Below are 69,258 nucleotides of genomic sequence, written 5' to 3'. Positions count from 1 at the left end.
TTATTCCTGAATAATATTCCATTAATTGGATGAATGACAATTTGTTACTAGTTCATCTGTTGACGGACATCTTGGTTGATTCCAGTTTGTGGTGATTATGACAAAAAGCTGCTAAAAACATTTCAGGCAGGAGTTTGGACATAATTTTCAAACTGGTTGAATACAAATCCTACAAACCAGTGTTTGACAAAGGAGCAACCGGAATCCAATGGAGAAAACAAAGCCTTTTGAACAAACACAGCTGGAGGAACACCCACAGATAGAGAAATGGAAACAATAAAACTTTGACCCACTGTCAGCTTTTAAAAAATTAACTCAAGATGGTTCATGGATGTAAGTGTAAATGTGAAACTATTAAACTTTTAAGAAAGAATATGGGAGAAAATCGTCTAGGGCTACACAAAAAGTTCTTATACTTGACCTCCCCAAAGCCCCCACAATCCATAGACATAAGTTGGACTTCACAAAATCTAAAGAGAAATTTGCTCTGCAAAAGATCTATTAAGGGGTTAACAATTCAAGCTGTAGATTGTGGGGGAAAATATTTGGAAATTGCATCTCTAACAGATGGCCCATATTTTATTTATTTATTTATTTATTTATTTATTTATTTATTTATTTATTTATTTATTTATTTTAACAGATGGCCCATATTAAGAATATATCAAGCACTTTCCAAACTCAACAGACTTGATTTTGACTTAGTATGTGATCTATTCTGGAGAAAGTTCTGTGTGCACTAGAGAAAAATGTACATTCTGCTGCTTTAGGAGGGACTGTTCTGTATATATCTGTTTCTAATTACAAAATAAGTGTGAGACACACATTTCATTGAAAATGGCAAACAGGACAAGGTGATTAGATTTTAGAGAAATCCAAATTAAAAGCCCATATGAGCTGTCAATACACACTTACCAAATGGCAAAAAAAAAAAAAAAAAAGAAAGAAAGAAGAAAGAAAGAAAGAAAGAAAGAAAGAAAGAAAGAAAGAAAGAAAGAAAGAAAGAAAAATCATGACAATTCTTTGCAGCAGATGTCAACTAGAGTGTGGATAAGCCAGGCCACACTTAATTCCAGGTAAGAGTGTAAAATGCAGCAGCCCTGGAAGACAGTTTGGCATTATCTCATAAAAACCTAAACTCATAACCATAGGATTTGGAAATTGCATGTCAAGACACTTACCTCACAGTAATGAAAACTTTTGTTTGCTCCAAAACCTATTAACATAAGTGTTGACAGCAGCTTGACTTATAATAGTACCAAACTGGAAAGAACCCAGCTGTCCTCCAGTACCCATTGGAATGGTTAAGCTGTGGTACATCCATACTGTGGACTATCACAGAGCAACAAAAAGGAAAGACATATTGAGGTATCCAACAACCTTGAAGAATCTCCAGAGAACTATAGTGAGCCAAAAGCCAATCCCCAGATAGTACCTCTGTATGATCCCATTTATTTGACATTCATGAAGGGACAATTTGTAGAAGTGAGGTACAGGTTAGTAGTACCAAAAGGAGGTGGAGGTGGAGGCAGGAGGGAAAAGTGTCTGGCTCTGAATGGACAACATGGTCTCTGTGGTGATGGACTCATTTTGTATCCATGTCATTACCTAGCGGTCATATTGCACTCTGGTTGTGCTATTCGGAAAAAAGGGATTAAAAAGTAGAGATGTATCTGTGTGGGTTTTTTGTACAACTGTACATGATTCTATAATTGTCTCAAAACAGAAAAATATTATTAGAAAAAGTTGTTGATTCCAACAGAATTAAATACGTTGACCTTGAGGAATCAAGAGGGAAATAAGGCAAGATATCTGATCCAGGGGATCCCTGGGTGGCGCAGCGGTTTGGCGCCTGCCTTTGGCCTAGGGCGCGATCCTGGAGACCCGGGATCGAATCCCACGTCGGGCTCTCGGTGCATGGAGCCTGCTTCTCCCTCTGCCTGTGTCTCTGCCTCTCTCTCTCTCTCTCTCTCTGTGTGTGACTATCATAAATAAATAAAAATTAAACAAAACAAAACAAAATAATTAAAAAAAAAAAAAGATATCTGATCCAACAGAGAACCAAGGCTGGACCTTAGGCCCTGGGGAACATGACCAGGAATCCTTATTTGAAGGAGGTAATATGAAAGCTTAGAGTCAGGAAATAATTTGACAAATGGTAGAAAGTCAATCTGGGATCAGGATCCAGGTCACTGGAGCTACAGTCGATTATAGATATTTACAATCCCTCTGCCCATCAGCAAATTTGCTCCTAGACTTATGGATAGGGGACAAATCCATAGGGAGTATTTAACTGTTTCTAATTAAAGCCATGGGGTCAAAATGATTAATTTATTTGTGTGTATGACACACGAGAGTCCTTGATAACTAAATGTATCTAGCTATCTATTTGTCATTAATATAACTATCTGTATAATATGTTCATTTCTCTACCCATCCATTTACCTATCATCTATCTCAACAGGTGGTTGGGGCTGACTGTCTGAGGGCAAGCTAGAGGTTTGTTAACTTAGAGTTTCTACCAGTCTCCTTTAAGAAGAAACATCACATGGTTCTGGGGAAATTATCTTACCACAAAATTACAGAAAAATAAGCCAGTAGGCAGGGAGTTTAGCTATTCACATTTCCCTTCTAAGTGAAGCACTTGACAAGTTGATAAAAGATAGTCATTTATTTTTATTGAAGTATATTCTCACTGAAGAAGCCAGAGTAAAAAAACAAAACAAAACAAAACAACAACAACAAAAAAAACTAGGTCATTTATATCCCTCCAGAAAGCCAGAGTCTTCAGATTTATCATCTTTACTCATCCAACATGGCTGGAGTGTCAGGCAGCATTTCAGAAAATTCTGGCAGAGAGCCACCAGTTCTTCATTTTTCTGGCAAGAATGCACGCACTTCCCGTTAAGCTTGAAGCATTTCTCATCAAAAAATGCATTCCTGGCTATATAAGGGAAGGAGCCACCTGGATTAATTCTCTCCTCAGATAGATCAAGTTACCAGGTACAGTCATGTAACTAGTTAGTAAAGATTTCTTTACGAGCTGCCGTAGTGTCTCGTCTTGCTAGTAGACGAGATGGCAGGAAACTATTTTCTCTCTGATTTTTCTGTCTTTTTGTCACAGGAACTTAAAAACCAGGAAGAACAGATTTGTCTTCCAGCATTTGGCGTTAGGCCGTGTGGGGCCTTTGGGAAGCAGAAGCTAAGACATAATGATCACCTTGTTCCTGTAAACCCCTCCAGGGTGGGTAACTCACCAGCTCACTGTCAAAGTGCTACTTGGTGAGAGCAGAGCAGGTCTGAGGCTGGGCAGATGGCCCAAGATCGGAGTGAACAAGGATAAATCTAGAGCGGGGAAAGTTTGCCGTGGTGGGTGAAAGGAAACGGGTTGCTTAGAAAGGCTTGATCAAATTCCTTTTCCACATTTCATCAGATGTGTTCAAGAGGTAGAGATGTATATTGGGAGTGGATCTCCAAGACTCCTCTGTCTACTCTGCACAGAATACCAGCTCTGGCCTTAGAACTTTATCGTAGCAATCATAAGAGCAGCCCACTTTAAGTTAAGGACAGACACATCTTATCAGACACACAACATTTTAGGGTTTTACTTAATCCAGGGATATGTAAGGATAGTGTCGGATGTACACAAATTGAAATTGATGTCAACATATAAAGGTGGCTAATTCACATATATGTAAAATTAAAACTAGGTGGTTCGGTACCAGCATGTGCGCTAATTATTTCTAGCATCAGCATATAAGTTCATAAGGACAGATACCCCAATATTTCAAAGCTCAGTGAGCTATGGTTCCCATTGCAGGAGACAATACTCTGTCCGGCCTCCTAGTGTTATTAGGCCAGCCCGGGATGCCGGTACAGGACCTCACTGTTGACAAGAGTCTTTGTATTACATCCAATTGATAGGGATGGTCGAAAAACAGAAAGCCTCCACAGAGGGTGAGAGCATCTGTGTGAACAAGGCTTTGAATGGATCATCACACACACCCACCTAGAGGTTCATATAACTCTGTGTGTGTGTGTGTGTGTGTGTGCATGTGAACATTAATAGGCCAGCTCCATTTGATTTTATTAGACATTTTTATCTTACATTATCACATATTGTGTTGACTAATTATATAATAAGTTTGACTGGTCTGAAAAGGAGTCCTTGGTCACTTTCCAATGTGTACATCGAGGACAGTGGGGTGAGTAGCTTGCCATAGGTCCTGGATCCCTGTATACCTGGCACAGAATCTACTCACACAGGCTTATTGCAAAATAGACCAGTGATACTTGTATCTGTTGTGAAGATTCTGAGCCACCTATGGGGACACCAATACCATTTGGCACCAATTTGGACTCATTGTAGGTTCTCAAAAATAACCTTTCTCCCTTTCTTCAGCTCTCTGGAACCTGGGATGAATCTAATCTTGGACTTTTAATTTTGAGGAGGATCTGACTGGAGCCATTGGAGGCTTTGGCCAGCAGGAGAGTGTGACGAAGAGTCATGATAGGAACTCTCAGGTCCTGGCTTTATTCCCACTCATCTGCATGACTTTGAGAAGCTAACTAACCCAGCTGAGGCTTCCTATCTGTGTCTGAAAAAATATATGTAAAACAGGCCTTCCAAGCTGAAAGCATTGCTCTGAATCTTGCTAAATTAGAAGGACACAGTTGGGCACCTCAATTTCTCAGTCAGTTAAGTGACTGACTCTAGATCTCAGCTCAGGTCTTGATTTCAAGGTCATGAGTTCAATCTCAAGTTGGGCTCCACACTGGAACATACTTAAAAAGAAGAAAAAGCAAGAAGTGCCCTTAAAGGCCCACTGGAGAACTACTTGCATTTTACGGTGTGATGTGTTTGTCAAGTACTCAGCCTCAGGGTGAAGGAGTAGCAATTACAGGGTGCCATTTGATCTATGCCATGACTAACACAAAACGGTGTCTGACTTCTATCTCTTTTCTTTTTTTTCTTTTTTTTTTCTCTTTTCTTGTCCAGCATTCCTTTCTCTGACTCTTTTCCTTACCTGTCTCATCTCTATCACAGCTATTTTTTTTTAAAAGATCCATAGATGTCTACCCTTGCTTTTACATCTTCCCCCAAATTTGGTTTTGTTAGTGAGCATGGAGCTGGGGACCAAAGGACATCTTTCCTGGCATAGCTTGCTTTCTTCAACCCTGTGATACCCAATCCTAGACAATAATGAAGAAATGCAAGGGATTTCCAGAAGAGGCATCAGAGGAAAGTCACCTCTTATAGCAAATATTGCCTTGCAGAGCCACAGGGCTGAATGCACCCAGGAGCTCACTGCAGCAGACCCTTTCTCTGAGCCACCTCTATAAAATTCCCTGAAAAGATATTCCTTTTACCTGGGGCCAGAAGGAAGAAAACAGCAAAAAGAAAGAGGAACGTCCTCATGACTCACAGGGTCCTGAGAGGTCAGCACAGTGTCCATGATAAAAGAGCAGCAAACACCACATTTATACATTTCCCTAGACCAAAGAACATCTTGATCAGTGAGGCATCTCAGCAATGAGGACATGTCCATGCTCTGCCAAGTAGAGCCCACATATATCAGTGGGTGTCAGTCTGTAGCTCATTGTTTTTCTGACTCTGGAAAGTTCCCAAGAATGACAGTGGGGAAGAAGGTAGGATAGAGTAGAGGGTGCATTGATGACCAGGGATAGAAACATGCACCAGCAGGAATGAAAGATCTGGAATCTGGAAGTTTGGATTTCTAATCCTGACTATGCTCCTTAATAGCTTCTGTTCACTCATAGGCAAATAAGAGTAACTATATAATATCACAATGGAGTCAGTGGGGTCTGATTTCCACCTCCAATATTTATGAGCTGTGGCAAGTTGCTCAACTGAAGCATATGTTTTATTTTTTAAAAAGTGCTTCACAGGTGCGCCTGGGTTACTCAGTCAGTTGAGCATCTTGGCTCTTGGTTTTGGCTCAGGTCATCATCTCAGGATCCTAGGATAGAGCTCTGCATCAGGTTCCTCTCTTGGAGGGGAGTCTGATTGTGAGTCTCTCTCTCCCTTTTCCTTTGCCCCTCCCCTTACTCTCAGATAAGTAAATAAATCTTTAAAAAAAGTGCTACACACTTTAAGTGCTACATATATTATCTTATTTAATCCGTAAACAGCTCCCTAGAGAGTTGTGAGCTTATGGGATATTTGACTAAGACTATACACATATATATCAAATATCTGTATATTCTGAATGTCATGGGATCACACTAATTTGATTACCTCTTTTTCCTAATCTGGAGTAAATCAGCTAAGTAGTAGAAAGACCAGAATTATCCACTTTAATTCTTCTCTCTTGCGGAATACCTCTCTTTAATGTGATAACAAGCAGATGAACCTCCCTCATCATCACCTCCCTATTATGGTTGCTACTAAATGCTGAAATACCTTCGAAGCATTTGTTAAAATAATCATAAACTCCCCAAAAGCATCAAATGCTTGCTGTGTTATTGAAGGAACTGTTTTGTGTTCAATCTAGGCAAGACCATCCATTTAATTCCTCATACCATAGTGATATCAGTAAACGGTTAAATACATAAATCACTCTGAAAAAAGGGACACATTTTTACAGAAAAATTGCAGATAATCCAAGTAGACATCCCCCTGTAGGAGGTGGAGCATAATTCCAAAGAATAGCATGTAGGAGAGCTACAGCATCAGGAGAGGGTGGAGAAATCTGGTACCGTAGCTGAGTGAGCTGGGTGACCATCAGGAGTGACCAGACGTGTCCTCATCACATACCCCTGATAAAAGGACAGGTTGAAAAAGACCCTTAGCTCTGTGCTATGCTTCTCCCAAACCCAGAACTCCACTCTGGTTGTGAGAACATATCAGATAAGCTAGAAATCTGTAGTTTGGCTAGAAGGAATATGATATACCTGTGGCAATTTCTCAGTTTTGACAAATACATCATGGTTATAATATTAATAATTATTAGCTTGAATGTTAACATTGGGGATACTAGGGGAAGGGAGCGTGAGAACTCTGAACTGTCTGTGCTGCTCTTTGGCAAATCTAAAATTGTTCCAAACTACACATTTGATATTTTAAAAAACTATTAGGGAATATCCCATGCATCTTCCAGTCACCATGAGGTTTTTGTTGGCTGTGTGTGCGTGTGTGCATGAGCGTGTGTCTATGTGCTGATTATATTTCATGAATAATCCAGTTAAGAATGATAGATTGAAAATACACATTTCCTCTATTCCTTTCCAATCCTCAATTAAAATGATTTCAATCCATAAGAAAAGACAACCTTCCAAACCTTTTCAATTACCCATGGTCTCATTGGGCTTATTTATTGTCTCATGTAATTTATGTCTGCTTCTTAAGGTAGGTCTGATTAGTCAGGAAGTGAAGGTTGCAAACATGAGAGAAGTTGAACCCTTTAACACAAAGAAATGTTGGTAAGGTGAAAGGAAGTCCACTTCATGGAATTTCAGAATTTCACATGGCTTCTCATCTAAACTCAGATCATGTCTCAGTCCCTTCAAGCTACTGTCACAAAAAAACAGACTCGATGGCTTGTAAACAACAAATACTCATTTCTCACAGTTCCAAAGGCTGGAGGTACAAGACCAGGCACCAGCATGGCCAGGTGCTGGTGAGGACCCTCTTCTGGGCTGCAGACGGCTGACTGTTCACTGTGTTCTCCCTTGGAGGATGGGGCAGGGAACTCTCTGGAGCTCCTTTTATAAGGGTGTTAGCCTCATTCACGAGGACTCCACTCTATTAACCTAATCACATTCCAAAGCCTCACCTCCAAATACCATCAGCATGGGGATTAGGTTTCAACATGAATGTTGGGGGGTCACAAACATTCAAACCATGGCATATGTGATCTTGTCTGGTTACAGTTCAAATAGCTAACCAACTCTCTTAAGGCCACGTAGTGCTGTAATGGCCAAGAGCCACCCTGTTCACACCTTACTGTGGAGAGTGCAGACGCCTTTGAGTGGGTGAATTCTAGGGGCAGGAGGGTGATAAGTTCCAGGGTTGGGTGGCTGCTCAAGGAAGAGGCAGGATCAGGAGAGGTGTCATCAGGGGGCACCTGGACAGGGCTCCATGGCAAGAAGGGCTTCCCAGAGATGGTAGCATGAGGCATCCACCCTAAGGGGGAAGGGAACTCTCAGGGGAGTGGTGCATCAGAGAGGGGCTCATATGTCTACATGATACCTCTCAGCAGCAAGGTGAGGAGTCCAGGGATCACAGCCCTCAGGAAGGCAGCGGCAATTTGCAGTGTTACAGCTATGGGATTTGTCATATCTGTGTTGCCAGATGTTGGGGGAATTTTTGTGCCGTGTGCAAAGCAGATAGGCTTAAATGGCTAGGAAGATACTTATTTGCATCATACTCGAAGCAATCATGTATGGAAGAATCTGAGTTTGGAGCAGGGAGCTTTGAGCTACAGCAGTAATCACTACACAGAGGCATCTTTGGCCCATTGATGTGGCCCCATGACAAGGACCAACACTTTAATTTGAGAGTTTCAGAGTCCTCTTATTTTTCTAAGGCCAGAAGTTCACTGCAGGTCAGGATCAGCTCCACAATGTGCAGGACCTAGTGCATCATAAAAATGCAAAGGCCCATGTTGAAAAAGCAGGAAAAAGGTGCCATTAAAGGCACCTGTTCTTCAATCTGACATAGAAATTTTTCTTTGCTATTTAATATAACAATTCTTCAGGCACAAGGATACATGCAGGACACTTGCAGACTTACCCAGGTGCCTGCGGATCCCCACACTGCCACTGCACATCTGTGTGTGGTTCACCACGTCTGCTGGGTTGCCCCCTCCTGCCAGATGCTGAGGGACTGGCATCCCATGCTGCAGAGAGAGCCAAGCCGGGTGTGTTTCCTCCAGGAGCCTGCCACTCTCACCCATGGTGACCGGGAAGCTCTTCAAGGATATCTCAACACCTGTGCTGGGATGCAGTCAGTATTGAGTTGGGGCTTGGGGAAAGGCCTGTTCCTGCCAAGTTGCCCACCTACACCATGGCACGCTTATCCCAGGGAGGGGTTAATGGTATGCTAGGCCCTGAGATACCTCAACCCCATCTCTAGGTACATCTGCACTTAGTCCAAGCCAACAGTCTGGTAGCCACTTTATATTCATTTCAGTGAGTCTTTTAGATATCCTATAAAGTACATACCTTTATTACATCCCCATTTAAAGATTTAGAAACAAGTTCAACAAACTAAACAACCGAGGTCACATACTTGCTAAACCAATCTGACTTTAGTCTACGTGGCTCAGTGCCCCCATCTTGCCTTCCCAAAATGAAGAGCAGATGCTTGAGTAAGCAGAGGCAATAGGATGGGACTCATTTGAGGGTACCGGGATATAAATGTTAATTTTGATACCCAGGTTCTTGATGAATTAAAACGATGTGGTAATTATGCCTTCGTGCTGCCAGGTGACAGTGGTACAGGCTCAGGGATGCAGAGCTCCTTTGGTGAAATGACTGCCACCCCTTTCCCTTTGCTCCTGGGGACATTCACAGGGAGCACAAAGGAAAGCCAGAGAAGGAAAGTGCCTGCTTCTGGGCTCTTCTTACAGGGCAATCCCTGTGTTCCAAGCATGTCCCAATCATCATCACTCGAACTGGACACAAACCTGAGGCTGACAGAAGGAACTGTGTTGTCTCTCAGTAACCATAGTTGCTCCTTATTCTTTGGGAGAGAAAACTGAATTGTGAGAGAGAAGGGGAGTAGCAGGCTCCTACTTGCTGGGCCAGGAGGATCAGTGGGAGGCGCCTGCTTTTCTAGCTCCTGCCTCGTGTTCCTTGCACTCCCCCAGCCAGAACTCTCCGAAGATAAGGCTTTATGGATACCATCACATCGGGCCTTGATCCTGGGAAATGGAGCATATAAATGTGCTTTCTTTACTGATTCACTTCACTGACCAAGAACATTCCCCATTTCTCGCAAATATAAGTGAGCCTTCTGTCCTCTCAGAGACCCCAAACCTCTGCTCTGAAGAGGCTTCCCTCAGAGATGACCCTGAGCAGAAAGATGTCTTGTTTTTTCTTTGCCTTTTTCTTCATTTTGGCTCAATTTTTATCAGGTAATCGCCAATGGATGGAATGGTGAAGAGGCAGATGGTCAAGCCGCCGGCTCTTCTGTGGACCATCCTAAGACTGACAGGAATGGTCGGCTCCCCATTGAGCTTCTCATGGGATTTTCTTGAATCTGCGGTGGCATTTTCTAAGCAAACTGCTATTCCCTCCCCCTTCCCTCTTTTGTAAACCTCCCTCCTGGTTCCTGGGAGTGCTGGCCTTCAGAAATAGGATAAAGAAGCAGCCTCTGTGCTCTGCTGTCCCTCGACAGCAGATGGGGGGAGCTGGGAATACTGTTTTACACAGTGTTATTTCCTGCACTGATTTTAATATCCAAAATGTGATGATTTAAATTTAGGGTGCCAAGCAGGACTTGAATATTCCCAGCCATTTCCAGGAGGTAAGTTGAATCCCTCACCTATAATTTCTACCTTTAGGACCCCTAGCTGTTCAGCTTCCTCTGACCTCCAGAGACAAGGAGGGATGGAAATGACAGTGAGAATAGAGTTGCCTGAAATCCCAGATTTCTGCCTCTGCCTTCTCTTCCTCTTGTAGCCAGCATCATACCTGCTTTGCCATTTTATAGAGAAATCTCTTTGTTACTGGAATGGAATTTTGTCCATAGAGATTTGGAGCTGGTCTCATTAGCTCAGGGTGCTAACTAAAGCAGGTTTAGAGGATCAAGCTTGTACCAGCTAATGAGCAATGTTTGGGGAACATGCTCATCCATCTCCTACCGGCTCTGCTCCCAAACCCAATAAAATGCATCCCAATCTCTGCTATTGGTCTAAGAAGGATCAAATAAAGGGAGATCTCATTACCATTATGGAAGATCTGTCCACGATGAAGAGCCCCCCAATCTCTCTCTGTGCTCTCATCTTCTACAGGAAGAACATTAACAACTACAAAATAACTAATGGGCTACATAGTGTTTGGTGAAATAGACTCACCTAAATTACTCCATGTGATCACTAGAATAGTTAACAGTGTAGACAAGCATTTCTAGAATGTCTATATGACAAATGAGAAAGCGGAATACAAGCAGTTTACTGAGGACACACCACCACTGCCAGGCCCAAACCAGAACTAAACCTAACTTCACCTCTACTTTCAAGGATCTTTTAAAACCAAAAGGTAGCCCTTCCACCTTCATCTTGTAACATTTGCAGAACTATCAGGTGTGCATTTTTATGGTTCTGTCGTATACATGACACCTCATCCCCCTGTGCTTACTTTGACTCATGCAAGGGCCTTAACCACGTGGAGAACAGAGATGGGGCTTATCCCTCCTTCAACGATACCTCTTCCCCAACTCCATCCTGAAAAAAGCAAAGCTCTTTGAAAAGCTGGGGCTGGTTCTTAAAAACACTCTTTACAATTGTACAAACCACCCCCACCCTCATTCTTTTGTGGCTGTTAAACTTCTCCTCATTTTCAGGGAGTCCCTGGAAAGGTGTATAAGCTACTATTTCTTGAACTAGGTGAGTTTGCTGTTTGTGAGCCGTGCTGGCTTGGCCGGGGCAAATGCAGGAGGATATGCACCGAGGATGAGAAGGTTGTTGGAAATTGCAAGATGAACTTTTTCTGTTGCCGACGGAGGATCAGGTGAACCAGACCAGCCCTCCCCTGGCCTTCAAAGTGGGACTTGGTATTCAAGGGAGGACAAGAGAAGTCGTGTGCCTTACCCAGGTCACACTGTGAGTGAGTCTCAGAATCATTCTCCTGTCTTTCTCCCTTGGTTTTGTTTCTTTGCTTATTTTTTAAGATAATCCTTAAAAAAATCTAGGTCCAAGTGGGCATCGAGTAGCCTAATTGGATACCACTACTATGTATTTGTAGAGTCTCTTGTAATTTATAAATCTTTCCTCCATATTTTCCTCATATGACTCAAGATCGACTTATGATTTCATTATCTCCATTTATATTTGAAGAAACTGAGACCCAGAGAAGCTTTCATTTCTTCAAGGTCATAGCCTGGAAGCTGGAAATGGATGTGCACACCCCTGTCCTGTTCTGTGTATCTATCTTTGTATAATAATTTAAACCAAATAGATAAACAGAAATGACATCTGCATCTGTGTTTTTGGAATTACAATTCTATACCATACAAGAAATTATTCATGTTATTTCTGGGTATATCAATAAGCGATCAGTCATTGATTCTAATATTTACACTGTGTTTTTAAGCAACTCATACCTACTCAGTTAATGCCCATGGCCCCAACTTTGTACTTCTTGCCAATAAATTAAGATGTTAGAGGTCGAATTAAAATGCTCAGCATGGATTGTGCATGTATGATTGACTATCTATAGCTTCTGTTTATGAAATAAAATTTGTAGCTTCATATAACAAGAGTGAAAATTATTCATCTTACAGCAGCTACTCAAATTTGATCACTCAGTTTTCACATATGATTTTAATTTCACATAATGATTTTGCTTTACATTTGAGCTACCATTGTACCATTTTGCACAGATACATTCCCTGTCCTTTCTCTGCTTTGCTCTGTGTAACTGGCACAATTATCGGCAAATTATGTTCCTTTTTTTTCTTTTTTTGCAAACTATGTTCTTCAAGCCTCTTGGCTTATGGTTGATTTCAGTTGATGCAAGTGTGTGGTGGCAAAAGGGTAGATGGGAAGAAGGGAGAGCCGCAGATTTCTCTCCCACACTCTCTGCTCCAGCAGTGGCTTATCTCCCATAGCAAAGCCCCTGCTTCTATGTCCTTGCTTCTCCCTCAGCCTTGATGCTGCAGGCACAGCTCCTGCCAGCCAGTCCTAGTCTCTGGGCTCACACTACAGACTCCTGCTTTTCCCCCTGCCATCGGGCAGTGGGGACCTCCAGCTAGGACTAACATGGGGGCCGCCTCACTGCTCCCTTTTTGCATGTTCAGCTTTGCCAACACTTTATCACTTCCTCTGCATTTAAATCTTCTCCATCAAACTACCTGGTGTGGGAGCCGTTTTCATGCTTGGAGTCTGACTGATAGGGCTTTTCCCTTGGTCTTACTGTCAGATCTATTTACATTTGCTCAATTGTTCTCCAAAAGGATCTGAGTGATCACCTCTGCCAACCCCGACTGCTTCCCTCATTTTTGCAGGAATTAACTCAGGGAAGTGGGCAATGGGGCAACATAAGAATCTACAGTTGAATGATCCTCTGTCGGTGGGTACTCCTCCCCAGCTCTTCACAGCAAGAGCACTGTGGATGGTTTAGAGAGGACCATGAGACCAGATATTCCCTACTCATTCCAAACACTACACTCCTTGATCACCCAAATTGAAAACACTTTGGACTCTAACTGGTGTCTCTTTTATGGAAGGATTCATGCGTATGTCTCAGTCATACAGAGAAGTGGACCATTGGCTGGGCCCTGATATTTCCTTACTAATAACATCCCATAGATGTACAGCATCTATGTATAGCATCCCATCGATGCTCACCTACTCATCAATCACCCCTCTCTATTTCTCTTGCTCTCCCCTCTTTTCTTCACTTGGCTTCTTTCTAGGACTTTTTTTTTATCCATCCCCCTTCTTCCTGAGACAAGCAATCCTCCTTATAAAATAATAAAATCTCAACCCATAGCAATTTCTTATTAAAATCAGCACTTTCTGGGGTCAAGTGGCTGCCCGTGGCTTCCTCAGATAAATTTCTGTTAATTTCCATAGTAATTCGTGGAGATCTCTGGATGTCAGTCTTCTGCATTTTCTGAAGAAGAAAGTCTTCTATATGGTGGATGGGTCAGAGGGAAATGGTCAGGAAGAGACACTGGTTTTCCCCTGAAGTATCTCCACTCTAGTCTACATAATGCTCCTGCTTAGCATGACTTTACCTCCATTAAGTTTGAAATTGTGGCTCTGGTCTTACTATGCTCACCATGTATTGTCCCTTCTTGATGCGGGGTCCATTTCAAAACCCCCTCACAATAATGGAAAGGGAATGGCAGAGTCTGTAGAACAAGATTGATCAGTTTGTTCTGAATTCCCAAATGTCAGAGGACAAAACATTAAGAATCATCTTCTCTCATATTCCCAACTGAAGTACTGAACCCCAGGGATAGGAATAGCAAAGAAGTTGACCACAAAATGTGCTCTGAGACACTTAGCCTTGTGTCTATGCCTTGAGAGTATAAAAGAAAGCTAGAGAAGGCAGAGGACAAAATTCCTCTGGAAAAATGTGTTAGTGGGCTGGGATTGGGACCTCACTGTGGCTCTCAAGGGGGACGGGTGAGGAAGACAGCACTTTTATACACAATCCACACAACCCACTCAGGATTGAGGTGAGCTTCAAGAGGCTATGTGGGAAATTCAACTTGCCACCCTGTGGTTCTATACCTGAACGTGTTGACAGGTGAAGAACTCTGGCTGGAGTTGTCCACGGTGGCAGGACAGAAAGATCAGCCATGGGGTCACTTATAACTTATGATATGAGGTAGGGCAAAAGGGGCATGGCTCCCATGGACCAGGTGAATACCACACAAGATCACTGGGCTGGGTGGCCCGGGTGGCTCAGCGGTTTGGTGCAGCCTTCGGCCCAGGGCATGATCCTAGAGATTTGGGATCGAGTCCCATATCGGGCTCCCTGCATGGAGCCTGCTTCAGCCTCTGCCTGTTTCTCTGCCTCTCTCTCTCTCTGTCTCTTGTGATTGAAAACAAAAAATTAAAAAAAAAAAAAGACCGCAGGGCTGAAACCATCCTAAAGGGAGTATTCCCAAATAATGTGACCTGCTCAATCAAAGAGACTCAGAAGTAAGTCATTTTTGGATACATTGCTTGGGTGGAGGGAAATTCATAAGATCAACTAGAAAGAACATCAACCATTCACGAAACTGTGCAATGCCACGAACCAACAGAAACCTTGCAAGAACACATAAATGTGCTCCCCCAAAGAGATCTACCTTGGAAGACTGCTGGACTCATTTATTTCACTGTGTCACAAGGTACCACAAAAGTTACCTGCTTAAAGCAGCACACCCTCTCTCACAATTCTGTGGGTCCAAAGTCCAGGCATGGTGTATCTGGCCTCCCTGCTCAGGGTGTCAGGAGACTGACAGCATGGGGTCAGCTGGGACTTTGATCTAATCTGAGGCAAGAGATCCCCTTGCATCCCCCTGGGGCTGTCGGGGAAAAATTGTGTCCCTTGTGGTTGTTGGCCTGCACTGGGTTGCTGTCTTCTTGCAGGATGTCGGCCAGGTATTATGCTGAGCACACAGAAGCTGCCTGGCATTCCCTGACCTGTGGCTCTTTCCATAAAATGGCAGATTTCTCCTTCAAGGTCACCCAGAGTGTCTCTTGTACTTCAAAACTCCTACTTCTGTCTAACAGCACAAAAGAAAGAGGAGAAAACCAAGCTATACAGAATAATGCTTTTGTTCACCATTGGAATCTAGTTGTTAAAAATTAATTGCAAATTCATTTACAACATAAACATACATAGTGCCATAATTAATTAAACAAGGGAAATATCAGTAGATAACAGAAAATAGAAAGAAATATTGATATTGAAAGTTATACCTGAAAAAGATTCACTGAATAGATGTGAGAGTATAGAAAATATGACAGGATCAAGAGTCACTGATATTTGACAAGGAAATTCAAATGGTACCTCAGGAAATATCTGTTTAACACAAAAGAAGTCAGTAATGCAGGAAAGGTGGGTGGAGGAGAAATTTAGGAAACAAATAGCAGGGACACCTGGTGGCTTAGCTGGTTAAGCTTCTGACTCTTGATTTTGGCTCAGGTCATGATCTCAGGATTGTGAATCTGAGCCCAACACAGAGCCTTATTGGAATTCTCTCTCTCCCACTGTCCCTCCCCACCCTCCACTTAAGCTCTCTCTCTCTCTCCCGCCCCCCCATAGATAAATAAATGCATAATAATAAAAAAGAAAACTATAATAGCAAATGGCAGATGTAAATCCTACCTCATCAATTATGTTATTAAATGCAAATGAATTAAATACTCCAGGTAGAGTCTAGCAGAATGGTTTTTAAAAAAAGTTTTTAAAGATCCAACTATATGCTGTGTGCCTGTGTGAAAGGGACACGCTGGATTCAATGAAATGAAGAGGTCAAAAGTAGAAGGATGGAAAAAGATGGAGCGAGAGACAAGAGAACCCCGTATAGTGGTAGACACGTCAACCCCTTAAGAACACATGACCATTATAAGCGTGTACAAACCTAACAAGAGCCACGAAACACATGAAGTGGGAACTGACACACCAAAGAGAGAAATCAATAGTTCAACAAAAGTATATGTGTTTTATAGCCCAGCATGCGATCTGTGTTGATGAATGTGTCATATGTACTTGAAAAAGGTGTGTATGTGTGTTTTGCAGTCATTTTGGGTTGTATTCCATAAATACCAATTCACTCAACGTGGTGGTAGTGTTGTTTACATCAAACCCGTGTTTGTTAATTTTGGTTCTAGCCTTTGCTGGAAAGAATGACATCAAAATCTTCTGCTCTCATTGTAGAACTGTGTTTCCCCATTTTAATCCATCCAGTTATTGTGTAAAAGTGTTACACAGCATCCCACTCTCCATTTGATAATATTCTTTTTTATCTGAAATGAATATTGGCACTCCAGCCTCCTTATTCTAGATATTTTCATAGTTTATGTTTTTCCATTCATGTGTTTTCAGCCTTTCTTTGTCTTTTTATATTTAATGCTTTCCGTATAATTTGTGATCTGAGGTTACTCTGCCACTTTATTTCCTAGCTTTGACAATTCACAATTATGGACAATGTCCCCATTGCAGTAGGCTGGGTGATGGGTGCCTAAGAACTCTCTGTACCATTTTTGGAACTTATTGTGAGTCTATAATTATCTCAAAGGAAAAAAATGTTTGGAGAGAAGATTCCTTTATGGATAACATGTAGTTTTGTCTTCCTATTTAATCCATATGATTATCTCTGCTGTTTAAGGAGAATATTCAGTCCCTTAACATTTTTACGTAATTAATGATAGATTAGTAGGATGTTGGTCTATCAATTGACTATTTTTGACATCTTTGTTCTACTTGATTTTGTTCCTCTGTTCTCTCTCTTATCTTCTTCAGATTACTGTGATATTTGTGTCAAAATTTGCATTAAATATATGTATTATAATTAATGGCTTCACTTCAATACACATCCAACTTAGGGTTGATGTTAATCCATTGTTCTTAAAATTTGGAAGGCTTGTAATCATATAGGTAGACCTATTTCTTCCTATTCTCATAGTCTTTTGCTATATTTTTTGTATGTATCACATCCACATACAGTATAAACCCACAAGGCAATGTTACAGATTTTGCTTTAAGAAGTCACATAAATTTCAAATAAATTAAAAGACAATGTATTTTTTAAGTACTTACACTGATATTTATCTTTTCTGATGTTTTTCATTTTCCTTGAAAACCACATTTCCTTCTGGTATTTCCCTTCAGCCTGAAGAATTTCCTTTTATAGTTACTGTAGGGAATCTCTCCTAGAGAAAAATACTTTCAATTTTCTTTGCCCTGAATATATGTTTATTCTATCTTCCCTTTTTAAAGGAATCTTTCCTGCAGATGGAGTTTGGGGCTGTGGCAGTGTTGTGCTTGTCTTCCTTCAGCTGCTGCAAGATGTGTGCACAGTCACCTGACCTCTTTCAATTCTGAGGAGAAGCCAATTGCTATTTCCCTGAACTGGACGTGTTTTTTTTTTCTTTGTGTACTTTCACAATTTTCTCCCTTTTCTAGACTTTAGAAGTTTGACTGTGATGTGCCTGAGCATAGTATTTATATTCTTTGTGATTCAAGGAGCTTCCTGGTTTTGTCAGTTTGTGCTTCTCACCAAATTTGAGAGTTTTCAGCCATTATTTCCTCGAACTACTTTTTAATGCATTCGGTTTCTCTCCTCATTCTCAGACTCCAATGACCTGTCTGCTCTAGCTTTTGATATTATCCCTCAGACCCTCAAAGGTCTATTTTTCTCAATCTTTTTCTCTCTGATCTATAGGTTGCATAATTTTTATTGATTCAGTGACTCTTGATCCTGTCATATTTGCTATGCTATCAAATTTATTCAGTTAATCTTTTTCAGGTATTATATCTTTCAGTATCAACATTTCTTTATATTTTCTGTTCTCTAATGACATTTCCCATGTTTAATACTCATTGCAAGTGTATTTTCTTTACTATTGGAGCAGATTAAAGTGAATATATTAAAGTCATTTGTCTGATTATTTCAACATCATTGAAGTCCTGGACACAGAGAATGTTGTGTGGAAGAGGATATGAATACTGCTATACCCTCTGAAGAAGGCTGACATTTTGTTTTAACAGGAAAGTATCTCTATTAAACTCAATTGACAGGTATTGCCTAGTGTGTAATGAGCAGCAGCTCAAATCTCAGAGGTATTTGTGTGTTTATCTTGTTTTGTTTTACCTTAATTAGATGCATGCATGGTTTGGGAGTCAACAAAAGTCATGGGGAGAGTTCATACAAAGAACCTAAGCTCCCTTCTCTGAGTCTTCATTTCCAGCAGCCATGGTCTTCCTTGACTCTGCCTTTATAAGTTCAGAAAGAGGATAGATATTTTTGTTTGTTTTGAGTTAGCCTCTCCATGCCACATTGCAATCAGAAAGAATGTTCTCTTTGCTGTTTAATTTTTCCAAGTTCTAACTTTTTTTCCAAAAAGTTAAATACGCCTGTATTTATTTTAACTTTCATATTCTTCAGGTAATTTTTTTCCCACAGTTTCACTTGTTATTAGTGGGAGGGTCTTCTTGTCAGGAGCTCACTTTGCTTTATTTGAAATGGAACTCCTCATTTGAGTTTTAATATTTCAAATAACCCCCCTGCTTAAAAATCCTTCAATAGTTTCCCCTTGATTTTAGGATAAAATTCAAATTTCTTAGTAAAATGAAATAAACATATACATAGTTCTCCAACCCATATTTGTTGAATGAAAGCTATTCCCATAACATATGAGGTATGGTCATATTTTGTCATAATACCATTATCCTTAATAATAATATTTACAAATGTAAAATCTTTAAAAGTTCAGTAAGATTTGTGAATTAACTGTTTGACTATTCAGGAGTTTCCCTAGTTAGACAGCTATCAATTAAGTCAAAGAACCTGTATATTTTGAACGGCTATTGCTGCAAAGCACTTTATGAGGAATCAATGGAAAGAGAAGGATGGAAGGAGAATTGGTTTCTTCCGTTGAGTTGATAGTCAAACTGGATGGATAAAAATTCTTCACATACTATAATTTTTGAAAAGCAATTATTACAGGTACCCATTAGTAACTGCCAAGATAATCTTATAAGAGACCAAGTTGCAAGTAACATCTTGAAGAAGAAAAGGAGTGGGGGTTATAGATCTTCTGGAAGTGTAGGCACCTGAGATGGGGCTTCAGAGAATAGATGCCTAGGCAGAGACATAGAATGTAGGAATGCAGGCAGGGGGACTAGCTGTGTGCCTTACTCTCCGATAGACATCATTGAGGTAACACCTGATCCAGCAGCCCACACGTTACTCAGTGGAGCATGAAGAATAGCTTCCTTTTAATGGACATTTCAAACTGAAGTTGACTTCCAGCCCTTTCAGAGCTGTAGAACTTGTTTTAATCAACTTCCCTTGATAAAAGAGCTGGATTCTAGCAACTGTACCTCCTTTATCCTCTCTCTACTGATGTCTGGAGCCATGAGAATTTTTTTCTTAGTTTCTGCTGCTCTCATTCTCCTTGCTCACATTTTCTCAGGTAAGAGGGAAATCCTAATAGATGTAAGGGTGGCAATCTGTCTTTTGAGAGAAAGTTCAGGCTTTAGAAAAGTGCATGACTAATCCCTGTATTCTAAAAATGTCCCAGCACAAAGCAGTTACTAGAAATCTTTTCTTGAGCTTAAATACAAAATTACTGAGCTGAACTATCTCCACCCAGAAGGGTATCTGGTTAATTTCCCTCAAAGCTCCACCAAGGGATTCAGACTTCTCTTCACAGTTAGCTCTCTTTCCATCTTCTGTAATCATCCACACAGCTTCAGCGTGTGCCAAAGTGATAGCTCTAAAATGAGAGAAAATTTCAGAGGCAAATTTCAAGCACACGTGTTAATTTAGAGAAGTATAGCTTTTGTAGCCTAAATGAAAAAAAAAAAACTTATGATAAGAGATTCTTAGTCTCTTTTTTTGTGTTTTTTTCCTATTTTTATGTTTTATTAGTTGGTCTAAATCTCCTAATCTTAGATTACTTAGAATTTCTTTCTAGTTCTCACATACGAATAGAAAATTATGTCATTTAAACAACTAACATCTTGATTGGTTTGCTTTTACATGTTTGAGAGCTTTGAAATGATCTCTTTTTGCTCAGTACTGCCAAGACTCTATCCCTAAGACATTTTAAAAAGATTTATTTATTTATTTTAGAGAGAGAGAGAGAGCTGGAAGAGGGGCAGAGGGAAAGAGAGAATCTCAAGCAGACTCTCCAGTGAACGCAGAGCCTGATGTGGTGCTTAATCCAATGACCTGAGATCATGGCCTGGGCCAAAATTAAGAGTCTGATGCCCAACTGAGACAGTCAGGTGCCATCGCCCCCCCACCAAGAAACTTTTATATCCATCCCTTCTCAACTATACTTCTGTTATTAAGTCATGACTAATGGGGGTTCCTCATGTATTATGAAGCACTTTACTACTTCATGATTTCCGGATTTCTGCACTTACTTATTACACAATCGGGCCTTAATAGGCCTACCAGACCAATACATATAGCACTTAATAAGCAATTGTTTGGGCACTATAGAAAAAGCAGGTAAAATGGAGATAAAAAATGTAATTAGAGTATGATCTTCATGCTTAATTTACTTGAAGTTTACTATTTTATTATTTGTGTGTTGGTAAAAAATAGGTTCCCTGGAATACTAAATAAGTATTTGATAAAATTCAAATGTACAAATAAGTGAATGGGTGATATGAGAAGATTCATAAAAACTATAACACAAAAACAGTTCTCAGAAGTGCCATAAATGATGCAGACTATAAAGGAAAGCCATGGGAGTAGAACCGTGGTTCTAACTGTGGGATCCGAAGGGCCTTCTTGGGAAGTGTTCTTCACCTTGCACTTTTGAAAACAGGTATAAAAACATGCCCTTACATTTCAAAGTCTCATTTATCAGGTCACTTACTTGGTTTCTGCTCCTGTCTTTTCCTGGAGGTCAGACAATGGATCCAGGTAGAGAAGCACATTTTAAGCCATCTTCTCCATTCCCATTCAACAAGTCTCTGATTCATTAAGGGTCCTTTGTTCCCAAACTCAGCTCAGGTACATTTGAATCCTAACAACAAGCCTAGTGTGGGCTCAAAGTAGGAGCGCCACAATCACAACAACCACACAGAATCTCAGAGCTGGAACTGAGAAGAGGAAATGAATACAGATTTTTTTACACCAAAACACCTGAAGTTGGATCTCAGGTCTAATCCTTCTAAGTTGTGTAAACCATTGTGCTTCAGTTTCCTTTCTAGAAGTGGTAATAATAATAATAAGATTGTTTGAAAGATTAAGATACTTGTTATGTTAATTAGAGGCAAACTTATTTTAACAAAGACATTTAAAAAGAGAGTAAATGAAAAAATAGTTTATTTTTCTTTTAGGGAAAAATCCAAAAAACAAGTAAGTTGACTATTATGGTTAGAAAGAAGACTCTTCTCCACCAAGTTACTTTGAGTCTAGGGAGGAAGGTCAACTTTGTGTCCTAAACATGTGTCTTCCATCTGGTTCTAAAGATGCTCTGACAGGAAGGGCTGAAAAGTAAGTAAAGCGCTTGATCAAAAATATTGCACAGAAGCATCTGCATCATTTGATTCCTGTTTCATTGGTCCAAACTTATCAATGCAACCATACAGAGACATGGGGCCTGGGACTGATGTGTTTTGCTGAGTCTCCTTGTGTTATCCAGAGATTCCATTACTCATTGTTTGAAGTGAGAAATAACTGTTTGGGAAGGTTTAACAATCCCTCTGTTTTTATAATCTGCTTAAACAAAGGCAGGCACATCCTCTGTGCCCTGAGAAAGTACAATATTATTATTGTCTGCTTATCATTGTTTTTAAATCATCATTCTCATTCTTATTATCTGCCTCAATTAAGTATTTAAACACCTTATGAGTATTCCATGTCAGTTGATTAGCTAGATGCCTGATGAACTTCAGTAGTCTATTACAATATCCCCAGTTCAACTTTGGACTCTATTAAAAATTTCCTCTTACTTTGAGCAGAAATCTAAGGCTGTGCAATTCCTTTCTGTTGGTCTGAGTCCTAACTGGGGTACGAACAGGCTCAGTGTTTCTTCAGCATGGCATTATCTCAGGTATATGACAGCAATATGTGTTCTTTCTCCTCCTCAAAGCTGTATTTTCCAAGAACTCCCTTTGGGAGTGACTGCCAGTTCTTTGTATTATTTCTCCTGAGAACATCTATCACCAAAAACTTTTTTCAATCATTTATCTCAAAATACCTTTACTCTTTTCAGCTTAATCTTTATTCTGAAGAAAAACTTGTTGTCCACATCACCCTGAATTCCAGAATTAAACCCATTATTCATTGATATTTCTTACAGAACAGATCAGCCTCAGGTTTCTTTTATCTTTGCACCTAAACTCTTGAAACTCCACAGCCACATGGCTGTGGTCTATTGTTGCATGTGGGCTATCGTTGACCTGCCTACAGTATAAACAGCACCATCTTTACCTTTTGTCATATATCTGAGACTATTAATTTGGAGACATGAAAACAATCACACATTGGGAAGGAATGTTATTGAAAATAGAAAGTAGACTGCCTCCATCCCAGGAAGACATACTCTGCTTCTAGATATCCTAGAAATGAATATGGCAAAAGGAATTGAATACCCAGTAGGGACACTGTGTAAGTTGTGCAGGGAATCTGAGCTCCCATACAGCTGCTCAGGTGACATGTGCTTTTTTGATCGCTAGGCGTGTACTCGGTGTCCGCAGGAGACTCGGTAATAGGGAATTGTGATTTTGGCCTGGGTGATGTTATGTTGCTTTCTGGTCACCAAGTACTGGATAACTGAGGCCTTGCTTTCTCCACACAGCCCATGGAGCTATACACAGAAGGATGCAGTGTCAGAAGATGGATGGTCGCTGTGAGGTTGAGTGCCTTTCCTTTGAAGATAAGATTGGGGGCTGTAGAGCTGAACTGACGCCACTTTGCTGCAAAAAAAGGAAGAATAATTAAAAGCCAAGCAGGAGCTCCAGAAAGTGAGAAGCAAAGATCCTCTGGCTGTGAGCTCCATGCGGCAAACATCTCTGGATTTATTCTCTTGACCTCCAACATGGGCATTCTTTGAATGAAGCTGTCAATCCAGCTTCTGACACTGCAGAGAAATACGATCTGTAGGCCGTGAGGGGCCTGGGGGAAGGCACTGTGTTATGTTGACCTTCGGAATCCTCACTTGCTGGCAGAGGCCCCCTTAATTATTTTATGGATTGATAAAGTGAGTGAGCAGATTAACAGATTAAACAGGTAGAATGGAAAGGTGGGACCATGGTTGAAATGTTCTAAAACCCTGGCTTCAGACAGAGCTGTGACCCTGCGTCTTTGTCGTTCAGACTCTGGTCTCTGTAATATGAGACGACTCAACCACATAGTACATGCCCATGTGATGGACACAAATTGTGGCCGCCTTAGCAGTCCTGCTGGCTCATGCTTCTCCGGCTCCTTCACAGATAGCTGTTAGCATGGCTTCCCCTCCCTCTTCAATCTGGAACATCAAGTGCCATAATGAAAAGGGCCTGTGTCAAAGTTTAAGCTGGCCAAAGATTGGGTAGCGTCTTCATGCTGGCCTCTTGTAGTGAGAATGTAGCAGTCATGGCCTCTTCAAGAGCAGGGTTCCTAGAGATAGTCTAATTCAACACCTTCATTACAGCGGAGGAGATAGAGACCCCAGAAGATGCCACTGTTGCCGGCTTAGTCACAGCAACACTTTGGCTTTTGGTCTTATGTTCTTAGCATGTCCACAAAATGGGGTCCTAGCTGAGAGCAGAAGCCTGAACAGGGATTATTTATAGCAGCTCCGGTGAGCAGCTGGGTGGAAGAAGAAGTGGAAACAGCTGCAGAAGAGTTGGACACTTTCCAAGATCCCTCCTGTGACCTTGTGATCCTTGCTTGTCTGGGCTGATGGTAATAGCACACAGGTTTGCTTTGGCCCTTATTTGCCAAAATTCAGACTCCCAGCTTTCAGGGCTAGCAATATATATGTCACAGGCCACTGTCATCCTAGACTGACAGCACACTGCTCCAGAACAGAAGAAAGATAGCCCCTTGGCTCAGTCTGGAGAATGTCCTTACCTATTTGACTAAGCCTGCTTTCTGTAGAGATGTAAATAAAGGAGAGCAGAATAAAACACAACTTACTTCCAAGGATGAGCCAATTTATAAAGGCTGTAAAATAAGAAATCAAAACATTTTTTCTAAAAAATGTTCTGGTGCTGCTACATATCTTCATGGCTAATGGGCTGATTTTTTTATTCTGAAAACTACACAAGAGACGAGTGGGTGGAAGAAGCTCTCTTTTTGCAAGTATCACAGGTCCTGGGGTCTTCCCAGAAGTTGCTTACCCAGGCCTCAGATAAAACTAACTGCCTTTGAGAATCTAAATGTATTTAGGCCTCATACCCTGTTCTTTCTGTTTTTTTTTTTTTTTCTCCTGTTTCCTTGCAAAATTAACAGTGGTGTGTATAGTGTCTTCCTCTGCTTCTCGACTTACAGAAACATCCTCTACCACCTTCAGCCTGCTGGGATTTCTCTTAATGAGGAGACCATGACCTCTTAGACATGTGTTGGTCACCATGCTCTTTGTAAAGACTCCAGGGGCACCCTCGGCAATCTATGGTTGGTATCTCTTGTTACCTCGATACATCGCAAGCATTTCACAATGTGGTCTGTCTCCTCCTTCATTCCTGTCTCCTCTGCCCTTGAAGATAGAAGTCTTCCAGCTACTTTCTTTCTCTTCTTCCCTGTTGTCCTATGTTCTCCCTTTCCTGCGATTGCACACACCCTGGATTCATCCATCTTCATATTACACATGTCTCTAAGCAATTCCAGGAGCTCCTGTGGTTTCAGCCTCTCCTGTTGATGTGGCATTATCTCCTCACCAGCCTTTCCAGGCTCCAAGCCTCCGTTCTCTACTCCACTCCACGGCAGTGCATGGATGCCCTGCACACTGCATCTTCCAGACCTTGAGGCCAGTTGCTTCCCATTAGCCCCTTTAATGCAAGACATTGGCAGTAGACAGGAAAATAAGATGAAGGGTGAAGACAGTCCCTTTCATTTCCAGCTCTGGCCAGCAGCACCCCAACAGCAACAGATGGTTGGCTCCAGGCTCCAACTCCTTTTGGCTTTCTCAGCAGCCTTGCAATAACCCTTGAAGGAACTAACAGCACCCAGCACCCATAAAGGCATGGCTGGGCCACAACCTGTTTTGCTGTGTACCCTGGTTCTCCATGGCCCCTGTTTGGCCGTATCTTCTCCTCAAAAGTCTGAACATTGGCTGCAGGATGTCTCCACCCCACTTGTCTGGGCCCCAGCCATGGAGCACTCCTTCCTTAAAGTCTTAAGCATCATTCATGAGCTGTTCTTGACTTAGAGGTCTGAGCACCAGCTGTGCTGTGTCCCATACTCACACATCCAGCCTCCAGCTGTAGGTAGCTAACACCAGGATTTCGGACCCCTGCCGCTGATAGCGCCTTTCCCATGTCCTCCTCTGGGCCCGTAGTTATTAATCTCTGTGGACATTTGACCATCTGCTACCTGTGTAAGCAATCCTTTGCATTAAATTTCGTGTTCTGAATACCCAGCATGATTTTTGTTGACCTAAATGAGCTTTGTCTGATAAAAATCCTACACTGTATTTCCGACTTCAACTTCATGCTAAAGTTTTACAGGGCATTGGTCTTCCCTAACTGGATCTCTGATGGGCACCCACAAATAACTAGTTTTTATTGCACTTTATCCCTTCCTTTCCAAAACTGATCTTCATTTACTGTTCTAGATCTTAGTAAATATTGTTACCACTTACTCAGGCACTCAAGTTAAAAATGACTTCCTCAGGCTTCTTGTCCCTTACAAATCACACAATTCCCTCACAGCATAAATGTACATAGATTATTCCCCAGTATGTGCAAATTGTGCCATACCTTTTCCTCCCTTCTCTCTCCTCACTAACATTGTTCTCATTTACCAAGAATTAGGGATTGGATATGGTTCTACATTTCATGCTACATATTATGCATATATGCACACACGCATACACACCCACAGACCGGGTTTCTTGTTCAATCATAAAAACTAAGGATAAGTGTCACACTCAGATTTACAAGAATTCTTAGAATATTAAAATGTTAGAGCTAGAAGTGGCCTTGGAGGTAATATAAATCAGTGTTTCTAGAGCCAAATGGATTCCAGTCACCTAGGGATGCTTGGGTGGCTCAATGGTTGAGCATCTGCCTTTGACTCAGATCATGATCCCGGGGTCCTGGGATCAAGTTCCACATCGGGCTCCCCAGAGGAAGCCTGCTTCCCCCTCTGCCTGTGTCTCTGCATCTCTCTCGGTGTCTATCATGAATAAATAAAAAAAAATCTTTTTTAGAAAGTTGATTCTAGTCACCTAGAATATTTTTGAAAATCAGAGGTCTGTTCCTGACTCTCACACTTTCATATTCGGAATTCTTAAGTTAAGAATCTGAATTTTTAAAACCACATGTCCGATCAAATCTCCTGCATAGTGATGTTTGGCAACTATAGATCACCGACCAGAGGAGCATCTGAGATTTGAAAGTGCCCTGGTTCTGTGTCCCACACTTCCAGTTAGAAGCCAGAGTGGAGCTTCAGAACTCAAATCTAGAAGTTCTGTCTTTCAGCCCAGTGGTATTTCACTGTCCTGCACTTTTTGAAAAGGAGATATTGAGAGGAACATAACAAATGGCTCACCTCCTTGCTCGGGAAAGAGAAGTTCAGACTTTATAGATAGATTTACTTATTTGTTTGTTTGTTTGTTTGTTTTCAATTGAGAGAGAGCTGGTATACACAAGTGGGAAGGCAGGGGCAGAGGGAGAAGCAGACTCCCTGCTGAGCAAAACGGGGCTGGATCCCTGGACTCCAGGATCATGACCTGAGCCAAACGCAGATGCTTAACCGTTTGAGCCACCCAGGTGCCCTAGAACCTCAGACTTTCATTGGAAAATACATGTCCAGCAAAGTAACATAGAACATGGCAGTTTCCACAGCCTGATGGGAAGCCTGTGGGAGCTCAGAACAGAATGACTGAGTTTCACTTTAGTTAGCAGAGTCTGAAACAAGTTCTCAGACAAAATACCCTGTCCTCGTTCAAACCAACTTCTTGTCAATCTAGTCAAAATCACTTTAACTGACCTGAAAGATTGCTGTTCCATTTTATTGCCAAAGTGTCCATAGCTTATGTTCCCATTTGACAATTACTTCCATTCAAAACTGCCCACTTCCATGAGCATCCAAAATAACAAGGACTCTCTGTCCTCCCTTGAAGGCCGTTCTGCTATCATAGGACACCCCTGTCCTCAGATACCTGTAGGAAGGTATTAAAATGTCCTCATGATGCAGGGACATTCTACTAGTCCTGGTGAGTGCGGACTGAAATGAAGTCATTTTCCACCTGTCTGTATGGACACCATCACCCATGAGAACCATTACTATCTTCGTGCAAATCTATTCTTTTTTGAACCAAGTCTCCTCAGGTAACAAAACAAGTTTATAAAAGACTTATTCAGTTTGAGAAACTGAGCACTTGAGAGAATCCTACACATAGGCCAAAGACTCCACGACCTACACTACCTACATCCCACTACGTCCTATGGGATAGTCAGTGTTTGAGAGACCATAGTTCCCTGGTACCTGAATGCTCCCTCCTGATTGTGTGCATCACATCCTAGGTCTGGTAAGATGGACTTGGATGAACTGCAGTCAGGGGCTTTCCAGGTGTTTAGAACCATCTGTACTTCATCAGTGAAACAGAACAGGAGATGGGTAACAGAAAATGGGGCATTTTCCTAACAGTGTTTTTTGTCTCCAAACCTCCTCTGCTTATATTCTCCAAGAGTTAGTGACTTTCAGATAATAGCATGACAGAGCCATGATACAGCTCAGGGGCCCAGGCAATGGGAAATGATAAGGATCTACTTATAGGAAAACTGAGTCTAAGAAAATTAGCTCCATACAACTGATCTTTGGGGCTTAAGTCATTTTTTATGGCTTTATTCCACCCTTGGCTCCCCCTGTTACCTTTCAACTCTGGTCTTCTCAAATGGATTCCTCCTGAGATTCCAGCTGACTCCCAAACCGAATGTGCCCTTCTACATTTAGGGTAGAAACAGGAACTAGAGGTCTTAACCATCCTGTCCAACCATGCCTTACCATAGCCTGCATCAGACTCCCTGCTTTTGACCAAGGAAAGAACTGGAAGTATAAAAGAGAACAGCCAGTATCTAAAAGTCCTGGCCAAGTATATTCAAGGAGGAATAGGCGATATTATTACACTTGAGGTAGGATATTTATTCATTTGTTTTGATGAACAGAAACCTAGGGTTTGCTGAAATGTATGAAGTAGACACAGAGGTGACAACAGTGCTTAATTACCAATGGTAGTAACTCAAAATGGGGGAAGAGTAATGATGACGGTGGTCCTGGAGTTTTTTATTAACACACATTGCAGACTTATGGACAAATGGGGCACACTCTCTAGTCTCAAGGAACCTACTAGATCTTCAATGAAACAATTATGTATACTTCACTTCTATATTTTCTCCATATATAATTTTACTAAGCAAAGTTATTTGCTTTTAAAGAACCAAGGCCAATTGTGAAAACTGCAGCAAAGTATTTTCATCAAATGAGACAATGAAGTATGTAAGAAACATAGAGAATCCATAGGGGTTTCTCCAGTGAGATACCACCATACGACTATTAAAATGACTCATTGTAGGTTTTAGGCCTCCAAACCTGTAAAAAAAAAAAAAGAAAGAAAGAAATATTTTCTGTTGTTTTTAGTTACTAAGTGTATGGTAATTCATTACAGTGACAATAGGAAACTAGTGGAAAACTCAAGAGAACACTCTGGTGGGAATCCCAGGATGAGAGCCAAGAGACATCTCCATGCGACAGGGAGCAACATACACAGCTGGCAACAATATTGGTTGTGACACCTCAGAAATCTCTGAGACAGAGTTCTACAAGATGATGAGATTGATGGACATACCTGATCAGACTGAACTTTTTAAGAAGGTCGAACAAAAGGCAGAGAGCTTAGGATTGAAACACAGAAAAGGGGGAAACAAAATCAGATATATTAAAAAAGAGAAAAGAATGAGCCCTGGGGAGAATGTCACGTCGAGCAGGACAGGAACTCTGTAGCGCTCTCTAAACAGCACCACTTCCAAAGCAAGCACTGACCACGGCTGTGCCTGAACACCCAGGGGATAAGGCTGGGGGCAGGGGTGAGGGGTGGGGAGATGTGCTTGTCTACTCTGACAGTTGGGGTTGGTGGTCCCTATTCATGGAGCTCAGGTTCCCTCCCCAAGTAGCTCTCCCTTCTCCTTTTATCTGCTCCATCTCTACTCCATCCTCATTTCAGGGAGTTAACTGAGCTATGCCTGGTTTTCCCTCTGAACGCCTCCTAGAAACCCTCTCCACATAGCAAGCTGCGGCCATTTCCGGGCATCCTTGGTCCACCAGAACCTCCACAAAGTTTTTAAAGAACACTTGGGGGCCCAGGGATCACTCGCCTCTGTGAAGATGATGGAGAAAGTTATCCTGAACTGAAGCATCCTCAGAATTATCTGCTTCAGCTCAGACCCTGAGAACTGATAGTGTCAAAACTTGAAATCCAACCAGGCTTCCCATGACCTAACTGAATCTCTAATAAAACTTTATGAGAGCTCCTGTAGGTCCAGATACCTCCTGTGATGAGCGGGAAGACATAGGGATTTTGTTCTTGGATGGCCAGAGTCGTCAAATGTTTTCGAGTCTACTTGGGAACCAAGGAGCAGCTCTTGTCTTCCTGGAGAGGTTTCAGCTGACACCTGCGCAAATATCCTTAGAATTTTGTACTTCAGCTCAGCGTCAGGGAACCACCATTGGACAATCTCAGCCAGCCTGAGTCCCTGGATATGTTTAAAGTCCTCTCGTTGTTCCAAAAAAGGGGAACTTGCCTTTTGAAGGCACCGGGTGGTGACTGCCCACCTACTCCAGCAACTTCAGCACTTCCTGGGTTCACCCAAAGGCAATATGAAACTCAGATGCTTGCCTTTGTCACCCCTGCTGGTCTGGTTGACAGAGGCTCACACTCCAACAGCCCAGAGCCTCTATATGCAAATATGGTTACCTGGACCTCCAGTGGTTGGATGGAAGAGGTGGAAGAAGGGCAATGGGATGCTAAGGCTAAGAAAATGCTGGGGTTTAGTGGGAGTCATAGCATGGTTCATGGACCCTGGCTGTGAGTCTGGCTCCTGCCTTCTCTGCATGCACCCTGGGCTGGCCAAATACTTGAAATCTGATGGGTATCATGTGGCTGGCCAGCCCCAGACAGCCCCCCTTCCACCTCCATTCTTTAAAGCTCCCCCACTGGTATGTGCACACAAGTTCCCAAGATCCCCCATTACCTGGACCTAGTTGGTTTGACTTTCTATGCCACAGGCTACCTGTTTTGGCCTTATGAAATAATTTTCTTGATCAGAACATGGGGCTCAGAGCCTGAGATACCCCAGGAAGAAGGTCCTGATATCTTGTGATTTGACAAGGAATTTGAGAAATATGTACCGGAATCTCCCAACTTCTTAGGTTTGTTGTAGGAGACTTGGCAGTATTAATTGCTTTAATAGCGTTAAAGTCACTGTGATCGTCCTCCAATCATTACATTGCTCTTGATTATTACTTTTACTATTATGTCTCTTATTATGGATTGTTCATGGGTGGTTGTTATAAAACACTGACTACATTTTCTATTCAAGAGGAGGGTCTGATATTTGGAGACCATTTCTGATTGTTCCCCAGAAGACTTTTACACAACGAGGCTACAGTTCTCCCACTCCACTGCTTGGTTTCCTTTCATGCGGAAACCCTCTCAGCATGTTCCACATTCCTCTCCTGAGGCATATACCCTCCATGAGGGCAGGGAAGCCAAGTGGATAATGTCCCCAGGTTGGCAGATCCTAGAAAAATGTACACGTTCCGTCCAGAGATCAGCACCATTCCCTGTAGACCTGGGAGAGTCACACAACCCTCCTTGCCTCACTAGAGCCCGCATAAAATTTCTAATGTCATTTGGGTGCCCTGCAACTGCTCTTGCAATCCAAAAATACTGGAAAACAAATTAGCAGGGGCCTGAGTACCCTCAAAATTTTGCCGCGGCCCGGCGACAGGAGTGACCTGATGTCCTGTGTCCTCCCGTCCTCTGCCTTTCCCAGGGGAGCACCGGATCCTGGGCTGTGTCCCCCGGTGCCCTGGGCTCCGAGCCTGCCACACTGTGAATGACCTAAGTACAATGTAGCATTTAAAAGCATCAGAGTCAATTTTGTGTGAAGTTAACTTATCCTTTATTACAATAAAACTCATAAGCCATTATACAGGTTAAAGGTTAAAGAAAAATGGAAAATATAGAAACAGTGAAATGCCAGGGGAGGGCAAGCCTCCGTTGGGCTGCAGCCACCACGAGCCCTGCGTTGGGAGCTGGGGCGAGCTCAGGGGTCGAAGCCAGTTGTTCCAGATGCAGGTGGCGGCTCTGGCACTCTGGGGACCCCGATTGCAGGTGCCGGGGCCTGCTCCTCCTCTGGGGTGGCCGCGGGTGCAGGGGGCTCCTCCAGGGCTGAGCAGTGAACTAGAGCAGTGACCACTATCTGCAGGGGCTTCACCTCCCCAGCGGGCGCTTCAGCGCGGGCCGAGCCCTCAGCCCCAGCAGCCAGGACGGCCTGGATCCCCGCAGGCCCCGACGGGGCAGCAGTCCCCACGGTCAGAGCTGGGACGCGCTCCTGAGCTGCTTCAGGGTGTTTTCCTTGGGCTGAAGCTGTAGCTCCAGGAAGGCAAAGTATCCCCATTAGGACGGACGTTCCACGTGCCTCCCAAGTCAAGACCACTCTTCCCACTGCTCCACGTGCGTGAGGGCATGAGCCCTGGGAGGTGTCCCCAGGCTGCAGCCCGTGGGGTGAAGTGTGAGCCCACCCCCTGCTCCCAGCCCAGCTGCATGGAGGCTGGATCGGCGGGGCCCACCCTGTCCCCAGCTCAGTCACCCCCAGGCCTCCTCACCCCCAGCCTCTGGCTCCACTGTATGGAGGCGTCTGAATTGCTGGAGGTTACGCCGGGCACGGAGTTCCACGTCTGAACCTGGCATGTGCTGTCTTACGAATTGCAGAATTTTCATAAGGGAGGGAAATTCGGGGAGCTGACAAAAGTCGTCCCCATAATAATCCAGCCATATTTCCAGCATGCAGGAGATGGCCCTGTGGAGGGACAGGCGGGCACAGGTGTCAGAAGACAGGGCTCTGTCACATGCAGGTGTCCCGGGGAAGCCGTGCAGGACCCGGGGACCCGGCCTCCCGTGCGGGGTGTCAGAGGCCAGTCCTGCTCCTTGTGCCCCTGCCACCTGGCGGACCTGCCTGCCACAGGCCTGCTCCCTGAGGAGGGGCTGATATGCAGCCTCTGTTCTGGGGAGCCCACGCCCAGCGGGGTGACCATCACCGTCTCTCCTGGGGAAGCGGGACTCCCTCCTCAGCCTGGTCCCTGCCCACCTGCCCCTTGAGTCCACCGGCAGGCGTCCGGGGACTGGGGGCGTCTGGCCTGTCATTGCCCTCACTGCACACACTGTCGCTCTGGGAAGCTCCAAGGCAGGAGGGCTCGGGCTCTGTGTCCTGCCAGGCCTTGCCAGGAGCCGCCCAGGACCGCCACCTTCCCTCCTGTGGCTCTGGCCTGCCTCCCTCCAGAGGGGCCCCCGGGGGTGTCCTTCCACTGACTCTAATCTCTCATCTCCCACAGGGTGGGGGCCGCCTGGTCTGGAGGCCTCACCAGCCCTCCTGAGCACCTGCTGTGCCCCCTGGTCCAGGTGCCACCAGATTGGGGAGTGCAATGCTCCCCACCCCCTCTGCTCTGGGCCCCAGGTGTGGGGCAGAGAGAGGGTTGGGGGGCATGGAGAAGTTCTCCTTAGGGGTCCCAGTGTCTCCCACCAAGACCGCACCCCATCCTGGCTCTCCTGCCCTCTTTTCCAGAAGGGGCCTTAGACCTTTACTCTGTCACAGGAATTGCAGATGTGTGAGGTGAGGGTGCAGCCGCCCCCCCGCCCCACAGCCCCTTCGCTGCCCTCCTGGAGAGGGAAGGCCCTCCTGCAGGAGCCGGAGTCACTCACAGTTTCCAACGCTGGATCGTGTCGTCGTCACCACATGCAGCTACGATGTACCCATATCTAGAGGAGGGCGGGGGCATCCCATGAATCGTCCTGTGGACGTGACCTCTCATAATGGGGGCTGTCACCCTCTGACCCCTGACTAGGCCGGAGCCCCGGGGGCCGTCAGCTCTGTGCGTGGGGCCACGGGCAGCTCCCGGAGAAGCGCCCGCACCTGCTGGGGCCTCCTGAAGGCTTGAGCATGAAAGGGCTCGGCGAGGCCCATGGCCCATAACCGAGTGGGCCCGGGGTGCCCCGGGGTCCCCCGGTCTGGTTGCCCGAGGACACAGACCCCCGATAGACTCTCAAACCTCCCTTTCAAATGGGAAACAGGCCGCTCAGGACCCTGGTGGCGGGGTGGAGGAGGCCCAGGCCTCATGATGGGGGAGGAAGACAGCTGCTGAGCACAGGCACAGACCCTCTGGCTGACCCGCCACAGGCCAGGCCCCGGGGCTGCCCTCCAGGACCCCGCTAGGCCCTGGGGGACCCTGCTCCAGGCGGGGGAGCAGCCCGAGGCCGGGAAGCTCACACCATCCCCAGCCTCCCCAGCAGCAGGTGGCCCAGCCTTGGGCTGCGGAGGGGCAGGTGCTCACTCGGTGAACAGCAGGTCCAGCACCTCCTCCGTGGTGGCGAATCCACGATAGTCGTCTAAGAAGCTGCAAATGGAGATGACGTCCCTGCGCTGCAAGGCGAGCAGCAGTTGTCGGTCTTCGTGCCCCAGCAGCTCCGTCCGGCTGAGCTTCTTCGGGACAATCTGATGCCCCTTCCCGGCCGCGGCCCCAGCACCCTGAGGTGGGACAGAGGGGACGTGCAGCCTGCAGGGAGCCGCCAGGAGACCTGGGATCCCGCCCCGGCAGGCCCTGCGCTGGGGCCCCGTGGGCTTGAGGAGCTGGGGCTCCCTCTCCCGCTCAAGCTCCCTGCCTGTCTCTTACACAAACAGGACCAACTATGCAATAAAGAAACAATCTCAGAGGATAAATGTTCAAAATATTTGGATCAATACGAGGACCTCAAGAGACACAGAGAGAGAGACCGAGAGAGGCAGCCACACAGACGGAGGGAGAAGCAGCCCGTGCAGGGAGCCCAGGCGGGGCTCGATCCCGGGCCTCGGAGATCAGGCCTGGCGGAAGGCAGGCGCTAACCGCCGGGCGACCAGGCCTCCCCTGAGGGCTCTATTCTGATGTTCCCACACATCTGTGCGCAGGGACTCTGCATCTGGCCCAGGCAGGGGCAGGGCCATGGGGGCAGGTGTGGGGAGGAGGGGATCCAGACTCATGTGGGAGCAGGAGTGTCGGGGGGCCCAGGGGGTAGCAGGCTGGCTTCTGGGACCCGGTGCCCTTCCTGCCGCATCAGGGCCCGGGTGTCGGGGGTCCCAGCCCCTGCACTCACCCTGAGCCCGCGCTGGCCTCTGTTAGCTGCGCAGGGCACCTCCCTGCTCCTGGAGGCGGTGGGGCAGACGACCCCTTCCTCCCGCTCGCGCCCCACGTCCCGGGTGGAGCTCTGTGGAGACAGTGCCCGGCAGTCAGGCAGGAGGCCTCAGCGCCTGGTCTGGCCCCCTCGCCTGGGCCGCACCCCCAGCTGCCTCCACCCAGACACACCACAGCGCAGGCGGCACCCACCGCCCCTGGAGAGAGGAAAGGGATGTGGCTGCAGGGCCTCGGGGTGACTCCGGGGGGGGTAGAGGACCTCAGGAACCCTGTTTCCCCCCTGCCCACTGTGACATCAGGGTGACCCTGAAGGGATCCCCGGGGAATGTGCCGCCCTGCAGCGTCCCCCAGCCTGCATGGGACCTGCCCACACATTCCTGGTTCCCTGAACCTGAGGAGGAGGGGATGAGGCTCCCAGGATGGTGGCACAGGGGGCCTGGCCTGGCCTGCGCTGTGTTACCTGACGGCGCCTCCGGATCACCGCCCTGACGCCTTGGTATCTATCCTGGAGCCAATGCCTACAGCATTGGAACAAGCGGCTCCCCCGGGGTTCCTGGGAGCCAGAGCCCCGAGAGGTGGGCCGGCAGCAAGAGAACATCCTCCAGTAGCAGATGTCTCCAGCCAAGTGAGCCTGAGCTGGGGCTGCACTGGATGCGGGTGCCTGGTTACGGGGGTTCCAAGTTCTGTTGGGCTCTGTGACACGGAAGTGACCTCACTCCCTGGGACCCCCTCCCTGACCCACTCCTGGAGGAAGCTGCAGGGGCAGTGCTCGTGCTGCCAATGCTTCCCCCCTCCCTGCAGGCGATGGCCTGTGCACACAGGGACACGACCGCAGCCCTGTCCACAGGCCCCAGGGAAGGACTGTGTGCACCCAGGACCCCAGCCTGGACACACGCCTGGGTTCAGACATGACTGTCCAGTCTTCCCCGGTTTGACACCAACAAGCCGTTGTGCCCATGGGGATGGTCGGCGTCTTGACTGTGGGACAGGGAGTATCCTAGCGGGTGCTTCCCCCAGATGTCCCCAGGCCACTGTGGCCTCATATCTATGACCTTGGAGGCGGGTGTCACCTGCAGGACATACCTCCACCCACACGTTCTTCCTTGGTGTGTACATGCGTCCAGGTCCACGAGGTCCTCTGTGCACACACGTGGGCACCGGTACCCTCATTCTGGAGGCCCAGAAGGTGACAGTCCCCTTGGGCAGGGATGGGCAACAGCTTCCCAGGATCCTAGGCTCCTGAATCCAAGGCAAACCCTGCAGAAGGTGTCGTCTGGTCTCCTGTTGTGATTCTGAGTCTCGGGTTGTGGATTTGCTCCCGAATGGGACCCTCTGTGCCCTGTGACCCTGGGTCAGGTGTTCAAAACTGCAGCTATTTCAGAAAACCGATCTATTCCTCAACTTTCGATTCATGAGTTACACATCCAAGAAGACTGACTCCACACAAATTATTCCAAATTTAATGATATCTATGCTGACACGCATGTTCACTATCTCATGTGCTATTTAGAAGAGTCCAGAAGGGGGTGGTTGTCCTATGTCTTCTGGAACGCTTGCTTTCACAGAACTGAAGCTCCAGTGCAGCTCGTGTGCTGACTGTGTCACAGCGATGGGGAAGGCTATGGGCCATGGGGCAAGCGCTCAGGAGGACAAAGGATCAGGCTCTGGGCCAGGCCACGTGCAGACATGTTCATGACCAGGTTAATGGAGGACATTGTGGTGTTTGTCCAAACGGGGGCTCCTGTGTTTCCTTTTTCTCTTCTCTTGGACATGGAGCTATTCACCAGGAAGCAGCAGCCTTGCAGGCAGGACTTTCTAGGAAAGAGAGGAGTCAACATGCCTGTGCCAATGTCATTTTCAATGGATTTATTCACAGGCTAAGTCATTTGAAAACACGAGACAGTTACGTTTAAAAACTACCATGTACTGGGCCAAGACAGTCCTGCCTTAGTAGTTTCTGTGAAATCAGGTGCAGAGCGGCAGGAAAGTCATCTCATCTCCTATTATGTGAAAGTGAATATGTGCATTGTGAGGAATGAGAAATTTCTAGGTGTATGATGGAGAGATGATGGAGGAGAGATGGATGACAGGGAGGCTCGTCAGCGATAGATGGACACACAGTCGATGGAGAAATAGATAGGGAGTAACATTGCTCTTGAGAGCTATTCCTCAGCCCTCCTTCCCTGCTTGGAAGGTCCTGGCCAGGGGTGAAGCAGGAGGACCCATTACTCGCAGGGCAATATTATCAGAAACTTCCTGGCACTTACAGGGTCACAACCTGATCTACTCTTTTCCAAACCAATATTGACCTCCCAGTAGGGCCTCCAGGCTTCCAATGAAAGCCATGGTTTCCCCAGGTGCAGGGGCTGCACAGGGGATGAGCAAGGACTGCGGAGCATTGGAAGCACAGCACAGGAAAGATTTTTCTCCTTTCCTCAGCAGGCAGTGTCCAGCTGTGGCAACATTAGAGTTGCAAGGTGGGAACCACGTCCCCAGACCTTCTGTCAATACTCATCGTGCCTCTGCAGCTCTAGCAAATGCACACGCTGCAGCCCAAAGTGTGGAGCTGCACACCTGCCAGCCTGAGCAGCTGCACAAAGTGGGGTCCTCCTGGAAGCCTAGGAACAACTTGGGCTGGCCAGCGTCGCCCTCTGCTGGTCTGAGCTCACGGTGCAAGGCTCCTTCCTGTGACCTCCCCTATGCAATGGGAATAGGTGGGTGGACTTGCTCAGGTGTGGATAGCACAGGTGGGAGAAGGTCATCCGGGAGGTGCTGGCCACAGCGTGCAGGGAGCTGAATGGATGATTCTGTGGGTTTTCATAGTGTGGGTGTGTGAGCGTGTGTGTGTGTGTGTGTGTCTGAATGCAGATGTTAATCCAGCAGAGGTTTGGATACAGAAATTTATACACATTGACTTGCATATGTGGATTTTTCTGTGGCTTTTTCCTTCATCATTCATGTGTCCTGCCCTATTGCCATTTCACTTAAGATTCCTGTCAGTTCAGATCAAATCAACAATAAAAGACACTTCATTGGATGTAGTCATTCAAAATCTAACTCCACTTTGTGAATTTAAACCCTTTAATTCCAAAAATACTTGTCAGCTGAGCTTCTTCGGGACATCTGATGCCCCTTCCCGGCCGCGGCCCCAGCACCCTGAGGTGGGACAGAGGGGACGTGCAGCCTGCAGGGAGCCGCCAGGAGACCTGGGATCCCGCCCGGCAGGCCCTGCGCTGGGGCCCCGTGGGCTTGAGGAGCTGGGGCTCCCTCTCCCGCTCAAGCTCCCTGCCTGTCTCTTACACAAACAGGACCAACTATGCAATAAAGAAACAATCTCAGAGGATAAATGTTCAAAATATTTGGATCAATACGAGGACCTCAAGAGACACAGAGAGAGAGACCGAGAGAGGCAGCCACACAGACGGAGGAGAAGCAGCCCGTGGAGCCCAGGCGGGGCTCGATCCCGGGCCTCGGAGATCAGGCCTGGCGGAAGGCAGGCGCTAACCACGGGGCACAGGCCTCCCCTGAGGGCTCTATTCTGATGTTCCCACACATCTGTGCAGGGACTCTGCATCTGGCCCAGGCAGGGGCAGGGCCATGGGGGCAGGTGTGGGGAGGAGGGATCCAGACTCATGTGGGAGCAGGAGTGTCGGGGGCCCAGGGGTAGCAGGCTGGCTCTGGGACCCGGGCCTCCTGCATCAGGCCGGGTGTCGGGGTCCCAGCCCCTGCACTCACCCTGAGCCCGCGCTGGCCTCTGGTAGCTGCGCAGGGCACCTCCCTGCTCCTGGAGGCGGTGGACGACCCCTTCCTCCCGCCGCCGCGCCCCACGTCCGGGTGGAGCTCTTGGAGACAGTGCCCGGCAGCAGGCAGGAGGCCTCAGCGCCTGGTCTGGCCCCTCGCCTGGGCCGCACCCCCAGCTGCCTCCACCCAGACACACCACAGCGCAGGCGGCACCCACCGCCCCTGGAGAGAGGAAAGGGATGTGGCTGCAGGGCCTCGGGGTGACTCCGGGGGGGGGTAGAGGACCTCAGGAACCCTGTTTCCCCCCTGCCCCACTGTGACATCAGGGTGACCCTGAAGGGATCCCCGGGGAATGTGCCGCCCTGCAGCGTCCCCAGCCTGCATGGGACCTGCCCACACATTCCTGGTTCCCTGAACTGAGGAGGAGGGATGAGGCTCCCAGGAGGTGGCACAGGGGCCTGGCCTGGCCTGCGCTGTGTTACCTGACGGCGCCTCCGGATCACCGCCCTGACGCCTTGGTATCTATCCTGGAGCCAATGCCTACAGCATTGGAACAAGCGGCTCCCCGGGGTTCCTGGGAGCCAGAGCCCCGAGAGGTGGGCCGGCAGCAAGAGAACCATCTCTGCCTTGACCAAGTCCTCATCTCCAGCAGCCACTATCCCTTCAGACCCGGAACCTTCCCCAGGCTCCACAGTTGGAGCTGGGGCGGGCTCCTCGGGTGGTTCAACAGGTTGCTCCATCCCCGAGGCCAGTTGCTCCATCAAGTTAGGAGGTGGCTGGGGCACATCCACGACCTCGAGAGCAGGGGGTGGTGCCTGCTCCTCTTCCAGGGCTCCCAGGGGTGCAGGGGGCTCCTGCAGGGCAGCAGTGACCACTATCTGCAGGGGCTTTGCCTCCCCAGCAGGCGGCTCATCGCAGGCCAAGCCCTCAGCCCCAGCAGCCAGGCCCCACGGGGCAGCAGGCCCCACGGTTGGAGCTGGGGTGCATTCCAGAGCTGCTTCAGGGTGTTTTCCTTGGGCTGAAGCTGTAGCTCCAGGAAGGCAAAGTATCCCCATTAGGACGGACGTTCCACGTGCCTCCCAAGTCAAGACCACTCTTCCCACTGCTCCACGTGCGTGAGGGCATGAGCCCTGGGAGGTGTCCCCAGGCTGCAGCCCGTGGGGTGAAGTGTGAGCCCACCCCCTGCTCCCAGCCCAGCTGCATGGAGGCTGGATCGGCGGGGCCCACCCTGTCCCCAGCTCAGTCACCCCCAGGCCTCCTCACCCCCAGCCTCTGGCTCCACTGTATGGAGGCGTCTGAATTGCTGGAGGTTACGCCGGGCACGGAGTTCCACGTCTGAACCTGGCATGTGCTGTCTTACGAATTGCAGAATTTTCATAAGGGAGGGAAATTCGGGGAGCTGACAAAAGTCGTCCCCATAATAATCCAGCCATATTTCCAGCATGCAGGAGATGGCCCTGTGGAGGGACAGGCGGGCACAGGTGTCAGAAGACAGGGCTCTGTCACATGCAGGTGTCCCGGGGAAGCCGTGCAGGACCCGGGGACCCGGCCTCCCGTGCGGGGTGTCAGAGGCCAGTCCTGCTCCTTGTGCCCCTGCCACCTGGCGGTCCTGCCTGCCACAGGCCTGCTCCCTGAGGAGGGGCTGATATGCAGCCTCTGTTCTGGGGAGCCCACGCCCAGCGGGGTGACCATCACCGTCTCTCCTGGGGAAGCGGGACTCCCTCCTCAGCCTGGTCCCTGCCCACCTGCCCCTTGAGTCCACCGGCAGGCGTCCGGGGACTGGGGGCGTCTGGCCTGTCATTGCCCTCACTGCACACACTGTCGCTCTGGGAAGCTCCAAGGCAGGAGGGCTCGGGCTCTGTGTCCTGCCAGGCCTTGCCAGGAGCCGCCCAGGACCGCCACCTTCCCTCCTGTGGCTCTGGCCTGCCTCCCTCCAGAGGGGCCCCCGGGGGTGTCCTTCCACTGACTCTAATCTCTCATCTCCCACAGGGTGGGGGCCGCCTGGTCTGGAGGCCTCACCAGCCCTCCTGAGCACCTGCTGTGCCCCCTGGTCCAGGTGCCACCAGATTGGGGAGTGCGATGCTCCCCACCCCCTCTGCTCTGGGCCCCAGGTGTGGGGCAGAGAGAGGGTTGGGGGGCATGGAGAAGTTCTCCTTAGGGGTCCCAGTGTCTCCCACCAAGACCGCACCCCATCCTGGCTCTCCTGCCCTCTTTTCCAGAAGGGGCCTTAGACCTTTACTCTGTCACAGGAATTGCAGATGTGTGAGGTGAGGGTGCAGCCGCCCCCCCGCCCCACAGCCCCTTCGCTGCCCTCCTGGAGAGGGAAGGCCCTCCTGCAGGAGCCGGAGTCACTCACAGTTTCCAACGCTGGACCGTGTCGTCGTCACCACATGCAGCTACGATGTACCCATATCTAGAGGAGGGCGGGGGCATCCCATGAATCGTCCTGTGGACGTGACCTCTCATAATGGGGGCTGTCACCCTCTGACCCCTGACTAGGCCGGAGCCCCGGGGGCCGTCAGCTCTGTGCGTGGGGCCACGGGCAGCTCCCGGAGAAGCGCCCGCACCTGCTGGGGCCTCCTGAAGGCTTGAGCATGAAAGGGCTCGGCGAGGCCCATGGCCCATAACCGAGTGGGCCCGGGGTGCCCCGGGGTCCCCCGGTCTGGTTGCCCGAGGACACAGACCCCCGATAGACTCTCAAACCTCCCTTTCAAATGGGAAACAGGCCGCTCAGGACCCTGGTGACGGGGTGGAGGAGGCCCAGGCCTCATGATGGGGGAGGAAGACAGCTGCTGAGCACAGGCACAGACCCTCTGGCTGACCCGCCACAGGCCAGGCCCCGGGGCTGCCCTCCAGGACCCCGCTAGGCCCTGGGGGACCCTGCTCCAGGCGGGGGAGCAGCCCGAGGCCGGGAAGCTCACACCATCCCCAGCCTCCCCAGCAGCAGGTGGCCCAGCCCTGGGCTGCGGAGGGGCAGGTGCTCACTCGGTGAACAGCAGGTCCAGCACCTCCTCCGTGGTGGCGAATCCACGATAGTCGTCTAAGAAGCTGCAAATGGAGATGACGTCCCTGCGCTGCAAGGCGAGCAGCAGTTGTCGGTCTTCGTGCCCCAGCAGCTCCGTCCGGCTGAGCTTCTTCGGGACAATCTGATGCCCCTTCCCGGCCGCGGCCCCAGCACCCTGAGGTGGGACAGAGGGGACGTGCAGCCTGCAGGGAGCCGCCAGGAGACCTGGGATCCCGCCCCGGCAGGCCCTGCGCTGGGGCCCCGTGGGCTTGAGGAGCTGGGGCTCCCTCTCCCGCTCAAGCTCCCTGCCTGTCTCTTACACAAACAGGACCAACTATGCAATAAAGAAACAATCTCAGAGGATAAATGTTCAAAATATTTGGATCAATACGAGGACCTCAAGAGACACAGAGAGAGAGACCGAGAGAGGCAGCCACACAGACGGAGGGAGAAGCAGCCCGTGCAGGGAGCCCAGGCGGGGCTCGATCCCGGGCCTCGGAGATCAGGCCTGGCGGAAGGCAGGCGCTAACCACCGGGCGACCAGGCCTCCCCTGAGGGCTCTATTCTGATGTTCCCACACATCTGTGCGCAGGGACTCTGCATCTGGCCCAGGCAGGGGCAGGGCCATGGGGGCAGGTGTGGGGAGGAGGGGATCCAGACTCATGTGGGAGCAGGAGTGTCGGGGGGCCCAGGGGGTAGCAGGCTGGCTTCTGGGACCCGGTGCCCTTCCTGCCGCATCAGGGCCCGGGTGTCGGGGGTCCCAGCCCCTGCACTCACCCTGAGCCCGCGCTGGCCTCTGTTAGCTGCGCAGGGCACCTCCCTGCTCCTGGAGGCGGTGGGGCAGACGACCCCTTCCTCCCGCTCGCGCCCCACGTCCCGGGTGGAGCTCTGTGGAGACAGTGCCCGGCAGTCAGGCAGGAGGCCTCAGCGCCTGGTCTGGCCCCCTCGCCTGGGCCGCACCCCCAGCTGCCTCCACCCAGACACACCACAGCGCAGGCGGCACCCACCGCCCCTGGAGAGAGGAAAGGGATGTGGCTGCAGGGCCTCGGGGTGACTCCGGGGGGGGTAGAGGACCTCAGGAACCCTGTTTCCCCCCTGCCCACTGTGACATCAGGGTGACCCTGAAGGGATCCCCGGGGAATGTGCCGCCCTGCAGCGTCCCCCAGCCTGCATGGGACCTGCCCACACATTCCTGGTTCCCTGAACCTGAGGAGGAGGGGATGAGGCTCCCAGGATGGTGGCACAGGGGGCCTGGCCTGGCCTGCGCTGTGTTACCTGACGGCGCCTCCGGATCACCGCCCTGACGCCTTGGTATCTATCCTGGAGCCAATGCCTACAGCATTGGAACAAGCGGCTCCCCCGGGGTTCCTGGGAGCCAGAGCCCCGAGAGGTGGGCCGGCAGCAAGAGAACATCCTCCAGTAGCAGATGTCTCCAGCCAAGTGAGCCTGAGCTGGGGCTGCACTGGATGCGGGTGCCTGGTTACGGGGGTTCCAAGTTCTGTTGGGCTCTGTGACACGGAAGTGACCTCACTCCCTGGGACCCCCTCCCTGACCCACTCCTGGAGGAAGCTGCAGGGGCAGTGCTCGTGCTGCCAATGCTTCCCCCCTCCCTGCAGGCGATGGCCTGTGCACACAGGGACACGACCGCAGCCCTGTCCACAGGCCCCAGGGAAGGACTGTGTGCACCCAGGACCCCAGCCTGGACACACGCCTGGGTTCAGACATGACTGTCCAGTCTTCCCCGGTTTGACACCAACAAGCCGTTGTGCCCATGGGGATGGTCGGCGTCTTGACTGTGGGACAGGGAGTATCCTAGCGGGTGCTTCCCCCAGATGTCCCCAGGCCACTGTGGCCTCATATCTATGACCTTGGAGGCGGGTGTCACCTGCAGGACATACCTCCACCCACACGTTCTTCCTTGGTGTGTACATGCGTCCAGGTCCACGAGGTCCTCTGTGCACACACGTGGGCACCGGTACCCTCATTCTGGAGGCCCAGAAGGTGACAGTCCCCTTGGGCAGGGATGGGCAACAGCTTCCCAGGATCCTAGGCTCCTGAATCCAAGGCAAACCCTGCAGAAGGTGTCGTCTGGTCTCCTGTTGTGATTCTGAGTCTCGGGTTGTGGATTTGCTCCCGAATGGGACCCTCTGTGCCCTGTGACCCTGGGTCAGGTGTTCAAAACTGCAGCTATTTCAGAAAACCGATCTATTCCTCAACTTTCGATTCATGAGTTACACATCCAAGAAGACTGACTCCACACAAATTATTCCAAATTTAATGATATCTATGCTGACACGCATGTTCACTATCTCATGTGCTATTTAGAAGAGTCCAGAAGGGGGTGGTTGTCCTATGTCTTCTGGAACGCTTGCTTTCACAGAACTGAAGCTCCAGTGCAGCTCGTGTGCTGACTGTGTCACAGCGATGGGGAAGGCTATGGGCCATGGGGCAAGCGCTCAGGAGGACAAAGGATCAGGCTCTGGGCCAGGCCACGTGCAGACATGTTCATGACCAGGTTAATGGAGGACATTGTGGTGTTTGTCCAAACGGGGGCTCCTGTGTTTCCTTTTTCTCTTCTCTTGGACATGGAGCTATTCACCAGGAAGCAGCAGCCTTGCAGGCAGGACTTTCTAGGAAAGAGAGGAGTCAACATGCCTGTGCCAATGTCATTTTCAATGGATTTATTCACAGGCTAAGTCATTTGAAAACACGAGACAGTTACGTTTAAAAACTACCATGTACTGGGCCAAGACAGTCCTGCCTTAGTAGTTTCTGTGAAATCAGGTGCAGAGCGGCAGGAAAGTCATCTCATCTCCTATTATGTGAAAGTGAATATGTGCATTGTGAGGAATGAGAAATTTCTAGGTGTATGATGGAGAGATGATGGAGGAGAGATGGATGACAGGGAGGCTCGTCAGCGATAGATGGACACACAGTCGATGGAGAAATAGATAGGGAGTAACATTGCTCTTGAGAGCTATTCCTCAGCCCTCCTTCCCTGCTTGGAAGGTCCTGGCCAGGGGTGAAGCAGGAGGACCCATTACTCGCAGGGCAATATTATCAGAAACTTCCTGGCACTTACAGGGTCACAACCTGATCTACTCTTTTCCAAACCAATATTGACCTCCCAGTAGGGCCTCCAGGCTTCCAATGAAAGCCATGGTTTCCCCAGGTGCAGGGGCTGCACAGGGGATGAGCAAGGACTGCGGAGCATTGGAAGCACAGCACAGGAAAGATTTTTCTCCTTTCCTCAGCAGGCAGTGTCCAGCTGTGGCAACACTAGAGTTGCAAGGTGGGAACCACGTCCCCAGACCTTCTGTCAATACTCATCGTGCCTCTGCAGCTCTAGCAAATGCACACGCTGCAGCCCAAAGTGTGGAGCTGCACACCTGCCAGCCTGAGCAGCTGCACAAAGTGGGGTCCTCCTGGAAGCCTAGGAACAACTTGGGCTGGCCAGCGTCGCCCTCTGCTGGTCTGAGCTCACGGTGCAAGGCTCCTTCCTGTGACCTCCCCTATGCAATGGGAATAGGTGGGTGGACTTGCTCAGGTGTGGATAGCACAGGTGGGAGAAGGTCATCCGGGAGGTGCTGGCCACAGCGTGCAGGGAGCTGAATGGATGATTCTGTGGGTTTTCATAGTGTGGGTGTGTGAGCGTGTGTGTGTGTGTGTGTGTCTGAATGCAGATGTTAATCCAGCAGAGGTTTGGATACAGAAATTTATACACATTGACTTGCATATGTGGATTTTTCTGTGGCTTTTTCCTTCATCATTCATGTGTCCTGCCCTATTGCCATTTCACTTAAGATTCCTGTCAGTTCAGATCAAATCAACAATAAAAGACACTTCATTGGATGTAGTCATTCAAAATCTAACTCCACTTTGTGAATTTAAACCCTTTAATTCCAAAAATACTTGTCAGTCTTCATTCATCTAGAATTCCTGGATCCAGGGCTGTAGAGGATGGTTGGTTTTCCAAAGCGGCTCCGGCCAGAATGACTGACACAGGATTTCAGGGCACAGAGGGAACTATTTAGGAGGAGATCCACAGCCCAGGCTCAGAGTCACAACTCGACTTAGACATGATTGTTGTCGGAGAGAGAAAATTTCAGGAAGAGTGACAGGTCACTCATCACTAGAATTTTCAGGGTAGTTGGGGCTTTGGAGGACAGGGGTGTGGGATGGGCAAGGTCTGCTCTTCCTCCAGGTAGACCCTCTTTCCTGAAACAAACCCCCAACACACACAGATACTCAAAGAATACACACATTCATACATAAAGGAATGATTATAAATGCTGTATTAGAAAGTCAAATGGTTTTCCACATGTATTCATACCTCATTAGGTCTGGTGTCAATGTATTTTAACTTTTTGAAGCAAGTGACACATATTTATTTTACGTTATAAAAGAGAAGAGGATACTTTCTCTACATGTGTGTGGATTCCTCAGGATAGGAAAACCACCAGCTATGCCTGAGCATCCTCTATTAAATAAGCAAAGGTAGAGTCATCAGATCCTGCTACATCAGTTAAACAACAGTTGAGCAAGAAGCGTATTCTATATCCGATTTGAAAATTCCCAAATAGGATTCGGTGCATTTAACAGAAATTAGGAGGACGGTGGGCGTTCCGGCTTCCGATAAATGCATCCGTATCTACTGTTGGATTTGAAATAAGGTATTGTCATCCTCTAACCCTGTTCCTCTGCACATCATAAACTCAAAATTGATTCATCACAATACTTGTATTTTCATAATTACTTACTGAATATATTAGGCTTTGTGTATGTACCAACTCCCCGAGGAACCTGAGATAATTGATTATTGTTATCGCAAGAATAAATATATTTAAAAATTCAGTGAGCTCAACTGTGTAAAACACTGGCAAAATTACAATTGCAAAGAAATAAGATAGTGAAGGGGCAAGATTGTCGAAAACTGGGGACCTCCGCTCAGCTGGATCCTTGACGGTAGGTAGATGCTATCCGATCGTTGTGAAAAGGTAGGAATCCCACCTGACGTTTAATAAAAGAATTGCTGGAACTCTTCAGTAGAAAAGCGACCACCCTCTGCAAGGTGGGAGATGCGAGACGTGAATCCAAAGTGATATATCAGAAGGTGAATGGCAGGGCGGGCAGTTTACGCACCCCAGAATCGGGAAAGGGAAGGGCCACAGAGCCCACATTTCAATCTGCCTTAGCAATCTGATCCGGTGAGACACAACCTTGCCTGAAATGAGCTCAGGTGGTGAAATGGGCAGACACTACTCTGGACACAGTGTCTCAGAATTCTCAGAGTCCCAGAAAGAATGGGGGTGCCCACGGGGGTGGAGTTCCCAAGCCTTGGGGTGTGGACACTGGTCATGGCCAACAAGAGTGCAAGGTGCCTCACAGCTCAGTTGGCCCTAAAACTGGAACCACTTTGCCTAATCGGCTGACCACTCTCCACATGGGAATCCTGCAAAGGACAGGGAAGTGGGGACCCTGCCCCTTCCCCTGGGATAGGCAGAGAGTGTAGGTGCACCCCCGGGGGACAGCTCTCAGTGCAGAGACCCTGGAAGGAACAGTAACAGGGCAACCCTCTCTCTTCTGGCAGACTGGTCTGGGCGCCCACCACAGGCATCTGCAGCATCTGGCACACCCCAGTGACTCCTGCTTGGCCCTGAGTGCTTACTGAAGAGCGGGACCCTGATCTTTCTGCTCTCAGGCTGGAGATCAGATTCCAGCCATTTCGTGTTGGTCTCCTAAAGAGGCACAGGGGGCTTTCAGGGAACAAAGCCACGCAGGAAAACCAGAAAGAGCTCACAGTGAGCCCAGCCCCGAGGCAAGGGGACGTGTAAGCCGGACCAGGAACAGACCCTGAGCATCAGTGCAGCAGGCCCCTCCCCCGGGAGATCAGCTCACAAGATGCCATGAACACCATGTGTATGGACATCAAAGGGCTGCGTATTCCAGGTGGGGACAACACAGTATAGAGAATTTGACTGTTCATCTAATGATTCCTATATCTGCAGTTTAAAATTCCGTGATGCTTTTTTGTCTTTTTCCCCTTTTCCACTGGTTTCGTGTTTTCTCAACTCTTTGATTTTAAGACATTTGGTAACTTCAATTTTTTACACTCATATTTTATAGATACATTCTTTATGTTTGGTTCTTGTCACTGGAATGAATTTTATTGTTCTCCATATATAAGTTTTGCTTCTTGACAATTTGAGATTTAGTGTCTCAGGCTCATGGTATATCCATAACCTATGCCAGCTTGTCCAGATAACTCTGTCTTCCTCCATATCTGGATGAGAGTGGATTTTCCATTGGGAAGATAGATTTGGTCTGGTTTGCTTTGGTTTGGTGTTTTGATGGCAGGGAAGAAAAGACACGTGAGGTGACTAGAGGGGAGAGCACAGGCCTGCTCAGACCTTCTTCCGCTAGCCTTTCTCCCTGGTCTCCCTGGGCACATGGACCAAATCCCCTTCAAGCACATGAAGTGCCAGTTCTGCTGGAGAGCCCAGCCTGAAGGCCCTTTGCTCAAGCCTGCCTGCATCCTCACCCCTGTGCCCTATACACCTGCAGGTCCAAGGATCCTTAGGCTACTTCACTAGCTCCAATCCCGACATCCCCTGTGAGGATAGGCCTTCCTACCCTTGGACCCCTGGGATCCTCATAGGCTTCCAGAAAGTAGGGAATATTTCTGTTGTGGCATGCATCCCTTGAGTGCCCAGGAAGCTGCATTTTCCTCTGAAGCCATGAGGCAGCAATAGGGCAGCTTTCATGGAATGAGACAGGGGCCTGAGGCTCCAGGGACCAGAATCTGACCCGGGTCACATAATGATTGCATGAATGGGAGTTACTTAGGGCTTGAGGGTGGGAGAAGGATCCCACACCGTGGCTTCTCTACTGCCCTCTGACTTTTAAAAGCCTAGTGTGCACATCGAGGAGCTCCTCTACCCTCCATATGCACAGAGAGAGGGAACACCCTTGAACAGGAGCTCTGGAGTGAGGAAAGAGCAGTCAGTTGTTTTTCCTAAAAAAGAAATCCTCACGACACAACTATGGATGTGCTTTGGTTTGGTTTCGTTTGGGTTGGTTTGGTTTTGCTGAGTTTCATTTGGTTTGGTATCACATGGTGTTGTATTGTTTCCATTGGCCCACTTCAGAGATATGCCTGAGAACGAGGGACAGAGAGAGAAAGACAGACAGTCAGAGGGAACTACCCAGTCCTGGGTCCTGTGCTATTTGGACCATTACATGCCCACTAGTCAAACTTTGCCTTCTTAGGAAATCATCTGGAGAGAGATAAATCTCCATGCTCAGGCCTCTGAAAGGAAGCATCATTACCCAACATTGAAGTGGGTTTCAGGATATATAAAGAATGAAACTGTCAACTCATCCCATTACAGACCATGTGCGACCGCGGCCCCATGTGGAGCACATGGCACCCATACTGGATGCTCAGGGATCCACATTGCCTGGCTAGTACTTCACGCAGAACACTGGGTGTGCAGGAGACCCTCAATGTCTACGTATCCCCTGAACCTATCAAGGAGCATGAGAGGCAGCAGGCTGTGGACCCAGGATTCCCATGCAAAGGAGCTGAGCAAGTGCTGATTCCCCATATCAGTCCAGGAGGGGCCACGTCCTCAGGTCCGCAGTCACCCCCTCAGGGTGCTTGGGGTGGAGGATAATGTCCGAGGCCAGGAGCTGGCTCATTCGCTCTCAGTGTCTTCTGAGGATGAGGACACCTGTAGGTCACCGTGGAGGACACTCCAGGGGCCACAGACACAGGCTCCGTCCGACAGGTGGGGGGCAGGAGGGCCCTGAGCAGGGCCTGGCTTCTCGGGAGGAAGGAATGAGGGAGCTGCGAGGAACCGGGAGCTCCAGCAGCTTCTGTTCAATCTGGTGAAGACCATTCTCAGGGGCTGAGTGGGGGCCCGCGCAGAGGGCGGCCGTGGGGGCTCGGTGCACGGCTGCAGCGTTCCCAGGTGAGGTGTGGCAGGTGTGGGCTGGGGGCCCTTGCTTGGATGGAGGGCAGGTGTCTTCCTGGTCTGCGGGGGCCGGGCTGTGCATCCATGGGCACGTCTGCTTCCTGGAGGACACAGACTCCCCAATATCCCTAGAGGGGCTTCCTCAATGATCCTGCAGGTGTGCTGGGAGGGCCTCCATCCCGGTTTTTTTCGGGAGTTCTGGGACCTGTCTAGGGGCATCTGGGCACATTTCTTGCCTGGAGTCTGGAGGGGCATTTGGGAATTGTCTGCCAATGCGTTGCTGACAGCGGGACGGGTGTTCTCCTCAGGATACTTGGGTGGTGCCTGGGTGTGTCCCAGCCCATGGCCCTTGGAGCCAGCCTGGGGACCCTCAAGGGAGACTCTGCAGGGCCTCTTGGCTCTCTGCTGCACAACCAGGCTGTCAGCCCTGACACAGGGTTGGCGAGCCGGCAGAGGGGTGTCAGTGATCGGCACTTGCTGGGCACCTCGAGGTCCACCAGGTGGGCTGAGGCTAACTTTAGGGCTTCTGAGATGAGAGGTGGAATGGGACGGGAGTCTTATGTCAGGGGGCTGAGTACGTGGTTCCATCAGCAGGGCAGGCTCAGGGATAGAAGGCCTCCTGGTGGTGTAGACGGGCATCGGCATGTGTGGACACTGTGGGAAAAGAGAACACACAGGACTCCATGAGTTTGGCCCCGGCACCAAGGCAAAATGAACATTCAGGAAAGAAAGAAAGAAACCAACAAATGGCCAGGACCCTAGTAACCACCCCCTCCCCCGGAACAGGGAAAGAAAGAGTTGGGATCTGTTGACCTAGGAGTAGGGAATCTGGCTGCAGGGCTCGTCCAGAACAAAGGCCTGACAGGATGCTGTTGATGCCCTTGAGACATGGGGGGGACACGCAAAGTCCTGCCTCACAGCGATGCTTCCTCCATTGGACCAGCGCTTCCATCCTCTCTGCTCATGAGGAGATAGGAGTCCTGCTGCTGGAGAGTCATGGTGGGAGCTCCTGAGTGGGGATGGGCAGTGTGGGATGATGTGTCACAAAGGACAGCGGCCTGTTCTTCTCTGAGGTTGGTATGTGCTCCAGGAGTGCCCGCCAATGACCTTCACACGTCAAACAGCCAGTGTTCACACACATAGAAGGTGGGAGGCAACATCATGGGCACCAAGGGAAAACTGGGTGCAAATCCACCCTACTCAACTGCCACTGGTCAGAGAGGAAGTGGAGCCCCGCTTCCACCAGGAGGCCCATGGAGCCCAGGGAGTCCCCAAGGGCACAGCCCGGGAAGCAGCGCACACTCACCCTCACATAGTCACAAGATTCCGTGTCTTCCTTCCAGGTGCGCTTCTGCCCCTCCTGGGGTCTCCTGGGGAACCTGTGGAGCAGGGCCTTCCTCTGCTCGGCTTCTTGCCTGCACGAGAAATCAAAGCAGGGAAAGGAGTAGGAACTCCCTTCCCTGGCTTCCAGCCGGACACCTGCTTGGGGCTTGGGCCAACCTGGTCCTTTCCGTCCTCAGCCAATCTACGCCCACCTCTGCCCCTCGTCCTAACTACAGGGAGCTGAACAGGTCGTCCAGGCAGTTTCTTACATACAGAGTCTGAAAGGGTCTGCCTTGGCATGTGCCAAGCTCCATACATTCACTGGTGCAGGGACACTGCTCCAGCCACAAACCCCACACCAAATCAGCAGGGACAGCTCCATCACCCAAATGTGGCCCCTCTTAGCCTGGGAGCTCCTCTGGCTGCCTCGCCCTGCCTGGCTCTGCCCGCAGCCGCCCTGCACACTGTGCATGCACACGGACTCGGGGTCTGTCGTATCAGCCCTGGCGTTTGGGTCACAAGCCCCATTCCTCACCTTCGTCTCCCTGCCTTCTCCCTCTCAGCCTGGTTCAACAGCCCAGCCTGGTGCCGCTGGTCCCGCTGACTCCCCGGCTCCACATTCTCCTTCAGCCTCCTGGAGCCCAAGGCAAGGGGAAGGAAGGTTGCACCCCAGTGTGTTACCGGGCATCTGGTGCTTGGTGCCTTGTGTTCAAGGTCCCGCGGTCTTGTACAGGTAAAATGAGGCATATAAACACTGGATTTAGGATATAGACTCTTGTAGGAAAGGGAGTTTCAAAGGAATGTTTCCCAAAAACATTAAACCAGTGAGAGAATTCCTGTTGTGGTGGACCCGGGCCACACCAAGGCAGAAACTGGTATTCATCAAAACATTCACAATCTTTGTAGATTGGAATCATAGTCCAGAGAGATAGAAGTGGAGAAGCCAAGCAATGGATGCCATATTCCCAAATAATTGGTTTCAGCTACAAACATTCTGCTGGTGAGGAGAACGAGTTCCTATGTGATACCTGAGCTCCTTTGGGAGAGTGATCTTCCCTGTCCTAGAGCACTAACGTCTAACACTCCTTGGCTCCCTTGGGGTTACTCAAAGGAAAGGACATTCAAAAAGGTTTCCTCTGAACATAGAAACTCTGAACAAATTCTGTTGAGAAAGGTGCAGGGACAGTTGAGGTGGTTGAGAATAATCTGAAAGTTGCCTGTTGTGGGAGGCAAGAATAGGAGCTGGGCTGACCTGAATGGTCTCCGTCAGGGAGGGACCACACCCAAATCCCGTAATCCAATCAAGCAATTAGAGTGGATTAGAGGACTTTGTGCCTTATCCCAGGGCCCAAAAGCCATAAAGGTGGAGGTGAGGTTCACTATCTGCCATTTGAAAACGGCTCAGTGAGAGGAGCATCCCTTTGCGACCTGAAGCTCCTGGTTGAATGTATCTTGTGGACACTGTTTCTGCAGACATGGAGGCTGCCCACCTCCACCCCTCAGAGGAGCCTCAGTTCAGCGCCTCTCCCAAACCCCAGTCATACTGGTCAAGGAGAGGCGGTGCTGAAGTCCACGGAGGACCCTCTGTGCCCGAGAGGACATCTCCTGCATCAAAGACGCTCTCCTCCCCGACTGACCCGTTGGCTCCCGCATCAGCAGGGCTGCCTCCCACCAAGACGCCTCTGAGTTGGAAGAGCCTTTCCCAGGTGGGAGCCGGGCTTCAGAACATGGGCAACACTTGCTATGTGAATGCGACCCTACAGTGTCTGACCTACACAGAGCCCCTCGCCAGCTACATGCTGTCCCAGCAGCACGGGACCACCTGTAGGAGGCAGACATCCTGCATGCTGTGTACCCTGCAGGCTCACCTGACGCGGGTTCTCTGCCATCCTGGACGTGTGCTCCGGCCCCTGCCACTCCTGCTCGCCGCCTTCCACAGACACAAGCAGGAAGATGCCCATGAGTATCTCATGTTCATTCTGGATGCAATGCAGCAAGCGTGCTTGCCTGAGGACAAGCTCTCAGACCCTGAGTGTCCTCAGGACAGCACCCTCATCCAGCAACTCTTTGGGGGGTACTGGAGGTCTCAAATCCAGTGTCTCCACTGCCAAGGCATTTCGAGCACTCTGGAACCTTACCTGGACATCAGCCTGGACATCGGGGATGCTCACAGCGTCAGCCAAGCTTTGGAGCAGTTGGTGAAGCCCGAACTGCTGGAAGGTGAAAATGCCTACCATTGTAGTAAGTGTCTGGAGAAGGTGCCTGCGTCCAAGGTGTTGACTTTGCACACTTCCCCGAAGGTCCTCATCCTGGTCTTGAGACGATTCTCAGACTTGACAGGCAACAAAATGACTAAGGAGGTGCAATATCCTGAGCGCCTTGACATGCAACACTACCTGTCTGAGCAGAGGGCAGGACCCTTGGTTTATGTGCTCTATGCCGTGCTGGTGCACGCTGGGAGGAGTTGCCACAGCGGACATTACTTCTGTTTTGTAAAGGCAGGAAATGGCCAGTGGTATAAAATGGATGATGCTAAGGTCAGCGCCTGTGATGTGACTTGCGCGCTGCGCCAACCTGCCTATGTCCTCTTTTATATGCAGAAGACTGATCTGGAGAGAGACCTTGGGAGGGAGTCAGTCGAAGGAGGGAGGACTCGCATCTCCCGAGGCAGACCCCACAGTGGTGGGTGAGGCCTCAGGAGAGCCGGCAACGGATCCCTCCGTGAACCTTCCTGAGTTGGAGGAGCGTGGGGAAGAGACCTCAAGGCAACAAATGACATTAGACCAGTGGAGATGCCTCCAAGAATGCAACCGCCCTAAGCCTGAACTTAATGTCAGGAGAAGAGAAATTGCTCTTCCTGCGAACGCAGTCATCCTTCACCACTCCAAATACAGACCTGAGATGCCGAAGAATCATCCTCAGCAGACCGTCGACCTGCTCACCACTGCGGCTGGGATGCTCCCACCTCAGGTGGCCGGGGACGTGGCCAAAGTCCCGCGTGTGCCAGGGAGAGCCCGACCTACCAAGAGGACGAGCAAGAAGGGACAGAGTTCTGGGGAAGCAGTCCAGGGATGTGTCTCCTAACTTTGGTGCACATGGGCGCACACACCCACACACACAGCGTCACTCACACACTCCAAACCCGAACACAGACCCATACTGGAAATATTTTGTGTTGTGTGAAGTGTGTGTTCTGTATGTATGGAAGAACCATCTATCTGGTGTGTTCATGGGATATGGCCTTCAACTGAAACTAGGAGACACTGATATTTAAACCTGGGTCTTTGTCATGATCTTATATTGGGATAGTGTGGATTTCATATGGGGTCAATCCAGGAACCTGCCTCTCCTTCAGCCTTGTGGAGAGTGGGGGCCACTTGCAGGTGAGAGGCAGTGAGCAGTCAGGGTTGAGAGTGGATATGATGCTGAGGACCTGGGGTTGAAGTCAGTATGTTTGACCCTCTCATCATGCTCCCCACTTCCCAATGCTTTTCTTCTATTTATATTGAAAGAATTTTGTCTGAACACATAAGTATGTATTGGGTCTTGCTAGCGATGTGTCTTGGTCAATGCTTGGAAATTGTAGGAAGGAAATTAAGTGCTTACTTTTGGGGCAATAACTGCATCCAGACCTGATTGAACCACAGTGATTTTATTATGTTCCCTTCACTCTCTCCCACATTAAGACTGAAGAGAAGCAAACTAACAAGGACTCTTATTCCAAAGGGAAATGCCCAGCCTCCCACTGAACATAACTTTTTATGACTATTTTGCTACCATCTGCTCTGTGGCACCTCCTGACCCAGAAGCAGTGGACTCTGGATTTCAGACCAGTTCAAATTCAAATTTGGACCTGGGTTGATACCTCTGGAAAACAGTGCCAAGTTCATGAATCTAGCAAAAGCTTTTTGAGGTCAGGTTATAGGTGTTCTGTGTTATCATTTCATTTCTTACAGAGGAGTTTGACAAGTTCTTTGTAGAATGGAAATTATTGCATGACCAGCAAACGCCTCTGAGTGTGACCGTAGATGTGCAGTTGTAACATCACATCATAATGTTATTTTCACTCTGTATTCAAACTTGGACATGCACCCTTACTGGAGAGTAAGGGACAATAGGATCTGTGCAGAAGAAATCACGCTTTTTTTTAGATTTTCATGTAACAAAAACAGATTAGAGATATAAAGTGTCAGGGTTTCTTTCATGTCTGGAAATTGTGTTTCTTTTGACCAATACAGTTTACTGTGTCATAAAAAGTGAGGGAACCTGTGTGCATGTCTTGCCAAGAGTTCCGTAAGAGGACCTGCAGGTATCCCCGTCCTCTGAAGACTGTCATAGGGAATGAGACAGCTCATGGACTCGGGGACTTGTCCTCCACAGCAGAGGACCCTGAGGAGGTGTCTGTGGGAATGAGGATATGTCTCCACCTGGACTGTTGTGGTGAACCAGCAATTCCTCCGCTGAACTGGATGGAAACGGTCAAGTCCACCACGTGCTGAGTGTCCTGCTTTTGTGCGCCTACACATACACTCCCCCCACTACACAGATGCTACAGTTTTTCGTTAGGTAAATCTATAGGACTGTCAAAGCGTGCTTCCCAATCCGGAATGTCAAGTTTGTCTTAGTGAAATCCATTTTCTAACAAATGTAGGGAAATCATCCTGGCAATTTGTAACTTGGTTGTAAACAGAAATTAACAAGTTAATCTGAAATTGTTTTATAAATGTCTGAATTTCTGATTTAGAAAAAGATCCCATCCAGAGTTCTGCAAATTACACCATGTTTTCTCCTAGAAGACATTTTCTGTACTTGTTGATATTATTTCTCTGAAATTGTTATGCAGAATATTGCATCTGCTTTGTTTGTTTTTGCTCTAAAATGTTATTACGAAGTTGTGTGGTTTTTTATTCTTAATAAAAAATTCCCACATATGATTTGGTGTGCAGGCTTTTTCTCCCCAGTATTTCAGAACCTTGAAACAGTTGTTTTATTTCCAGGCTGGCTCCTCACAGAGGCTTCTTTGCCTGCTTCCCCTGAGTGGAATTCCACAGCCACCTCTAGGTCACCTGCAGCTCAAATTCATATCCTCCCCCCATGGGAATTTCTCACTCCTACTCACTGGCTCAATATAGGGGAAGCGCCAGCAGCCATTTAAGAAGAAATGCAATGGGACATAGGGACATTATTCTTCAGGGTCTCTTCAATTATGAGAGCTCTGACCAGGAAGATGCTTGTATGAGAAATTAAGGGGGAGGAGTAGATTGAACCAGAAGCACACCATCTCTGCCCAAGGCTAGCAGAGACCCCTAGGAGGGATGACGGGAGATGGTTGGATAGCACACTGTGGGGACGGTGGAGGCTGGGCAGTCAGCAGATGGATTCTCTGGTTAGGTGTCTGGACGTCAATGCTCATCCTGTCCAGGTATCCATTAGTCAATCGAGGGGTGTCTCTCTATATCAAGATCTATTAGTCATGAGGACAGACCAAAGAATCTGCAGAGCGACCCACAGAACAGATTCACGAGTTCTTTTTTTTTAAAGATTTATTTATTCATTCATTCATTCATTCATTTATTTATGATAGACAGAGAGGGGGGCAGAGACACTGGAGGAGGGAGAAGCAGGCTCCGTGCCCGGAGCCTGACGTGGGACTCGATCCCGGGTTTCCAGGATCATGCCCTGGGCCAAAGGCAGGCGCCAAACCGCTGAGCCACCCAGAGATCCCCAGATTCATGAGTTCTTTCCTGGGAAACTGGAATTGCCAATCCTGGATGGAGTTCTAGGTGGACCTCATACCTGTTTCCAGGCTACAATGTGTTGAGTCCTGGCTCCATCAACCTGCGGCAAGATTTCAGGCTGGAATTGTTTTCACAATAGAAATCTGGGCTGAAACTGGGTTTTGGGGACAGCCCCAAGGCTAGATTCCATGGCAGTATATGGAGGTTTAATCTGGGAGGCCACATCCAATTAATGATCTGTGAGCTTGACAAGGAGGGTAGGTTCCTGGCCATGGTGGGTGAATGTAAGCAGAAGGATTACCTGACTCCCCTTCCTGAGCTTTTCTGTTGTCCAGCAGGAGAAAACAAAGTCAGGACTTTTCACAGGAGATATCCTAGGGCATGTGTCTCGTGGCAGGTTTGAGCTCAGGCAGGAGACAGGAAACAGCTTCTAGGGAGATTGTCTCCTCCTGTGAGGTGTGCATCATCCCATTACCAGCTGCTCCAATAGAAGACACCACAGATGGACCACATCTTAGCTCTGCCTCTCCACTTCATAGAAATCAAGCACAGTAAAGGCATGGAGATGAGAACAATCCATTCCACGGTGATATTATTAAAAGTGCTCATTTTAATGGGAAAAGAACCCCACCCCTGTGGTGATAAGGGGACATAAAATACATTAGCCTCCTGTTACCAGAGGGTCAGATGAGAAGGTTTCAATACAGTGTTTTAGTTTCCTTAGAAGAAGCCATTGCATTCACTCTTCTGGCAGTGGACCGAGCTAATCCTGTCTTCAGAGTGTAGGGATAGAGGAACATTCCTCAGCATCTTAAAAGCCATCTACGGAAACAGCTCAGCAAACATCATTCTCAATGGGGAAACACTGGGAGCCTTTCCCCTAAGATCAGGAACAAGGCAGGGATGGCCACTCTCACCCCTGCTATTCAACATAAGATACCTAGGAATCAACCTACCCAAAGAGGTAAAGGATCTATACCCTAAAAACTACAGAACACTTTTAAGGAAATGGAGGGAGACACAAAGAGATGGAAAAATATTCCAAGCTCAAGGATTGGAAGAAGTAATATTATGAAAATGTCAAGGGTACCCAGGGCGATTCACACATTTAATGCAATCCCTATCAAAACACTGAGGACTTTCTTTAGAGATTTGGAACAAATGATCTTAAGATTTGTGTGGAAATAGAAAAGACCCTGAATAGCCAGGGGAATATTAAAAAGAAAACCATAGCTGTCTTTAAAATTTTTAGTGATACTGTGTGTGATACACGATTTGGAATATATATGGAATCAATACATTTTGTTGCATTAGGGATTTTTCCATTTGGAGACATCTCAGTAAATCAGTTCCACGTGGTGGCTCTAGCATGTTGGGGCTCACATGTCAGCGATCACACAGAAGCAAAGAATTGAAGGACACATGGAACCTGAAGACTCCATAAGCAAGGGAGGGAACTCGGGGAGAGAATGGAATTTTAAGAAATCCCTCACGGAGGAAGAGCATGGAGTGAAGACACTCTGGGTGCACAGACGGGAGACGGTGGTGGATAAGGAAGAGCCCCGCCGTCAGGAGGGAATCCGATGCTGCCAATTCCTTCCAATGTGGCTGCTTTTGCCCTTGGAGTGTCCTAGATAATGTCTGCTTGAGGGCCTTGCTGTCTCATGCTTCTTACCTGGAAATGAAAAATAACGCCAGACATGTGGGTCTCAGGAATGTGGGAGGGAGCCCCGAATCCAGCAGCACGGCCACTGGGGAGTCTCCTTGAGAATCTCTCTCCCTCTCTTTGTCGGGCCCCCTCTCTCCCGCTACTCTGTGGTCTCTCTCTGGTCTCTCCCTGTCTCAAACAAATAAACAAATAAATCTTAAACAGAAACAAACAATGAAACGTGTTCATGTCTTGGCATCTATGTCCCCACATCCAAGTCGATTAGATCCAGGGAGCCCGGTGTTACTCAGTATTTCAGGGTGTGGGAAGCACTGAGTCCTTTGCACTTTGCTACACTGACCTCCTCTCTCGTGTCCGATCCACCTCCCAACTCAGAGACATTTTCAAGATTTTTCCAACAATGTGGTTTGGTTTTGGGGTCTGCCGTGCACAGTCTGGATCCCTGCTCAGTGAGAGGCTCCATCTCACTCTCCAACTGGCACAGATCTATCCGCTTAGCTCTCTATCTCAATCTGTCTGATGAATAAATAAAAATTTTAAAAACCCTGATATTTTCTCTACAAAATTCAAACTGTCACATTATTTTTCTAATAACTGTGATTCGTGAATGTTATAATTCATTCTTAAAGGAAATAATGGAAACATTAAATGCATGTATATGTCACCAAAGTTTAAAACAGCATGAGAATGGCCTCCCAAATCATAAGAATCTGTATAATCACGCATTAATTACCTTTCAACAATGCATTAGTCAATCTTGCCCCTAAGAAATATAATTGTTACATAGCACCCATTAGTTAACCTCAAAACCCACATTCATTCAGTGGAGAATGTCTTTCTGAGGTGTCACCCAAGGACCAATATTGGAGTGGAAGTGATCTGAAATCCTGTGCCCACCTCTTCCTTGTCAGGAGATTGTTACACAGACGGATGACTGTCAAGTGTTCTGGACAGGTTAGAGTTGCTGGGATATGGAGCAATTCCCTGTGGGAGATGGGTCCTTGCCAGGCACCTTCTCTTCAGTCAAAGGTGGGGGTGGATTGTGAAGGGGCTGTGATTCAATCAACATGATCTAATCAGGCAGGATGCATTTAACTCCTGAAATATAAGCATTTCATTGCCTCTTTGCATTTCCAAATATTATCAAACGCCGGGTTTATAGGTTAACTTCTCAATATATATTTTGTGCCCATAATTTCCTGAAAAGAAGTCTGTCGCCATACAAGGCTGTAGGTCATTGACTTACACGGTAGTTTGTCATTTCTTTGTGTAGGTGCTCTGGGTTTTCAAATCGGTGCTGGTTGTATATGACCAAAAACATTGCTGCCAACACTCCACCCACGCTGGTTTGGACAAATGGTCTTTCAATATAAAGAGAAGATAAGCAATGGGATGAGGGATGCATGAGGACACGGTCAGACATGCTCACACTGACCCCAGGTCCTCAGCATCATTTCCACACTCAAAGCTGGCTGCTCACTGCTTCTAATCCTGCCACCTTCAAGTGGCCCCATTTTTCCCCAAGGCTGAAGGAGGGGAGGATTCACCCAATGTGCTTCCAACTGTGCTAAATCCATCTATTACTAATATCCATAACCTATACCAGCTTGCTCAGATAACTCTGTCGTCTTCCATATCTGGATGAGAGTGGATTTTGCTTTGGGAAGATAGGTTTGGCTCTGTTTGGTTGGGTTTGCTTTGGTTTGGTTTGGTTTGGTGTTTTGATGGCAGGGAAGCAAAAGACATGTAAGGTGACTAGAGGGGGAGAACAGGCCTGCTCAGACCTTCTTCCGCTAGCCTTTCTCTCTGGACTCCCTGTGCACATGGAAGGAATCCTCTCAATTGCACATGAAGTCCCAATTCTGCTGGAGAGCCCAGCATTAAAGCCCTATGCTCAAGCCTGCCTGCATCCTCACCCTTGCGCCCTATATTCCTGCAAGTCCAAGAATTCTTAGGCTACTTTGCTAGTTCCAATCCCAGCATCCCCTCATGATGATAGGCCTTCGCACCCTTGGACCTCTGGGATCTTCTGAGGCTTCCAGAAAGTAGGGAACATTTCTATTACTGCACACATCCCATGAGTGCCCAGGAAGCTGCATTTTCCTCAGAAGCCATGAGATAGCAATAGGGCGGCATCCATGGGATGAGACATGGGCTTGAGGCTCAAGGGGCCAGACTCTGACCTGGGTCACATAATGATTGCCTGAATGGGAGTTACTTAGGGGTTGGGGGTGGGAGAAGGATCACACACTGTGGCTTTTCTACTGCATTCTGACTTTTTAAACCCTAGTGTGCTCATAGAGGAGCTCTTCTACCTCCACCTACAGGCATCTGCACAGACAGAGGGAACACCCTTAAACAGATGCTTTGGAGTGAGAAAAGAGCAGTCAGTTGTTTTTCCAAAAAAAAGAAATTCTCTAAATACAAGTATGGAGGTGCTTGGTGTGGTTTGGTTTCATTTGGCATGGTGTTGTATTGTTTTTTCCCATGGGCCCATATCAGAGATAACCCTGAGAAAGAGAGACAGAGAGAGAATGAGATAGATAGATGATAGATAGATAGATAGATAGATAGATAGATAGATAGAGACTGTGGCCTTGGTCTCGTGCTATTTGGACGACTTGTCAACCATTGCCTCCTTAGGAAATCATCAGGAGGGTAAAAAATCTCCTTGCCCAGGTCTCAGAAAGGAGGCATCATGATCCAACATTAAAGATGGATCCAGAATATGTATAGAGGGAAACCACCCACTCATCCCATTAAAGACCAACCTGTGACCCAGGGCCCATACAGTACACAGGGCTCCCTCACAGGGTGCACAGGGTCAATGTTCCCTATGCAGTACTTCACCAAGGAGACTGGGTGTGCAGGAGACCCTCAAAGTCTACATATCCCCCAAAACTATCACGCTGTTGTCTCCTCTCAGTTAATTAAGGCTGGAGGAATTAAATTAACTATAGAGAGTTTCAGAATTGCTGAGATTAAAAAAACCCAGAAACCAAATCAAATGAAACACATGCACGCTATTCATCAGTGGTAACATTTTATTAAGGGAAATAAAACACTACACACGATTCTAAATTATGGCTGAGAATAATCGAAATGCGCAGATGAAATATTGCCCATCACAGTGCCCACAAAGCTACCACCACAGTCTAGAAAACTCATCTCAGGAGAAAACACAGTGTCCATTTGCAGAGCCCACAGGGGCTGTTCGCAGCTGAAAACCCAAATGCAGACATGTGTATGCCAATGAGAGCTTAAAGTCTGAGTTTCTATTTCCATTGGAGTGACAAGTGCTCATTCGAAATTCCCTCCACTTCTTGGAGAATCTATTTGCTGAAGAGAAAATTGACATTCCAGAGGGAAGAGTAGCCTTCTCCACAGCACACGGATTTCCCTAAAAAAAGGGCATTGTGTGCCTTTGGGGTTCAGTGTCTGTGCACGGCCCCAGGAGCATGAGAGGAAGCAGGCTGTGGACCCGGAAATTCCCATGCAAAGCAGCTGAGCAAGTGTTGATTCCCCACATGAGTCCAGGACGGGCCACGTCCTCAGGTCCGCAGTCACCCCGTCAGGGTGCAGTGGGGTGGAGGACAATGTCCGAGGCTAGGAGCTGGCTCATTCGCTCTCAGTGTCTTCTGAGGATGAGGACACCTGTAGGTCACCGTGGAGGACACTCCAGGGGCCACAGACACAGGCTCCGTCCGACATGTGGGGGGCAGGGGGGCCCTGAGCAGGGCCTGGCTTCTCGGGAGGAAGGAATGAGGGAGCTGCGAGGAACCGGGAGCTCCAGCAACTTCTGTCCATCTGGTGAAGACCATTCTCAGGGGCTGAGTGGGGGCCCACGCAGAGGGCGGCCGTGGGGGCTCGGTGCACGGCTGCAGCATCTCCAGGTGAGGTGTGGCAGGTGTGGGCTGGGGGCCCTTGCTTGGATGGAGGGCAGGTGTCTTCCTGGGCTGCCGGGGCCCGGCTGTGCATCCACGGGCACGTCTGCTTCCTGGAGGACACAGACTCCCGGAAATCCCCACAGGGACTTCCTTTATGATCCCGGAGGTGTGCTGGCTGGGGCTCCATCACGGTTTCTTTCAGGGGTTCTGGGACCTGTCTAGGGGCATCTGGGCACATTTCTTGCCTGGAGTCTGGAGGGGCATTTGGGAATTGTCTGCCAATGCGTTGCTGACAGCGGGACGGGTGTTCTCCTCAGGATACTTGGGTGGTGCCTGGGTGTGTCCCAGCCCATGGCCCTGGGAGCCAGCCTGGGGACCCTCGAGGGAGACTCTGCAGGGCCTCTTGGTTCTCTGCTGCACAACCAGGCTGTCAGCCCTGACACAGGGTTGGCGAGCCGGCAGAGGGGTGTCAGCGATCGGCACTTCCTGGGCACTAGGACGTCCACCAGGTGGGCTGAGGCTAACTTGAGGGCTTCTGAGACGAGAGGTGGAATGGGACCGGAGTCTTATGTCAGGGGGCTGAGTACGTGGTTCCATCGGCAGGGCAGGCTCAGGGATAGAAGGCCTCCTCTTGGTGTAGACGAGCATCGGCATGTGTGGACACTGTGGGAAAAGAAAACACACGGGACTCCATGAGTTTGGCCCCAGCACCAAGGCAAAATGAACATTCAGGAAAGAAACCAACAAACGCCCACGACCTTAGTAACCACCCCCTCCCCCGGAACAGGGAAAGAAAGAGTTGGGATCTGTTGACCTAGGAGTAGGGAATCTGGCTGCAGGGCTCGTCCAAACAAAGGCCTGACAGGATGCTGTTGATGCCCTTGAGACATGGGGGGGACACGCAAAGTCCTGCCTCACAGCGATGCTTCCTCCATTGGACCAGCGCTTCCATCCTCTCTGCTCATGAGGAGATAGGAGTCCTGCAGCTGGAGAGTCATGGTGGGAGCTCCTGAGTGGGGATGGGCAGTGTGGGATGATGTGTCACAAAGGACAGCGGCCTGTTCTTCTCTGAGGTTGGTATGTGGTCCAGGAGTGCCCGCCAATGACCTTCACACGTCAAACAGCCAGTGTTCGCCCAAATACCAGGCATAAGGCAACATCATGGGCACCAAGGGAAAAAAGTGTGCAAATCCACGCTGCTCAACTGCCATTGGTCAGAGAGGAAGTGGAGCCCCGCCTCCCCCAGGAGGCCCATGGAGCCCAGCGAGTCCAGAAGGGCACAGCCCGGGACGCAGCGCACACTCACCCTCACATAGTCACAAGATTCCATGTCTTCCTTCCAGGTGCGCTTCTGCCCCTCCCGGGGTCTCCTGGGGAACCTGTGGAGCAGGGCCTTCCTCTGCTCGGCTTCCTGCCTGCACCAGAAATGAAGGCATAGAAAGGAGAAGGAACTCCCTTCCCTGGATTCCAGCCGGACACCTGCTCGGGGCTTGGGCCAACCTGGTCCTTTCACTCCGCAGCCACTCTACGCCCACCTCTGCCCCTCATCCTAACTATCGGGAGCTGAACAGGTCGTCCAGGCAGTTTCTTACATTCAGAGTCTGAAAGGGTCTGCCTTGGCATGTGCCAAGCTCCATACATTCACTGGTGCAGGGACATTTGTCCAGCCGCAAACCCCACACCAAATCAGCAGGGACAGCTCCATCACCCAAATGTGGACCCTGTTAGTCTGGGAGCTCCTCTGCCTGCCTCGCCCAGCCTGGCTCTGCCCGCAGCCGCCCTGCACACTGTGCATGCACACTGGACTCGGGGTCTGTCGTATCAGCCCTGGCATCGGGTCACAAGCCCCATTCCTCACCTTCAGTCTCCCTGCCTTCTCCCTCTCAGCCTGGTTCAACAGCCCAGCCTGGTGTCTTGGGTCCCGATGACTCCCCGGCTCCACATTCTCCTTCAGCCTCCTGGAGCCCAAGGCCACGGGAACGAGGGTCGTGCTCAGTGTTTTATGGGGCATCTGGTGCTTGATGCCTTGTGTCCAATGGCGCCACAGTCCCTGCACTTCACCTGTGGGAGGAAGGGGCAACGGTCAGTGCATCCACTCAAATGCCAGTGAATCTGTCAAGCACACGAATGGGAGGCCATCCTCATGGAGTGGCACATGGGATGAGGACAGGGGACATCGTATCTGCTAGTGAGGTGTCAGTATAGTGAAGACCTCTGGATGCTTACTCCCCATCCCGTGGAAGGAAGGAAAGGGGAAGAGGGATTGGAGGTGTCAGGTTGAGGACAGGTGGAAACATCATTAAGACTCGGGACAAACACAAGGCTCGATCTGATCTTATGGTGCCCTGGGGCTGATGCTCAGAGCCTCTGAGTGTTCCAGTGTGTAGCCTGGGGGATTTCCTGCCCATGTCACGATGGACAACTGAGTCCGGGCCACGATCTTCTGGGAGCCTAGCCTGTCTCAAGACTCCTGGCAGAGCTCCTGCTTCAAAACCCATGCCAGCCTCCCCACTCACCCTGGGATCCTCCTCCTCTGGACTGGGAACTCTGAGGGCCAGTCCTGCTATCTGTGGCCTCTTGCCTTTCTGGGGTCTCAAGGGACTGTCGGGCCCAAGGTGGGCATGACCAGCCGCCATCAGTCCCACCTTCTGGAGGGACAAGTCAGTCTGCTTCAGGGATGGGTTTCGGGTAGCCTGAGGGAAAAGAAACAAGAGAGTCCTATTCACCTGACCTAGGCGTCCTCACTGTACCATCTTCCCAAGAGGCCTTAGTGAGCTTCAGGACAGTGGTGCCAAACACATTTCCCCCTGTCACTTCTCTTTCCTCCTTCCTGCCTACGCTCTCCTGGCCAAGCCACATCCCCGCTCTGAGGAAGGCCGCCCTTAAGGAAGGACTCTTGTTGACACTATCATTAAGTCTCTCCAAATCCCCTGTGGGAACAAAACCAGGGACGGGACCTCTCCCGATTGAGGTCCAGTGGGATGCACCATGGAACACGCAAAGGGCAAAAGCGTCAGGAAAGTGGGCTTCCTCTCTCATATCTGAATGCCCCTTGTGACTCCAGAGGAAGCCATAGTTAAGTCCAAATTCATTGGGAAAACACATTCTTCTCTACTCGATGGGAAGCTGCCCATCTGAACACTTCCATTCCATGTGTTCGTGGCAGTGCCCCCAATTAACTGCCATTGAAGGTTTGGGAGGTGAATTTCTTTTCACCTTGGGAACCAGGTAATTCTTCTATTGAAAAAAAGGTCAATTATTTATGGGACAGTGAGTGTGTGTGTGTGTGTGTATGAGGGAGAGTGATCACCTGAGCTGTAGGAAGGACAGAGGGAGAAGCAGACACTCAGTTATCAGAAACCCAGTGAGGGCCTGGATCCATCTCCAGAGCCTGAGATCACAACCCGACCCAAGTCAGTCCCTGAAAAAACGGAGCTGCCCAGGCGCCCTGATCCTGTGTCTTCTCTAGGTCTGCAGGGCCCAGTGAGACATTTACAGGCCTTCTGTCCCTGCTCGTCCACCACCCCACACCAATGTGACACCTGAGGCCCCATTCCACTGGCATTGGAACCTCCGGGTGTCCAGGGCATTCACAGCCATGCCTTGGTTCAGTCTCTGTCCTCAGAACATGTTAGACCAGAAAGAGTCCTTAACCCGTGGAGGAAGGGCCAATCCCTCCATCATTTCCTCACTGTCCCATTGCTCTGTCAGGGAAGGTCGGACCAGTGGCCCGAAAACTCACCTGAAGTGCACTTGTGGTCCTCACGCCCATCAGGAGAGGCTGAGAAAGGTCCTGGACAGACTCCGCTGCAGGAGACTGGGTGTCCCGTGGGAGAGAGGGATGGTCAGGAATGGCCACTTCTGTGCTCCCGGACTTTTATACTGCCCCAAGGTCACGTGACATTTCAGCCACTTGAAAGACATCCACCTAATCCTCTTAGCTGCTGCAGGGATTGAGCCAATCAGCAGCTTCAACAGGCTAATGATGTCCTCATGAGAGCGATTTCTATGACTCCGTGTGTGTGCCTGTGTGTGTGTCTCTGTGAATGGAGGTGTGAGTCCATGTGGATTTGGTGGAGATTGGAATTTCTGCAAGTGAAATTATATTGGTACATTTTAGCATGGGAATTAGCCTCAGGACTCATGTTTCCTGAACTATTGGTATTTTACCAACACTTCTGCTGCATTTAGACCTAATGGTATTAAAAATGGGGTCAGGGTTTGAGGTTATTCAAGATGTTATATCCATTTTGTCAACTAACTTTCAGTTAAAAACTGAAATATCATAAAGAGCAAGATCTTCCAATCGGCTATATTGCTTGATTGGATTAAGGGATTTGGGTGTGGTCCCTTTCTCATAGAGACCTTTCAGGCCAGCCCAGGTCCTAATCTTGACTCTCTCATCAGACAGCACCTTCAGGTCTTTCTCAACCTCCCTAACTGCCCCTGCTCATTTCTGAACCGAATTTGATCAGTTTCTATGTTCAATGGATATCTCTATGAATGTCCTTTTTCTTCCTCAGTAACCTCAAGCGAGCCAAGGAGTGTTAGTCGTCAGTGCTCTAGGACAGGGAAGATCACTCTCCCAAAGGAGCGCAGGTATCACATAGGAACTCGTTCTCCTCACCAGCCAGAATGTTTGTAGCTGTAACCAATTATTTGGGAATATGGCATCCATTGCTTGGCTTCTACACTTCCATCTCTCTGGACTATGATCCCAATCTACAAAGATTGTGAAGGTTTTGATGAATACCAGTTTCTGTCTAGGTGTGGCCCGGGTCCACCACAAGAAAAATTCTCTGGCTGGTTTTATGCTTTTGGGAAACATTCCTTTGAAACTCCCTTTCCTACAAGAGTCTCTATCCTTAATCCAGTGTTTATATGCCTCATTTTAACTGTTCCTCAGGGAATTCCACCCCAATATCCTTTATATTCTCTTGATTCAGTTGGAATATGTTGTAGGCTTGTGCCTTTTTCCACATTGTGGGCTTGGCAGGTGTAGATGCAGGTAGGAGGGCACCTTGTTAGCTTGTGGTTTGAAAGTGTCATTATGGCTTCTTCCGCCCACAGAATTGGTAGTGTCTGCTGAAACATTTTTGAGTCGTCACGACAATTCATTCCTACTTGTGACCATGATCCTTTGCATTGGGAAAGGAGGCATCTTTGTGCAGGATAGAATAGTGAAGAATAATGAAGTATAGGAAATTGTATAAGTCTAGGAAAGGTTGAAACCTAAGTCTATTTGTCTTCTTTACTGACCAGAGGCCAAGAGAAACAGGAACATTTTGACAGGCCTTGGTCAGTGACTGGGCTTCACAAGCCCTGGGGCCCTGGTGAATTCTTGATGTTCACTTGTCATCCCTGGACACTAAGAGAATAAAAGTGTCATCTCTGAAGCCACCATGTTTTAGGATATTGATTCTGTACCCATGGAGTTCAATAAAAGCTTGTGTAGGATGTTCTATATGATATCTCCATTTTTACCTGAAAGTTTTAATCCCTGAGCCTAACCTGCCAATGAAGACACATACCGAGACCCCTGATGAGACTGTCCAGTCCCATTCCACATCTCCTCTGAGTAGCCCTAAAGTTAGCCTCAGCCCACCTGGTGGACCTCCTGGTGCCCAGGAAGTGCCGATCGCTGACACCCCACAGCCAGCTCGCCAACCCTGTGTCAGGGCTGACAGCCTGGGTGTGCAGCAGAGTCTCCCTCGAGGGGCTCCAGGCTGGCTCCCAGGGCCATGGGTTAGGACACACCCAGGCACCACCCAAGTATCCTGAGGAGAACACCCGTCCCGCTGTCAGGAACGAATTGGCAGACAATTCCCAAATGCCCCTCCATACTCCAGGCAAGAAATGTGCCCAGATGCCCCTAGACAGGACCCAGAACCCCCAAAAGAAAGCGCGGTGGAGCCCCAGCTAGCACACCCGCAGGAGCATCCAGGGAGCCCCTGTGGGGAATTCAGGGAATCTGTGTCCTCCAGGAAGCAGTCACGCCTGTGGATGCACAGCCGGGCCCCCGCAGCCCAGGAAGACACCTGCCCTCTGGCCAAGCAAGAGCCCCCAGCCCACACCTGCCACACGTCACCTGGAGATGCTGCAGCCATGCACCGAGCCCCCTCGGCCGCCCTCTGCGCGGGCCCCCACTCAGCCCCTGAGAATGGTCTTCACCAGATTGGACAGAAGCTGCTGGAGCTCCCGGTTCCTCGCAGCTCCCTCATCCTTCCTCCTGAGAAGCCAGGACCTGCTCAGGGCCCTCCTGCCACCCACCTGTTGGACGGAGCCTGTGTCTGTGGCCCCTGGAGTGTCCTCCACAGTGACCTACAGGTGTCCTCATCCTCAGAAGACACTGATAGTGAATGAGGCAGCTCCTGGCCTCAGACATTGTCCTCCACCCCACTGCCACCTGACGGGGTGACTGAAGACCTCAGGACGTGGCCCCTCCTGGACTCATGTGGGGAATCAGCCATTGCTCAGCTGCATTGTGTGGAAATTCCCGGGTCTACAGTGTGCTGCCTCTCATGCTCCTGGAGCCATGCACCCACCCCCAAAACACACCTTGTACTTTCCTTAGGGAAATCCATGCACTATGACAAAGGCTACTCTTCCATGTAGAATGTCAATTTTATCTTCTGCAAATAGATTCTCAGGCCTCGCGGCGGCTCCCTGCAGGATGCATGTCCCCTCTTCCCACCTCAGGGTGCAGGGGCCTTGGCCGGGAATGGGCATCTGATCGCCCTGATGAAGTCCAGCCGGACGGAGTTGCTGGAGCACAAAGTCCGACAACTGCTGCTCGCCTTGCAGCGCAGAGATGTCATCTCCATTTGCAGCTTCTTAGACGACTATCGTGGATTCGCCACCACGGACAAGGTGCTGGACCTGCTGTCCACCGAGTGAGCACCTGCCCCTCCGCAGCCCAGGGCTGGGCCACCTGCTGCTGGGGAGGCTGGG

The 69,258-nt window shown here is 48.7% G+C and overlaps 5 protein-coding genes and 1 pseudogene across 6 annotated transcripts; 3 read left to right on the top strand and 3 right to left on the bottom strand.

Moving 5' to 3' along the window:
• Positions 1-2,658: 2,658 nt before the first annotated feature.
• LOC112659170 (beta-defensin 106A-like) lies at positions 2,659-5,456 on the bottom strand. Its single transcript, XM_025445658.3, has 2 exons — positions 5,371-5,456; positions 2,659-2,944 (listed from the first exon to the last, which is right to left on the bottom strand). Exons 1-2 carry the CDS (start codon positions 5,417-5,419, stop codon positions 2,757-2,759), a joined length of 237 nt encoding a protein of 78 aa, XP_025301443.1. The 5' UTR covers positions 5,420-5,456; the 3' UTR covers positions 2,659-2,756.
• A 4,411-nt stretch (positions 5,457-9,867) lies between these two features.
• LOC112656366 (beta-defensin 105A-like) lies at positions 9,868-12,407 on the top strand. 2 transcript variants are annotated; one of them, XM_025441659.3, is made up of 4 exons: positions 9,868-10,100; positions 10,451-10,492; positions 11,574-11,697; positions 11,985-12,407. In XM_025441659.3, exons 1-4 carry the CDS (start codon positions 10,031-10,033, stop codon positions 12,019-12,021), a joined length of 273 nt encoding a protein of 90 aa, XP_025297444.3. In that variant the 5' UTR covers positions 9,868-10,030; the 3' UTR covers positions 12,022-12,407. The 2 variants fall into 2 exon arrangements, 1 of the variants encoding a protein (XP_025297444.3); XR_003134289.3 differs by having other exon boundaries at positions 9,885-10,100; positions 11,574-11,789; positions 11,985-12,404.
• A 7,234-nt stretch (positions 12,408-19,641) lies between these two features.
• LOC118351086 (beta-defensin 107A-like) lies at positions 19,642-25,940 on the top strand. The gene is made up of 3 exons (XM_049095028.1): positions 19,642-19,829; positions 23,178-24,279; positions 24,815-25,940. The coding sequence occupies exons 1-2, from the start codon at positions 19,760-19,762 to the stop codon at positions 23,318-23,320; spliced, it is 213 nt and encodes a 70-aa protein (XP_048950985.1). The 5' UTR covers positions 19,642-19,759; the 3' UTR covers positions 23,321-24,279; positions 24,815-25,940.
• Positions 25,941-31,683: 5,743 nt separating this feature from the next.
• LOC118351087 (ral guanine nucleotide dissociation stimulator-like) lies at positions 31,684-36,292 on the bottom strand. Its single transcript, XM_035700265.2, has 6 exons — positions 36,053-36,292; positions 34,932-35,042; positions 34,136-34,329; positions 33,507-33,563; positions 32,414-32,607; positions 31,684-32,174 (listed from the first exon to the last, which is right to left on the bottom strand). Exons 1-6 carry the CDS (start codon positions 36,137-36,139, stop codon positions 31,852-31,854), a joined length of 966 nt encoding a protein of 321 aa, XP_035556158.2. The 5' UTR covers positions 36,140-36,292; the 3' UTR covers positions 31,684-31,851.
• A 1,777-nt stretch (positions 36,293-38,069) lies between these two features.
• Positions 38,070-43,201, bottom strand: LOC118351001 (ral guanine nucleotide dissociation stimulator-like). Its single transcript, XM_049094893.1, has 8 exons — positions 42,990-43,201; positions 42,492-42,602; positions 41,696-41,889; positions 41,067-41,123; positions 39,974-40,167; positions 39,255-39,734; positions 38,705-38,932; positions 38,070-38,125 (listed from the first exon to the last, which is right to left on the bottom strand). Exons 1-8 carry the CDS (start codon positions 43,125-43,127, stop codon positions 38,070-38,072), a joined length of 1,458 nt encoding a protein of 485 aa, XP_048950850.1. The 5' UTR covers positions 43,128-43,201.
• Positions 43,202-52,488: 9,287 nt separating this feature from the next.
• LOC118350934 (ubiquitin carboxyl-terminal hydrolase 17-like protein 6) lies at positions 52,489-55,097 on the top strand (annotated as a pseudogene).
• Positions 55,098-69,258: the final 14,161 nt, after the last annotated feature.

Source organism: Canis lupus, chromosome 16, assembly GCF_003254725.2.
Source record: "Canis lupus dingo isolate Sandy chromosome 16, ASM325472v2, whole genome shotgun sequence".
Taxonomy (NCBI): domain Eukaryota; kingdom Metazoa; phylum Chordata; class Mammalia; order Carnivora; family Canidae; genus Canis; species Canis lupus.
Note: the sequence above shows the minus strand (reverse complement) of the source record. Positions and strands in the feature narration are given on the sequence as shown.

Bases quoted from the DNA above. Each gene is read 5' to 3' on its own strand.
- LOC112659170 (XM_025445658.3), bottom strand. From the start codon at position 5,419: ATGAGGACGTTCCTCTTTCTTTTTGCTGTTTTCTTCCTTCTGGCCCCA. The intron at 2,945-5,370 runs GTAAAAGGAATA...TCCCTTATATAG, and splicing joins TTTCTTCCTTCTGGCCCCAG to CCAGGAATGCATTTTTTGAT.
- LOC112656366 (XM_025441659.3), top strand. From the start codon at position 10,031: ATGACCCTGAGCAGAAAGATGTCTTGTTTTTTCTTTGCCTTTTTCTTC. The intron at 10,493-11,573 runs GTAAGTTGAATC...TTCTTGAACTAG, and splicing joins TTCCCAGCCATTTCCAGGAG to GTGAGTTTGCTGTTTGTGAG. The intron at 11,698-11,984 runs GTGAACCAGACC...ATATGACTCAAG, and splicing joins TGTTGCCGACGGAGGATCAG to ATCGACTTATGATTTCATTA.
- LOC118351086 (XM_049095028.1), top strand. From the start codon at position 19,760: ATGTCTGGAGCCATGAGAATTTTTTTCTTAGTTTCTGCTGCTCTCATT. The intron at 19,830-23,177 runs GTAAGAGGGAAA...TTCTCCACACAG, and splicing joins CCTTGCTCACATTTTCTCAG to CCCATGGAGCTATACACAGA.
- LOC118351087 (XM_035700265.2), bottom strand. From the start codon at position 36,139: ATGAGGGTACCGGTGCCCACGTGTGTGCACAGAGGACCTCGTGGACCT. The intron at 32,608-33,506 runs GTGAGTGACTCC...GTCCCTCCACAG, and splicing joins ACGATCCAGCGTTGGAAACT to GGCCATCTCCTGCATGCTGG. The intron at 32,175-32,413 runs GTGAGGAGGCCT...CTGGAGCTACAG, and splicing joins AGTGGAGCCAGAGGCTGGGG to CTTCAGCCCAAGGAAAACAC.
- LOC118351001 (XM_049094893.1), bottom strand. From the start codon at position 43,127: ATGTTCTCTTGCTGCCGGCCCACCTCTCGGGGCTCTGGCTCCCAGGAA. The intron at 42,603-42,989 runs GTAACACAGCGC...CTGTCTCCACAG, and splicing joins TGATCCGGAGGCGCCGTCAG to AGCTCCACCCGGGACGTGGG. The intron at 41,124-41,695 runs GTGAGCACCTGC...GCCCTCCTCTAG, and splicing joins CTGGACCTGCTGTTCACCGA to ATATGGGTACATCGTAGCTG.